Source organism: Pinus tabuliformis, chromosome 1_1, assembly GCF_031772625.1.
Source record: "Pinus tabuliformis cultivar Carrire ecotype Pingquan chromosome 1_1, CPIR1, whole genome shotgun sequence".
Taxonomy (NCBI): Eukaryota; Viridiplantae; Streptophyta; class Pinopsida; order Pinales; family Pinaceae; genus Pinus; species Pinus tabuliformis.
Window position 1 is genome coordinate 503,693,495 of NC_142297.1, and position 72,089 is coordinate 503,765,583.

At 36.2% G+C, this 72,089-nt stretch overlaps 1 protein-coding gene across 3 annotated transcripts; it reads right to left on the minus strand.

The window, feature by feature from the left end:
• Window positions 1-42,009: 42,009 nt before the first annotated feature.
• On the minus strand, window positions 42,010-51,104 carry LOC149213977 (formate dehydrogenase, chloroplastic/mitochondrial-like). Of its 3 annotated transcripts, XM_089390832.1 has the most exons (4): window positions 50,915-51,104; window positions 43,971-44,180; window positions 43,656-43,807; window positions 42,243-42,384 (listed from the first exon to the last, which is right to left on the minus strand). In XM_089390832.1, exons 1-4 carry the CDS (start codon window positions 51,041-51,043, stop codon window positions 42,375-42,377), a joined length of 501 nt encoding a protein of 166 aa, XP_089246958.1. In that variant the 5' UTR covers window positions 51,044-51,104; the 3' UTR covers window positions 42,243-42,374. The 3 variants fall into 3 exon arrangements, with proteins under 3 accessions (XP_089246957.1, XP_089246956.1, XP_089246958.1); XM_089390831.1 differs by lacking the exon at window positions 43,656-43,807 and having other exon boundaries at window positions 42,010-42,384; window positions 43,971-44,175; XM_089390830.1 differs by lacking the exon at window positions 43,656-43,807 and having other exon boundaries at window positions 42,010-42,384; window positions 50,915-51,102.
• Between the last annotated feature and the right edge of the window lie 20,985 nt (window positions 51,105-72,089).

A 72,089-nucleotide genomic window follows, 5' to 3' on the forward strand; every position in this document is an offset into this window, starting at 1 on the left:
ATTCAGATGCTCCTTGGGCTCAAATTTGGAACCAGAAATATGCAAGAAATTGGCAAAACAAGGACCACATAAGAATGTTTGGTGTCATAAAAGGCTCTCACATTTGAAATAAAGCTTGGGAAAATAGAGACAATTCAAAAGAATAGCTTATGGGTGATTAGAGTGGGAGACCTGGCATGGTTTTTGGAGGATAAATGGCAACAAGAACCTAAGCTGTTAAGAGAGGACTTTGTGGATCTCAAGAATGATACTGATAACAAAGGGTTACCGAGTAAATGATTTTTGGGATCAGATAAATAGCAAAGGAAAATGGAGAACCTGGAAGAAAATGGAATATAGGGATAATAGCCCCTTGATAGCAAAGGCTGATGCTCTAATGGCCATTATGGATCAAAGAAAGGTACTGATATCAGCTGATCCTGAACAACTTAGATGGGGAAATAACAATGAAGGCACCTTAAACCTTAAAGAGGCAAAACGCATAGCCCTTGAGCTTGATTCCACAAAACCGAACTGGGTTTGGAAGAATCTCTGGAAGAACCAAGGATGGATGAAAACCAAACTGTTCATGTGGTTGGTACATCATAAGAAAATTCTGACATGGGAGAATATCCGGAAAAGGGGCGTTATGGGCCATCCAGATGCCAACTTTTTGAATCACAAGAGGAAACAATGGAGCATCTTCTCAACACCTGCATTTTTACCTCCCCGTTGTGGGATGGTATTGCCTTGATATTCAGACAAACAGACAGGGACAGAGGAAGTATTACAAATACCCTAAGCAACTAGAGGAGGAACTTCTCTGATTATGAAACGATAAACAAAGCTTGGGCTTTAACTCCAAGCTTCCTAATATGGGACGTCTAGAAAGAACGCAATAATAGAATTTTCAAAAATAAAAGTAGTTCCTCCCAAACCATCATAGAACAAATTTTAAGACAGCTCAAGGACACTGTTGGAACTTTAATGCAAACACCCCCTACAAATCTCCCTTCAAATGCTGATGTGCAGATACTTCTTCAGTTGGGTATGCAGGGGCTTATTCCTCAGGGCAAGAACAGGTTGGTAAAGCAACTGGTCACTGATAAATATTTCTGGCATCCTCCCCCTCAGGGATTTATGAAATGTAACATAGATGGGGCCTCAAAAGGAAATCTGGGTATGGCTGGTTATGGTGGTGTAATAAGGGATGAAAAGGGCTACATACATTACATTTTTCATTTCAATCTGGGAAGAGCCACAAAAAATATGGCGGAGCTAATGGCACTAGAGCAATGTTTAGAAATCCTGAAGAACGACAATCTTCAGAATATCATAATTGAAGCAGATTTTGAGCTGATCATCAATTCGGTCAAGAGAATCTGTTGTGGTTCGGCTCCGGAAAAGGTCTCGAGACACTGGAGGCTTCTTTAGGTCTATCAAAGAATCCATCTCTACCTTCAAAACATGAGAACCTTAAGCTTCACACATGTGCGCAGGACAACCAATAAATTGGCGGACATACTTGCCAACAAAGGTGCTCTCTGCACTAAAAGTAGTAATAAGTACAGATGGCAAGAGGTTCCACGGGGTAGATTGAGGGATGATTGTCTCAACCAGGCGAATGAGGACCAAGAGATACATCAGAACAGAGAATGTTAGCGGTAGCAGAGGTTGGGTTTGTAGATACACAATCAACATGAAGGGGTTTTACAGAGGCAATTTTGAAAACGACATGCAGGGCTTTGTTAGCTTTATCAGTCCAGAACAGCTCAGACACGGAGTTTTTGGTGGAAGATAATCTGTAGATTGAGGATTCTTGCAAAACTTTCTCCTGATATACATCAACTCAGTTTTACTCGATGGGAAGAGGGGGTGAAGAGTCATTAGTTTGAAGGATCAGCAGCCCCCCACCATAGGCATATAATTGTTGGCAATAGATAGAGCGAACCGACGGGGTTGGCCTATAGGTTTTCGAATGCTCGGATGGCGGGAATCGCTCCTGCTTTTCTTCAAATGGAGATTCCTCTCATCCGTTGGATCAAACGGCTGAGGATCAAGGGTGGAGATTCAAATTGCAGATTGATGGGTTCAAGTCAGAGTCTTTGCTTCCTCAGCAGACTCAAAACCTTCCTCATAACTACCTTTAGTTTCAATACTGCCCTCAAGGTGGTTTTAGCTTATCGGAAGCTCTCAACTCCGGAAAGTGGTTTCAAAGATTTGAGCCCGATGCCACTCAACATGCAACACGTGGCTCTAGTAGGAGAGAGAATATTGCCCTCATCGGGCAGGTATTCTTCGGGCTTCTTTTCCATCCGATATGTTTATCAACCGTTGGATCTTGCGAGGCGGATCAACGGCCCAGGATCATTTTGCATGTTGGTGGGTCCGGGTCAGAGTTATGCCTTACTGTTATCGGTCGTGCTTGTTCAGCGTCGTAGCAGGTAGCAATGAATTTCGGGCGGACCACTTATGCAATGTTTATGCCCCTTTTCGGACCAGAAATCAGAATAGTTTGGTTTTTTATTCTTTTTTTGGTCCGGTTTTAGTTCCAACTTGTTTGTCTTTTTTTCACTCCGTTGTTACGGATCAAATTGCATCGGTATTTTGAAGGACGTAGGGGTGGGAGCCCTTGGCACAAATGTTTAGCCTTGGGCTCGTTGGCCCATACCCTAGAAGGGATCGTTAATTCTATGCCCCCCGATTCCTTAGGGTAGGTTGTAATTTATGTAATTAATCCCTTTTGTTTAATATGAATAGGAGGCACGACTCTTGCTTCAGCAAAAAAAGAATGATTGATCTAGATCCTTCAGCAATGGGATGTTAGGGATTGAGTAATTAAAAAAAATCAACTCCAACCATTAAGTTCCTAGATTTTTAAAATGCTATTTAATTTATTTTTTTAATCTATTTGTAAGTTATCGGCATACCATGTATGTGAGTGATATGATTGTATATATTATTATGTTATTAATGAATTTAATTAACAAGTTTAAAATGTTATTTTCATTAGTTTGTTTAATCAATTTGTAAGTTAAGGGTATACAATATATATGTGGTTGATATGATGGTATATATTATTACTTTATTAACAAGTTTATAAGTTTGTCAATATTTAGTATTTATACATTTTGAAATCTTATTTAGTAAATTTATCAGTGTTTAGTATTTATATATTTTTAAAGTGATATGATAATTTTTTTAGTATTTTATGAAATTTTGGTTAATTTAGTGTGGAATATTTTTTAGAGTAATTCGGGGAAAAACTAGAGGACGATGCAAGCATAAATCTAACCTATGCGGAATGCAACTCTCTATGCCATCACAAATCCATCCACGCTTTTTTGCACAAAATTGCATGCAAATATAATTTTAAGGTAACAATTATCCAGCGTGTTGCATGAAAGTTAATGCATAGAGGTTGTATATGCACATCGTTAGATCCTCATAACAAATATAGACGCTTAGATCGATCGATGCACATCATTGGATCCCCATAACAAATATACTCGCTCAGATCAAACGATGTGCATATACAACCATTGTGCATTAATTTCCTAGCAACATTCTAGGATGCTTGCCATTACTCTAAACTACAATGTCAGGCTTGTCATTACTCTAACCTACACTGTCATAATTACTCATTAAAGACGACTTGTAAGCAACATACATATAGCCCACCAACCATACCTTAAAACAACACAAGCATTTCACAAAGATGATAATAAAGGGACTCCATAATGAACGTGTTAACAAATGACATGAGGGAATTAACAAGCGATTGCACCAAATGTTGCAATGGAAACATTGTAAGTCGGTAGCATATGAAAAAAGAGCATAGATGAAGAGTGAATCCTTGCCATAGAAGTAGATTCTTTGAGGGAACACCCACTGTTTTAGAGTGAATGTTTGTGTATCCTTCTGAAGCAGCAATTCAGACTGGACATTCCCCATTGGTTCAGCTTCCAAAAGCATATCATTGTAGTATTTGATTCCCCAAAACAATGCATTTTCATATGTAAAGGCACCATCAAAGACATAAACAAGACTGGGATATCTTAACTTATTAGCATTTAAATGAAAATTTGATAAGGTGTTGTCAGAAACAGTGAAGTGTGAAAACATAGGGGAAAAAGATTGAGTTACTTACTCAGAGATGCATATGTATCAAGTGGCTTGTAGTTGAAGCTAAAAATTTGGGTCAAGTTGTTGAAGTTTGGATGTTGAGCAACAATATTCCAGTCACCATAATTCATCATGTAATTGAATTTTGTGATAGAATTTTCATTCCCTTATACTCTTTGTAGTTGAGCTTGACATGCCAATGTATTCTAATTGGGCACATGTGAAAAGTGCATTGTACGAGAGGAGATGTATTGCTATTAGTGGGTGTTTGTACACCCAGACTTGTCAGATGTGGGGAATCTCTCCTGCAATGAATTGAAAGTGCATGAGATTTGTATCATGTCAATTGATTCAATTAAAAAAATAACAAAATTAAGAGGACTCTACCAAAGTGGATAGGGTTGACATACTCAATACAAGCTCTAGGAGAAGTGAGATTGTTGTGGAAGACACAAGAACGTGTAGGGAAAGAGACAATAATGTCATATTTGTGACACAACAATTGAGAGTCCTCTCATCCAGAAACTATGAATATATACAGATCGCATTCCAGGTAAATGCAACAAAACACAAATCACCACATTACATTGATTTCATAGGAACTCTTAATTCAAACTGATCCAACTTTCATTAATGAATTAATCTTGCCAACATTATTAATTACTAAGCCATAAAACAAGGGATGGTCACTATTGAGTTCTGCTCAAATTGTCAACTACACATTAGGTAGGGTTTTCCTTTTTAAAGCATGTAGAGATAAACTAATTGATTTTTATTGGTTACTATCATTTGGGACATTAGTTTGGAGTGCATTCAACATCGCCACTAAAATTTTATGAGTAAAATCATAAACTTCAACTGCAAATCACATGGGAATGAACCACCAAGTTCTTCAATTTGCAGTATGCACATGGGAATGGGCCACCATGTTTGTCATCTTTGGTAAAATAGGGTTACACTTGTGTGATCAATGAAGACACCTTGTAGATGGTCAAGGTTAAGAATTCTTATCCTGGGCAAAAGGAGTTTACAAACTCCACTTTGTGCTGTAAAAATACATGCAAAAAGGATAACTTAACGCACTCTACTCATGGCATCACAATCCCAAAAAAACATTCGATTCCATAATCTTTGCATATTTCGAAGTGGGATTCTACATGTTTAATTCATATTTAGCAGGATATGGAATTTCTAATGCCATGAGAGGGGAGGAATGCCTAAAAAATATTCCTTCTCTCTATTTCCTTCGGGTACCCCTTATAAAGTATGGGTGTTCAGATGAATGATATGATCTAATCTAGAGTGATAATCAATCCCATAACGAAAGCTTGGTTGTAGCCATGCCTCACTATCAGTTTGAACACATCTGCTCCCATGCTTATATCTGATTTGACTTGCTTTGGATTCACCTGCAAAACAACAAATATTTTCAAAACTTGGCATGACTGTAGTCTAATGAATTACTCTGAGCATACATATTGAATGTAACAAGACTTATGGGAGCATACGGACCTCTGTGACGACCTCATTAGAGTTGTTCACAAGGTTGAAGCAATGCTTGACATAACATCCTTCAACATGGTAATTTGGAGGTAGTCATTGTAATGAGAATGGAGGCATTGTAGTTTTAGTGGTTGAACTAACATCCACATTGAACCCAACCCCAACACCAACACCAACACCGACACTAGTACCATTCTTCGCCAATCTGACAAATCTATTATCATTAGCTGGATCGTTCAAGAATTTCCTGAGTCTCTTGGAATCCAACGACCTGCTTACAGTTCTACAAGCAAAAGAAAACAACACATAGCAAGGTATTACAATATTTACAACATCTAACACTGCATTCTCTTCTCTCCTAAAGAAATTCTCACCAATTTGATAGTTGATGAGAAGAAAAAAGTGTTGTTGGACCATTGCATTTCCAAGTTTTACACATTGAAAATTTTCAAGACCTTTAACAACCATGCCAACACAATGGAAATTGGCAACAATGGGGGGAAATACAATTTGAATATCACTAGAGATGGTGAGGTTGTGACTGTGTCCTCTGGTTTTTTGACCACACCAATCATTAGAACCATGCATGTTACAAATCCCCTGGCACTTTGCATAAGTATGATTTGCAGGAGTTGTAAGTGAATAATCCAAAAATTGTTCGTTTAGTGAATTTTTAAAGAACCTTCTGCATTTATGGTACATAATTCATGTAAGTCATCCAGAAAAGCTACCTGCCTCTTCCTCCACAACTAGTGTTTATGTCTATACCAGGAGCTGGGTAAGACTATGTATTTTAACATGTGTCTTAAGATAACTTGTTTATATACACTTGTGATAATATGCTTTTTAAGTAAATCGTTTATATTCACCTATACATTGTTGTTTAGATTGGGAAATAATGAATATTTTCATACCTTTGGGTCCATTTCTTACTGCATCATATTGGTCTCAAAGTGCTTGCACAATCAACCCTAAAACAACACAATAATTAATCTCAAACCTCAACCTCGAAAAAGGAGGTAGTTTCTTATTGTTAGATCATAAATGGATTTGAGTTTTCCATTAAGGGAATTTTGAGGTTTAAAATGGGCCTCCTAAAGAAATTATAAAATAATAGTGGAGATAATAAAATAAGATTACATTACATTATCAAATTTTAGAGAGAAAAAAAGGAAAAACTATTTTTTCAACTCGTATTTTCAACTTATCTCCCTATGGGTTTAATCAAATTTCGAGCGGCAACACTTGTTGGATGTAGAATTTGATTCATCATCCAAAGAACACGCATGTTCCATATTTTTGATGGACCCTGCTACATGAAAAATGAGAAATACATGAAAAATGTGATTGCAATCACATTTTTTCATGTATTTATCATTTTTTATGTAGAAGGGTCCATCGAAAGTATGCAACATGGGTACTCCTTGGATGCAAGAGAAATACATTAAAAATGTGATTGCAATCACGTTTTTTTCATGTATTTCTCATTTTTCGTGTAGAAGGGTTCATCGAAAGTATGGAACATGGTACTCCTTGGATGAGGAATTAAATTTTGCATTCAACAAGTACTCCTGCTCGAAATTTGAGTAAAACCTTAGGGAGATAAGTTGAAAATACGATTTGAAAAATAGTCTTATTATTTTATTATTTTTAATCTTTTTACTTTTTTACTCCAAAAATGATTAATCATTCCCCATGGTTGACCTCATCATCTTGAATCATATTGGTTCTTATAAAGTTTATTTTTTTTGTACAATTTTCTTAGGAGGCCCATTTTAGACCTCAAAATTCCCCTAATGCACTCCTTGTTTACATGTGATTAGACAAGGTAGTATTTTATTGAAAATCTTGGAGGATTTGGGAAAATAGAAAAAATAAGGCCTATTCCTAGTAAGAGGATAGTTAGGCATGTGAAACCTACCCGATAAATAAATTTATTTTGTGCATGCAACTATCTTGACCATCATGATCACACCAAAGAGGTAATCAACTATTCAATTCTATTCACTTTTCTGATATGTAATAATATCTTTTTGAAGTAACTTATTTTTGTTTATATTGAGTTATATATTGTTCTTTTAATTTGGAAATTATTTGTAGTAATATGCTTTTGAAGTAACTTATTTTTGTTTATATTGAGTTATATGTTGTTCTTTTAATTTGGAAATGATTCAAACCTCTAACATATATGTATATAAAGTGTACCCATTTATTTTTAAGACTAGTGCTACAAGAAGATTCAAATTTATGTGTAACGATACTCAACATTTTCAAAAGTCCAGAGTTATGTGTGACAGTATTCACACAACTACAGTCTAATATAATCTATATGACTTCAAAGGATTTTCTCATCGGAAAAATGGAGATACCGAATTATGTTCTCCAAAAAGATTCAAATACATATATGCGGAATGGTATCAAACATTCTGGAAAGTATCAGATATAAGCTTCACGTATGAATCAAAAGGATTTTCCCATTGGCATATTGCAAAGGTGTAACTTATCAACTTATGTTAACACTGAATATCTTATCCATAACATAATTAGCCAATAAACCACACATATTTTTTTTTGTTTTTGCAAGAGGAAAAATTGACAAACTTTCATTAAGAAAACAAAAGTTGTTACATTTTCATCAATTTGATGATCCTTGTTCCTGTGTGAAACAATAGTCTGTAATAAACCACATAAAGTTATCACTTGATTTCATGTGTGGTTACATAGGCACGGGCTCAAGGACAATTATCATGACCAAATTCTTCATTTCATTGTTGGCGATGTTGTACCCATCTCGGTATATGTAGTTGTGATGGAGAGCTCGGGTGATGTCAAAAGCATGTTTCTTGGAAGAGATAGGGGCATTGTTGTCTGGTTTGAGAAACTCCCAATTTAATTCTCTGATTAAGTCATTGGCCATGGAATTGATATGATTGACAACATCTTCTTCTGTCAATCCAGGGTTCTCTTTCATATAACATGATATACATGAAGCTTCTTCTCCACGAACCCTATCTACCTGCATTCACCATGCCACTGTCAGCATAATAAAAAAAATTCAAATTAATTCGCTTAATGCAATGCCTGTTTGGTTTGATATAGGTATTACCTTGTAATAGCGAGTGTCACCTTTAAGTTGTAGGATGCCAGATGCTAAGCTATCGAATTTCGATGGAAAATCAATTTCCTACAGAATGTGGTCAGGAAGGGGAATGTCCAATGTGAGGATGGGTTGCAATGTCATTATGCGATAACAAATACTAACTTTTTCGTTCTCGTAGTACTCGTCAAAATCCGACAGACAACCACTGGAGATCCACTCTTCTTCTTTCATATATGAATCAATATAGGCCTCCCACTGCACATACACAGACACAATCATAGGCATAGAAAATTAAGTAATCACACATCAATGAAGTGAGATAGTTGGCCAAAGCAATCTTGTGAAAGAAAAATATTTGTTTTCATAAATATATGTACGAATTCTCATTGTCCATACAACTTGTCGAACATAGTTGATCATGTCTCGGCCTTGAGACTTCTTCGCCTCTCACGCCATTTCATCTATAGTTTCGTAAAGCACCATGTACACTCCTTTCATATATTCTGGAAGCCACTCTGTCGCAGACGGATCCCATATGATCATATACAATTATAACCACAATTTTTTATTAAATAGGTTGGTTGTTGCAAAGGCATTATAAAAGAAATAAAATATTCTTCTAAAATTCATTCACCACTGGTACCACCTCTTCACTGCTACTGTGAAGAGTTTCAACTCGTCCATCATTCCAAAGGTGTCATAGATATCGTCCAAAACTATGACAAGATGACACATTTTGGAAAAGCTGAGTCGAAAAGAAGAATGTTTAGGATCCGTCACAATGCAAGAGGCCAAAGTGTAGTATTTCATGTGACGATGCCAAACATAATTCAATTTAGAGAAACCCTAATATTTCCACCATTTATTCACACGATCATAGGTTTTACATTATTGGAAATCACTTGTCCACTCACATCCAAATTTGTACAAAAGAAAATACAATCCAATTAGAGAGCTCATAACCTGGAGAAAATAGTGATGGAGGAAAAACAGTGATGGAAGTGGTTACAGGTCCCAAAAAGATGGAAGAAAGTAGTGCCTTTTTTCTGTAAAAGGTCTTCTACCAATGTGATATGAAGTCCCGAATCTTCGACAAAGGTCCATTTTCTGGCACCCAAACTTGACCACCACCCTGAATGAGAACTCCTAGAACAACATTAGTGTAATATCCTGCCCTGTTGGGTGATGAGGTACTTTAGGGCCTCTTGTTCTGTGACCAAGTTCTTCCTGCCTGCTGGAAAAATGTATCGGGTTATCCACATCCCTGCTTGGTTAGAATGGTTCCTATCGCTATGTTGTTGGCGTCTACATGCACATGGGATTCCTTATTTTGATCTAGAAGGACCTAGATTGGTGCCTTCCGGTCACAAGTCGGAGCACAAGCCAAAGGCTAATACATCCCGTCCGGGCACTCATGGCTATACAGAACACAAACCTTTAATGACCTCTGGAGAATACTCTCATACGCCAGAGACAATGACGAATATTCATACAATTTGTCCTCACATTGCCGAGTTTTACAAATCCCCGGCGCTACAGTGATTGGCAAATTTGTAGGATAATTCAATCCCCAACAAATCGTCTGCAACCCACGAGCTAAGCCGAGACACCGCAGGTAAAATAATCCCCAACCGCAAGAGAAAAAAAATTGAAATTCTTCGACGCCATTTAAAATCCAGACAATGCAATACCCACCGGTTAATCCCTCACAACGATCCCACAAGCATGAAATTTCACTCTAAAAACAAGGTTGTCGCTCGAGTCGAAAACAATACAACAATTGTTGTTGAAAACAATATATTTGTTTCCACACTCTGAGAGTTTATAGTCTATATGAGGATGCATGACAAACATTGGCTCATGTGGATGAATCTTGGTACTCTAATTCTATCACACTATCATATAATGAATTGTAACTATCACATAACAAATTGTAACACACTCATACCGGTTTTCAATCCAATGGCAAAGGTTATTTCCATCATCTAACACCTAAATCAAAGGCACACAAAGTTATAGGTGGCATGGGAGGGGAGTTCTTCTCAGAGGCAACACCTTATAGCGTAACAAGAAAAATTCAATGAAAATTTGTGTGCTAAATAAATTTCAATTAAATGATGCACCTCAACCTTGATTTAGAAGGACTTTGGGAAAGAAAAAGAATTGTTTGGGTTATTCGATTAAACTTGACTCGATCAAGATATTGGTGGTATTTTGGCTCTAGGTATATGAGCAACCATGGTTTTTTCCCATGGTATTCATCTCCAATGGAAACTATTTAAAGACTGGAAATATTGAAGGTAAATTTTCTCAGTGGCCACTGAGAACAAATAAAAGTGTCTTTAGACAACACCATCTCTCTCGGTGCTCTGTAATCCCAACATCTGGCATCGAAGCCAAAGTGATCAGAGTCAGAGTAGTAAATATCAGAGCTAGAATGGCCTAGTAAAGAGCTAGATTGGGAGAAGCAAGTGTGTTAGCGTAGAAAGCGCATTGATTTGTTGGAAATAATACTGAGAGGGGGGGTGAATCAGTATTAGCAAGTCAATTATTTTTCATTTCCATAATCAAATTCATATACGCTACTTCAGTTAATGAAACTTGTGTGTATACGCAACTATGCTTAAGGCAACTAGCGCATATCTTGTAGACTTAAGATTCAGTTAATTCTTCATATGTTGATCTTTAATCAGTGCATCAGAACCATATAAACAGTAACCAGGTGCAATAAAAACAGAGAAAACAGTCACACACAAGAACACAAGTAGAAGGTGGAAACCCAATGTGGGTGAAAACCACCTGTTGCAATTGTCTCTATCTTCTTTTTAAATTAGAAACTTCTTTTTACAATTTTTGTACTGGTGTAGTATTATACCAGTATGCAGGCTTCTACCTACAGAAGGCTACAACCTTCTCTCGTTCTCCAGCTTCTCCTAGAAGGGAGCTACAACCCCCTAGCTTTTTTACTGGCTGATATGTTTACTGGATCCATTAATAGCATCATTCAATCATCTGCATCAACCAATCTCCTTTTGCACCAACCAAAACTAAATTAACCAATCACTTTGACAACCCTTCAATCAGATCTTCAAAATATTGTAACCAGAATATAGTAACCAAAATACAATAACCAGAACCCAGAACACTGCAATAGAAAACAGAAGTAGCTAACATATATTTTGTGAGATATACGCTACTTCCTTTTGTCGAACCTACGTGTATACGCAATTTTCTCAAGGCGAGCCTGCGTACAGATTTTCAAATCAAATTTAAGATGTATACATTGTTTTGATATGCAGAACCAGCGTGTATACGCGCCTTTTCTAAAATGAACCCGCGTACAGATCTGTAAATGATGATTTAAACTTCACAACAATTTCAGACTTTAGCTATACCGAGATCATCATATTTACATACTACAACATGCACCAGTTATACAGATAAATGATCAAAACCACATAAATATACTTCACTTAAAGCTTTAAGATCTTTTCTCTCTTCAAGCGCTAAGGTTCATCCTTGGTTCAGATTCAGCTATGCATCACAACCTAGTGGCCTGTATATTAGGTCTTTCTCTTCATCAGATATTCAATTACTTGAGTGCCTTTGCCTAATGATCTTCTCCTCCTTTTATAGTCTTAGGCCTTGCTCAATACCATGGACCAAAACCACTTAGGACCAATACCTTGGACCAAATACCTGGGGTCAACACTTTGGACCAGATACCTTGGACCAGATACCTTGGACCAATACCATGGATCAAAATACCACAGACCAAAACTTAGTTTTCCAACATGTACGCGCATTTCCTTCTGTGAAAGTGCATGTGTACGTTATACGCACCTTTTGGTTAGCTAACCCGTGTGTACACGCGGCTTGGTCAATAGGGAACCTGGGTATACTTCTCTTTCTTCATTCTGTAAGTCAGAACTGTGACCTGTCATCTGAGTGAGTTGCCATCAAGTACAACACATGTGTCATAGTGCCAAATCTGTGTCATAATGCCAACAATCTCCCCCTTTGGACTTCATGGCAACCCCAAGTCACTCTCCCCCTTTACCATCAAGGGCAAAGGGTTATGCTCCCCCTGAGTTCATGCTGAATTCTCTAATATGCTGAAGTTTGTTGATTGAGTTCCATGCTCCCCCTGAAAATAAGCAAGGTTTGGAAAAAGATGTTCTAAAAGAAGAACATGACTCTATACATACATCATAAATGACCTTCCTATCACAAATGACTCATACATACATCCATCTCCCAATCAAGTGGGGATATACCAAGTTTGAATCATCCACCCAACCAAGTGGGGATATACCAAAAAAAAACATTTCATTATCCATCCCATGCATAGTGGGGTAACAAAATAGGTCATTTCATGACCTTTACATTAAAAGATATACATGACATATATAACAGAGACCAAATATCTTAAACAAGACCATGATAATCATCAGCAACTAGCAGCATCTGTTAATCAGCATCCAGACCAGCAACCATGTTCTCCCCCTGAACCTGTTCCACCTGAATAAAAAAAAACTATGTGAATTCGTACCAAGATCTTCTAAGATAATGCCAACAATGCATTATTATAAGTATATGCTCCTCCTGAACCTGTGCCAGATGATCACTGTCAGACCCATATCAAACTCCTTTCATCTTGAGTCTGCCCCAATGCTTTTCTTCAAACCAACATATACGCCACTGCATCCACAGAAACCAGCGTATGTACGCGACTACGTTTAATGAAACCCGCGTATAACCACTTTTCTGTGAAACAGATAAGTTTTAATAGCAGGATGATCCATCAACTACTCCTAGCTTCTGTCTGAGATATTCAAATGTCTCTCTGGGCAGTGGTTTGGTGAATATATCAGCGACTTGTTCTTTGGAGGGAACATACTCCAATTTGACCTTTCGTTCAAGCACTTGTTCATGTAGAAAATGATATTTTATGGGTATGTGCTTGGTCTTGGAATGCATGACAGGATTCTTTGAAATACTGATGGCACTTGTATTATCACATAGAATAGAGATGGGTGGAGTACATGTGATCTGAATGTCTTGCAACGTTTACATCATCCAAAGGAGTTGTGTGCAGCAAGATGCAGTAACCACATATTCTACTTCAGTTGTAGATAATGCAATGGAACTTTGTTTCTTGCTGAACCAAGACACTAATCTGGAACCCATATAGAATGCACCACCACTAGTGCTTTTTCTATCATCAACGCTTCCTGCCCAATTTGCATCTGTATATGCATGAAGTGTAAGATCTGTATCTCTAGGATACCATAAACCAAAATTATGTGTTCCTTGAAGATATTTGAAAATCCTTTTTACTGCCTGAAGGTGTGATTCCTTTGGATTTGCTTGGAATCTGCCAACTATTCCTACTACATGCATGATGTCTGGTCAGGTACCTACTAGATAAAGCAGACTGCCAATCATGGATCTATAGGTTGGTTGATGTACTACTGCTGATTCATCATTTGAGCTGAGACTGCATCTTGTTACCATTGGGGTACATACTAGTTTAGAATCTTCCATGCCATACTTTTTCAAGATCTATTTGAGATATTTGGTTTTTGATAGAAAAATACCATCTTTATGTTGTTGAACTTGTAGACCAAGAAAATATGTAAGCTCACCAAGCAGGGGCATTTCAAATTCTTGTTGCATTACTGAAGCAAAATTTCGACTCATGGCTTCTTCATTGCTACCAAAAATGATATCATGAACATACACAACAAGTATTAGCAATTTATTATTGTCAATCTTTGTATATATATTGCTATCAGCTGACCCTTTCGAAAAACCTTTCTGATGGAGATATTTGTCAAGACGGTAATACCAAGCCCTTGGAGCTTATTTTAGACCATAGAGAGCTTTTCTGAGTCTGCATACAAGTTTTGCATCATTTCCAAGAACGAACTTGTGTGGTTGCTCAATATAGACTTTTTCTTCTAAGTATCCATTAAGAAAGGCAGATTTTACATCCATTTGGTACACTTTGAATTTTTGAAAGCTAGAAAGAGCAAGGAACATTCTTATAGCTTCAAGTCTAGCAACAAGTGCAAAATTTTCTTCAAAATCTATACCTTCTTGTTGAGCATATCATTTACAAACAAGTTCGGCCTTGTTCCTAATAACTTCTCCATTTTCATTCAGCTTGTTTTTGAATATCCATTTAGTTCCTATGATATTCTTATCATGAGGTCTAGGAACTAATTCCCAAGTATTATTCTTTTCAATGTGCTCAATTTCTTCATTCATGGCTTTGACCCAAAATTCATCTTTACATGCTTCACTTACATTTTGAGGTTCGGTGGAGGATAGCAATGCTAGATAGCTTGAAGCTTCTGAAATCGTTCTTCTTGTCTGTACACCTACCTCTTTCTATCACAAAATTTGAGTCTCTAGATGATTTTTCTGAACATACCTGGACGGAGTCTTTTCCTCTACCGTTATCTCTTCTTCTGGTGCTTCATTGGTTTCTTCTTCAGAATTAGTCTGATTTGATGTGGAAGGATAATCCTCATCTTCTTCATGCTCTTCGGTTTTTATTTGCCTTGGATTTTTTCATGTTTCATCAACCACAACATCAATACTTTCAATAATTTTCCCAAGTCTTTTATTATATCATTTATATTCTTTACTTCGGGAAGAGTAACCAAGGAGAATACCTTCATCTGCTCTGGGTTCAAACTTACCAAGTTTTTCATCAATCCTTTTGATATAACATTTGCTTCCAAAAACTTTTAAGTATTTTACAGTGGGAGTCTTATCATACCAAAGTTCATGTGGAGTTTGAGTGATGTTTACCCAAACATTTGTTTTGTTGAGAATAGTGACGGCAGCGAATGCAACTTCAACTTAGAAAGTTGCAGGAGTTCCAAACTCATCTAGCATAGCACGAGCCATTTGTTGAACAGTTCTGTTCATCCTTTCTACCACTCCATTTTGTTGAAGAGTCCTTGCAGTGGAGAATTCCCTTTTTATTCCATGTTCTTCACAAAAGTCAAAAAATTCATCAGAGGTAAATTCCCCTTCTCGATCAGATTTGAGGCATTTGATTTTACGATCTGATTCATTCTTAGCCAAAGCTTTGAAGGCTTTGAATTTTTCAAATGCTTCATCTTTATGCTTTAGAAGTCCTATCCAACACATTCTGGAAAAATCATCAATGAACAATATAAAGTATTCTTCTCCACGAGGTGACTTTTTCCTTTATGGTCCACATAAATCAGTATGAACAAGTTCAAGAGGCTTACTAGCTGATCCTTCCTTTTTAGGGAAGTGAGCCTTGGTTTGCTTACCAAATTGACATGATTTGCATATTGTAGTCTCTGGAATGCTGATATCAGGAAGATCACGAACAGCCTGGAATTTGCATGCTTTCCTTATTTGAGAGAAGCATAGATGCCCCAATCTTCTATGTCATAGCCAGTGTTCATCATTTTTGCTTAGATAGCACTGTTGTTGTCCTCTCTTGAGTATGTATAAGTTATTTGGAGTTCTTATACATTTGATCACGATTTACCCTGTATTAAGCTCACAAACAACACATCCATTTGATCGAAATACTACTTCATTTCCTTGATCACACATTTGACTTACACTCAACAGGTTATGTTTTAGACCATCAACATACATAAAATTTCCAGCTTTAACCTTTTATTTTAAGAGAACAGAGCCTTTACCTTTTATGACAGCAGGAGTGTCATTTCCAAATGAGACCTTCTTTTCCTTTTCTAAGGCATATATGACTGAAGTTTTTCTTTGTCACCTATCATGTGTTTTGAGCATCCACTGTTGATGTACCACTGATTTTCTTGTCCTTCTGCATGTAAGGCTATACCACATCTTTCTGGTTGCGGTTCTTTCTTTTTCCATATTTTGGGACTTAATGAAGTTTGCTCCTTTTAAGATGTTTGCCGAAATTTACTCCTGCATTCAGATTCTTCATGACCAAAGTTGTTGCAGATAGAGCATTCTATTTCATTTTCAAGAAGAGAAAAGTTATTGTAGGTCCGTTTCATGATCTCTATCACATTCCTTTGATTTTGTGCTTCTCTCGTCATGATGGTCTTGTAAGCAACACATTGAGCAGCTTTGTGTCCAAAGTTATGACATGAAAAACATTGGCCATTAAATAATTTCTTGCGATTATCGAATCTACTGACTTGGTGATTGTAATTTCTATTGATATTCATTCTTGAAGCAGATTGAGTATGATTTACCTGAGGTTTGTTGTAGCTTTTGTTCATCCTTGAAGAAAATTGACCCTGATTTACCTGGTGATCTGCTTTATGCCTTTGTTGACGATTGTCAATCTGTTCACTGCTTTTTGCTGCATCAAGATAGCTTTTAGTGGAGGTAAACGGATTCTGTGCTTGAGATGCTTCTTCAGTATATCCAAGACCTGTCTTTATCATAGGAGAGTGTTGCACTTTGATAATTTCATTTAATGTTTCTAATCCTTTAGCAAATCTAAGATTGAGAGCTTTTGTTTTCTCAATATCCTTTCTTAGACCCACAAGTTCACATTCCAGTTTTTCATTGTGTTTTTCTCTTTCAGCAAGTTGGAATGTCAAAGTATCTATAATCATACTCTTTTCTTCTAAACAAATTTTGAGTTTAGAGATTTCTTCATAAATATCATCTTCATCTAAAGAATCCAAGAAATTATCATCTTTAAAAGCCATCAAAAGTCTATAGTCATTACTATTTTCATTTTCATCACTATTAGATAAACCATCGCTCTCTTCATGCGTATAGTAGTTTTTCTTACTTACACTTTGTTTTCTATTCCATTTTATTGGTTCTTTACCTTTATCAAGCTTATCTTTATGAGGACATTTGGCAACATAATGACCGACTCTTCCACAAGCAAAACATTTGAAAGGTAGTTTACCTCTGGATCTTCTGGAACCCCATTGAAGGTTTTTGACAAAGTTTGCTTCTTCCTCTCCTTCTGAAATATGTCCTGGTTCATCAAGCTCTTCTCTTCCTGCAGCTTTAAATGTAGTTTCTCTCATATCTGATGGACCTCCTTTTCTCATTTCGAAAGCAGTTAATATTCTGTGCAGCTGTGTCATAGTAATAGTCTGAAGATCCTGTTTTTCTTTTATGGTTGATACCTTTGATTCAAACTTAGTAGACAAGGATCTTAAAACCTTTTCAACTAGAGTAACTTCTTTTATCTCTTCTCCCAAATTCCTCATGCAATTAACAATCTAACACATATTTTATTAAATTTGGAATTAAATAGTGAATCTATAATTTCAAAATAACCAAAAAAACTCAATTCTAGTGATGTCCTTGTAATAAAAATTTCCAATTTTAATGAAATATGTGTTTCTCATCTATGCATAAGAAGTAATCAGCGATACTTTCATCATTGTGCATTTTGAGAGTTTCATATTGAATTCTGAGAGTTTGCAGTTTTGCACGTTTTACTTGAGTGTCTCCTTCATAACTTAGAACGATCTTGTCCCATATTTCTTTGGTGTATTTGAGCTGCATAACTTTGACAAATTCTGATTGTGACAGACTCCCCAATAATGTATTGACAACCTTGGCATTGGTTTCATATTGCTTTTTACCTGCCGCATCTGTAGGAATTGCTGATGGAAATGTATCTTCCTTCCACGATCTCCTAGACATCTGTTCCAAGAGATTGAAGATAGGCTGTGGTTCTTACCTTCCAATAAACAAAGTTGTTCCCATCAAAGATTGGTGGTCTGATGAATCCTTCTTTTTCGTGGTTACTCATGATGATGGATCTTCTTTCAAGCAATTAAGCTTCTTCTGAAGGACTTGCTCTGATACCAATTGTTGGAAATAATACTGAGAGGGAGGGGATGAATCAGTATTAGCAAGTCAGTTATTTTTCATTTCCATAATCAGATTCATATACGCTACTTCAGTGAATGAAACTTGCGTGTATACGCAACTATGTTTAAGGCAACTAACGTATATCCTACAAACTTAACATTCAGTTAATTATTCATATGTTGATCTTTAATCAGTGCATCAGAACCATATAAACAGTAACTAGGTGCAGTAAAAATAGCGCAGACAGTGACACACAAGAACACAAGATTTAAAGTGGAAACCCAATGTGGGTGAAAACTATCTGTTGCAATCGTCTCTATCTTCTTTTTAAATTAGAAACTTCTTTTTACAATTTTTGTACTGGTGCAGTCTTATACCAGTATGCAGGCTTCTACTTGCAAAAGGCTACAACCTTCTCTCGTTCTCTAGCTTCTCCTGGAAGGGAGCTACAACCCCCTAGCTCTTGTACTAGCTGATATGTTTACTAGTACGTAGGTGTTGGCCTACAGAAGGCTCCAACCTTCTCTTTTCTTCCAGGGACCATGTTTCATAAATTTTCAGACTGGATCCATCAATAGCATCATTCAATCATCTGCATCAACCAATATCCTTTTGCACCAACCAAAACTGAATCAACCAATCACTTTGACAACCCTTCAATCAAATCTTCAGAATGCTATAACCATAATACAGTAACAAAAATACAGTAACCAGGACCGAGAACACTGAAATAGCGAACAAAAGTAGCTAACATATATTTTGTGAGATATACGCTACTTCCTTTTGTTGAACCTGCGTGTATACGCACTTTTCTCAAGGCAAACATGCGTATAGATCTGCAAATCAAATTTAAGATGTATACATTGTTTTGATATGTAGAACCAACGTGTATACGCGCCTTTTCTAAAGTGAACCCGCGTACAGATCTGTAAATGATGATTTAAACTTCACAACAATTTCAGACTTTAGTTATACCCAGATCATCATATTTACAGACTACAACATGCCCCAGTTATACAGATAAATGATCCAAACCACATAAAGATACTTCACTTCAAGCCTTAATATCTTGACCCATCATTAAATCTTTTCTTTCTTCAAGCGCTAAGGTTCATCCTTGGTTCAGATCCAGCTATGCATCACAACCCAATAGCATGTATATTAGATCTTACTCTTCATCAGATATTCAATTACTTGAGTGCCTTTGCCTAATGATCTTCTCCTCCTTTTATAGTCTTAGGCCTTACTCAATACCATGGACCAAAACCACTTAGGACCAATACCTTGGACCAAATACCTAGGGTCAACACTTCGAACTAAATACCTTGGACCAAATACCACGGACCAAAACTTAGTTTTCCAACATGTACGCGCCTTTCCTTCTGTGAAAATGCGTGTGTACGTTATACGTGCCTTTTGGTTAGCTAATCCGCGTGTACACGCGACTTGGTCAATAGGAAACCTGCCTATACTTCTTTTTCTTCATTCTGTAAGTAAGAACTGTGATCTGTCATGTGAGTGAGTTGCCATCAAGGACAACACCTGTGTCATAGTGCCAAATCTGTGTCATAATGCCAACATGATTATGTGAGAAGAAGCTCATGAAAAGTGAAGCGTGATACTTGAATTCGTCATAGTGTGAAGCCTATGAAGTGTGTAAAGATGGTATCTATTTTTTTGGATAACGCAGTTGTAATAGACTTGTGCGTCAAGAGAGAAGTTGGCACGAAGACCAAAATGTTGTGGGAAGCATCTGCCATCATTCGGTGAAGTCTGCAACAAATGTGTTCCACTGCATGATGAGGTCATTCAGTAGGCAGCCAAACATTGTTTATAGGAATTGTGATGTTGCTAGTTGTAATGGTCGAAACAGTGGATGTGGACATAAGCAGCAAGCGGAAAGGCAGTGCTAGAAGGACGTAGACTTGTAGCGACAGATGCAATGGACAGGCCAGGTCAACGTAAGGAAAGAAGCCGAAAGAGTGGTAAAATGGATAAAAAGAATAGAGATGAAGTAAATAGAGTGGTATGCAGTGAAGGACCTGGTGTGCAATGTGTGAACACCCTAAAAGTTTTGGCCCAAGTTATGAAATCTTGTGATAGAAAGGCATTTCAAAATCATAATAAACTAAAAAATAATAAATACAAAGATTTTATCACAAAAATAAAATAACTAATAAAATATTGTATTGTTGAACGCCATCACTAAAAATTAAGAAACATGATTAACTAATATTGTTTATATTAACATATATACACTTTAATATATATATATATATATATATATGTTTTATTTTTTATTTATATATATATATATATATATATATATATATATATACACTTTAATATATATATATATATGTTTTATTTTTTATTTTAATAATTAAATTTATTAAAATATATTTTTAATATAATAATAAGTCATCTTAAATAAATAAAAAATATAGAGAAAAAATAATAATTCATGAAAAAAAAGAAAAAGAAAAAAAATGAGAAAAAAAAAAAGAAAAAGAAAAAAAAAAGAAGTTAAATTAAAAAGAAATAAAACAAAAAATTAATAACTAATAGAAATGAAAGTTATTAAACAACCCATAATAAAACTTCAACCAATCACCTTACAAATAAATAAACTTAAATAATAACAAAAAAATCAAAATCAAAATTAATTTCCCAATATTAAATTATAGATAAACAACTAATTTTGTTTCTTAAAAATAAACTAATACACATTCAAAAAAAATTACTAGCAAGCTTTTGAAAAATCTTACCCTGTAGTAGGAGGAATTGAAAAAGTTGTTAACCATTTTTTGGATCAGTGCCAAAGATTATCGTTATCTCTTTAAAAAAAAAGTGATAGGGTCTCTCAAATTGATAGGGGCTCTTTTTTACTCATAAAGCTAGGAGTTGGGGTATTGGAGATCCCAGTTACAAAAAATATCAGATGTATTTCCCACGGATATATAAGGAAGACTTAAAATTATCTTTGACTTAAAATTATCTTTGAGAGCCTTGATGAGCAAGAGAGGTTTATTCTTGGACATTGTTTGTTTTTTCATACGATAAAACAGAGAGAAGTCCATTAAAATATGGTAGCGATCTGGATGGGAAGAAGGCATTGGTTTTCGGAACCTGGAGAACAAGTGCCTTGTCGAGGTCGACCACAACAAATGTAGAAGAATGCATCATAACCTAAGAGACCTAGCGAGAGTTATGGCAGTGAAAAAGCCTAGGCTTCGCCTTTGGCCCTTAACAAACAATGCTTTTAGTAATGTGTCCCACCTATCACTGGTACGTGTTTGAAGTACTACTGGTTATTATATTATTAAATTTAGTTGTAGTTTAATGATTACGTTTTTTCCCTCAAAGTTATGGAAATTTTGGTCAAGAAATTTTTGTAAAGCAAAGTAAAAGTTGTTAAATTTCATAATTTTAAGTGTTTTAGAAATTTTTGATGGTGCTAAATCCACTTCCACTATAAAAAACCACTACCTCTAGAAAGATTTTTTGAAATTTTTTAACCTAAATTCAAGCATTTTTGACCATTCGTAGTTATATTTAATGCACTTTGAAAGGACTCATGTGGTTTAGGTGTCAACCCATGTGCATAAATTTTATGCTAAACACTTTCCATTGAAGAGCAAGCTTGCCAAAATGAAGGGAGTTGTCTTTAGTGCAACTTCTTGGAAGTTTTTCAGTGGATTTTTCCTGTCTAATTTCTCTAAAATCCGACAGAGTTCATTGAAATCACAAGATTGATAAATAAACCCTGCACAATAAAAGTGCCATAGGGATTTTTCATGGTGTTGAATCCATATATACAATTAAAAAAACTAATTTGAATAATACAAATCAAAATTTCACTTTAAAATTTTCACTGGTTCTGATACCGGAAACTCCAAAAAATCACACTATAGACTATTCCGACATTAGAAACTCCAAAAAATCACACTATAAACCATTCCGACACTGAAAACTTCAAAAATTCACACGAAAAAAACTCCAAAATGAAGCGCTGACTGTCTGTGGACACCCCGCCTCATCCGTAGACGCCTCACCGTAGACTGACAAGTAGAATTCTGTGAGTGCAACCATGTATGTTCCGTTTGCCGCTCTAGACAGACAGATGATCACGTGTGCCGGAAAAAACTCATCAACCGTTTTTCTATATACTTAATGAGTATATTCAAATTTCCCGAGTTTGAAATTATAAAACATTGAATTTTTTTTAATGATTCACATTTTTAATTGCATTGGGAAAATCGTTCAACCACATTTAAACAAGTAGCCAACTTACGGACAAAAACATACAGCTGGGAAGACTAAAAGATATATTTTAGATTAATATCGAATCCATATTTAAATAAAAAATATGAAAAATTAAACAGGTTTATATTAAATATAATACTTATGGGAATGTGTATGGGTAAATTCGAAGCATTTTGAATTCAGAGCATTTCAAATCTCGGTAAGTTAGGGGAAGAATTATAACATATTCTCTTAAACATGTTTTTATGTTGTTTGAGTTTTATTTTCCCTTTCTTTTTAAAGTAATTTTTGTTTAAAATTTTATAATGGTATAATAAAAATGTTTTTGGTATTTTGTTTAAAATATTAAATTAATTATATATTAAAAATACAATTTAAAAATATGATATTATAAATAATAATAATGTTTAATTATATAAAGTTTACAAGGTTTTAGATTGATAGTGAATGGTTATATTGTTAAAGCATTTTTTGAGACCACTGATTAGTTTAAATTTTCAATGGGTGGTTCTACTTGCCTAGCTAGCTAAATATATATATATATATATATATACATATTTTGATAACAAAGATTTTTAAGATTTAAAATTTTTATATTCATTATATAGTAAGAATAAGGAAATGACTATATATAAATAGAAATTAATGATTCAATTAAGTTTAAGTTTAGTTTATTGAAATTTTAAGTGAATGTAATAGTAATTTTATAGATAATTATTACTTAATGAAAAAAATTGCAGTATAAAGTTTAAAATAGAATTGAAACACGATTTTATAAAAACAATATATATATATATATATATATATATGTTAGATAATATAGCATGTCTAAACATCTAACCTGATATAGTAAAAAAAAATTCAACAATTATCTCATTAAGCTTCCTACACACTAGTTTACCATGAGTTATTCAGTATTGACTTATGGATAGTCTAAGTTTTAAATATTTATATGCTGTCAAAATGTTGGCGATCACTTGGGTGTCATATGTTGTTAAATTTATTATTATGCCATTCACATTTACATAATCAACTTGGCTTAACTTAATTAAGGCAGAGATATTTTATCTTGCACGAACTACATGATGAAGGTATTACTAGAAGGAGGTTGGCAAAAACATCTTAAACCTACAATTGTCGAGCTCGATTCATGAGGTATATGGGGCTAATGATGCTAAGTGTTAAAATATTTTTCGTTGATCCATTGGATTCTGGTCCAATGGTGTGCACGTCGCCGATAGTGCTTAGGGTAACCATTCACTACCCTTCCAGCTCACCCATTCTCTCGCCTAGGGTTTCTTTGGTCATGGCTCTGCAAAATGGGAGATGGAACTAACCCCAACCTTCGCTAGCAATCAACTACAACCAGGCTCAGGTACTACTCTTTGTTATGTAATGGTGATTAAAGTAGTTGAATGTTTTCCTTTGCCCTTCGACTTGAGCTCGAAAATGTTACTCATTTTCTCGTTTGTGCTATCAGGGTTTTCGACACGCTAGGAATGTAGCGCGGCGCCAATGACTCTCACATCATTTCCATGGATTCTACGGAGATAAATCCTCGAAGTCACACACCTATAGCAAATTGATATTTTCTTATCTGAGCTCTTCTTTTCCGCGATAACCTTTCCGCCTTCTTGGTGGAAAGTGAGGGTCTGGAGCCATGGTACTGCTGTGGTTATTTTCTTCATGATATATCCAGGTTTTCAACAAAGTTTCTTTCTTTGTTTTCCTTTGCACTTTTGTTCTGTATCTCATCTGTGACTATGGTTAGGGCTTCTTCTGTCTAGAAAGGGTTTATATTTTTCTGGTTTATGAAGGGATTCTACCCTGCGATGGAACCCTAGGCCAATGTTATGGTTTCACTCCTTGTAATTATATTGTTTTAATAGTTTACAGTGGTTTCTTATAGATTCTAAATTGTACTGGGAACTCATAATCAAGATTCAATGTATATAGTTTCTTTAATACCACTATTCTATATATTTAAATATAGCTCTTCCTGCATTCATGTCAGATTTTCTTTGGAAATTTTGATTTAGGACATTAATGGTCTAGTGTTGCATATGTCTCAGTAATTTGTCTAAGGCAATAAAACCATTTATGGTTAATGTTGGTTAATGTTTGAGTCGAGGGTTGTAATCTAGGACAAGTCTTAGGCCGTCGTGCCTCCATTGTCTTACCTCAAACTAAACCTATAGTGCAACCTTCCACTATGGTTGCATGCACTAGATTATTTAATTTTCTTGCAGTAACTTATTTCCTGTCAATGGTTATGCAATAAATTAATTCATTTGTGATAATTTGAGTTCTTAATAATGTTTACACGACAAATCGATTTTGACTAATGGGATAGTAACTTAGATTCATGCCTATAAATTTAATTGTGCAATAACGTGTTTTTGATAGTTTGACTCCTCACCCAAACCCTTCTTTTTTTATTTGCTAGGTTTTGGTCAACGCTGATAGGGTTGGCCCCTTCTCCCCGTTGACCTGTCTCGACCCACTAACTATCCTATGGTCGACTGGGTTTGGATTATTCTAGCCAAGTAGCCGGAATTAACCATCCTATATACAGTATTGGGTACCTTAGTATATTTTCCTTCAATATTCCTACAACTACTTCAACCCTCTGTTAATGGTTTATAATATTTCTTTGCAGATATTTTACAATATGTCCTCCTTCACAGCCACTACAGTTCAGCTCATGACATTTGTCCTTGAGTAAGGTTGGCCATATTCATTCATGGAAAGAATTTACAGAATAACAACGCACCATGCATAACCCCTTACTTACAAAGAAACAATGCATTATACTACCACTTTTTGTAGGCGGGGCTTTAAGCCAAAATGATAGACTTTTCTTTTCATTTCATAGTATCACTATTACTATTATAGTTTTTAATTTCTAGTCAAGTTCACAAAGGTTACAAAGAAAATAACTTTCAAGCAGTCATGTACTGTCTTTAGCATGCAATTTCAAATTCATCTAGAAAACTTCACACATTTTTTCTAAAAGACTTACTATATTTTTGGATAATAGTTACTTATTTGTTATGCGACAATCCAGGAATTCAACTGGGTAAATACCTCTCCACCCAAACTTTGAGAGTGGAAATTACGTCCTCTTCTCCCCCAAGCTTCTCAACTCTAGAATAGTGGATTACAGAGACCAATTAAGGTTAGTTCTTAGGCATCAAGACCCTCACAATCTAGCCTAGAACTTACGAAATTTTGTCTGTGTCGGAGTTCTCCAATGGCCCTAGTCCAACTCAGGAATACACTACTTAGGCAACATCTTATTGAGGCTCATAGACTTCACTCTTTCTCTCTCTCAAGGTAGCTCTCGCTTTTGTTGCTTGGTTTTCCAAAAGATCGAGAACCTTGATTTTCCCACTGAGATATTGTTCTTTTATCTCCACGGAATGAGAGAGATAACAATTTCTAACTGTTTGGAGGTTGGAAATTCATTTTTGGGTCTTTCCTGTGAATTCCAAGATTCACATAAATCAAAATAATAAGAACACTTTAAAAAAAAAAAAGCATTTAAAGTTTTTACTAGGATTTTCCTTTAAGCCTTCAATTACCAAAGTCTCGTGCAGTAAAAGTAAATGATGGTAATAAAAAATATTTACGCCAGCTGAGGTATTACATCTTTCCCCCCTTGTGTGAAACACCGTCCCCGATGTTCACTCTTTCCCTTGGAACAAGTTAGGATATGTTTGTTGCATGAAGCTTTTATCCTCCCAGGAGGCCTCCTTCATGCTAAAGTGTCTCCGTTTCACTTTAACCTGGGTGATAGCTCGCCTTCGTAACATTGTTTCTCTCTGATCGAGAAGACACAAAAGCTCTACTAGTAAGTCTCTGTCCGGTTTGACCTGTCACAAAATTATAATTTTTCCATTAGTTTTATTTAATCACTGCTTCAAAAAATATGTACATATATACAAAACTTTCAACATTACATTTTCCTGCACATCTTGTCAATTAATAATATGTCTAGAATCATCTATGTATTTTTTTAATAGTGAAACATGAAACACTTTGTGGACTCATATATGACTTGGTAATGCAAGTTGGTCTGCTACAGACCCCACCCTTTCCAAAATATGAAAGGGTCCACAATATCTGGGTGCTAATTTGGCACAACCACCCCATCTTAAGTTGTTTTTCCTGAGTTTAATTCACACATATACATGATCTCCTACCTAGAATTCTTTATAAGTTCTTTTCTTATCTGCATAAGGTTTTTTCCTATCTTGGGTAGCTTTTAAATTATATCAAACCTTTTTCACCATTTGTTCCATCTCTATTAATATGTTGGGCCCTAATATTATCTTGTCTTTATGGTTAATCCAATTAATAGGTGTTCTACACCTTTTTCCATACTATAATTCATAAGAACTCATTTTCATTGACTCATGATAACTATTATTATATGCAAATTCAACTAATGGAGGTATTCCTCCCACTTGGTTGGTTGTTGCATCACATACATTCTTAACATATTTTCAAGTACTTAGTTCACCCACTTTGTTTTTCCATCTGTTTGGGGGTGATATGCAGTGCTAAATTGAATCTGAGTGCCCAATCCAGTAGAAAGGGCTTACCAGAATGCAGAGGTGAACTTTACATCCCTATCAAAAATCATCACTTTCGACATCCCATGTAGCTGAAATATTTCTTTCATTAGTATATCTACAATATCAATAGTGTTGTACGTGGATTTGACAGGAATAAAATGAGTTGTTTTGCTCAATTTATCCACCACTGCCATGATGGCATCACTCTGTTTCTGGGATCTAGGTAGGCTTGTTATAAAGTCTAACATAATCATTTTCCATTTCCACTTAGGAATGGGTAGTGGGTGAAGCAACCTAGTAGGGTGTTGGTTCTCAACCTTAACTTGTTGGCATTCCAAACAATTGGCTAAATATTCAGCAATATCCCTTCTCATTTCAGGCCCAAAATAGTCCTTTTTAATTGCAAAAAATAGTTTATGATAATCGAGATGAGTAGCGTAAGGGCTTTGGTGAAATTCATCCAACATAAATTTCTTGATTGTTAACTGATTAGGAACATATATTCTTCTTAAAAATGTTAACAAGTTATTATTGTTTATTCCATACTTTGATTGTTTCCTAGAATTTTATGTTTGTTTAGTTTACTGCCATAAAAATTCATATCCTGGATTCTTTAGAGTAGCTTCTTTAATCTATCCTAAAAATTCAAATTCCACTTGACTATAAGAAACTTCATACACACAATGAACTTTCCATCTGGCTTAGCGTGCATTTAAGTAAGGTTGTTTGAAGAAATTGGTCAAACTACTATGATCAATCATTAAAATGAACCTTTTCCCTAACAAGTAATGTCGCCATACCTTTAAAACATGAACTACTGCAATCAGTTCCAAGTTGTAAGAATAATATCTTTGCTCATGATCTTTCAATTTACGTGATTCGTAAACTATTACTCTATCTTATTGCATCAGAACCCTTCCAATACCTTCTTGGCATGCGTTTGTGTAAACATTGAATTCTTTTTCTGGATCTGCAACTTGAACATAAGGGTTGTAGTCAACAAATGTTTCAATTGTTCAAAACTGTGTTGACACTTTGTTGTCCACTTGAAGGCTCTTCCCTTTTTCTGCAAAAAGGTTATAGGGTAAGCAATCCAAGAAAATCCTTTTATGAAGCAACGATAATATCCATATAAAGCCATGAAAGACCGAATGTCTACAACATTTTTGGGAATAGGTCATTCCATGATGGTTTTGATTTTCCGAGGATGTACAACTATGCCTTGTGATGAAATTATATGTCCCAAATACTGGAATTGATCCTTATAAAAATCACATTTACTGTATTTAGCATAAAGTTGATTCTCTTTTAAGGTATGCAGTACTATCCTAAGATGTTCCTTATGCTCTTCCAAATTCCTCAAGTAAATCAAAATATCATCAATAACAATAAGAACAAACTTGTCTAAATAGGGATGGAAAATTCCATTCATTAGACTCATAAATGTTGGTGAGGCATTAGTGATCCCGAATGGTAAAACAACGAATTCGTAATGGCCATAACGAGTCTTGAACATTGTATTACAAATGTCCTCCTCTTTTATTCTTATATGGTGATGACCTGTCTATAGATCAATTTTAGAAAATATGACAACAACCTTGACTTGATTGAATAAATCGTCAATTCTTGGTAGCAGGCAATTATTTTTTACGGTTAACTTATTTAATTGGTTGTAGTCGATTGTTGGGATGGGGTCCCCTGGGTTAGTTTTGGGGCAAAAGCCAAAGTTTTGATGTAGAAAGATGTAAAGTCTCCACAAACTAAGGGCGCGTAGCGCGGAGTTAGTTAAGAGTCAAAAAGGGTTTTTATCCTCTTTTATGTAAACTTGAGTCAGTTTTTGAATATTTACCCACGGTCCGTGGACTATGGGATTATATAAATAGGTGTGTCTTAGAGAGTCTAAGAGAGAGATCTAAGTTTGTTTATGGGTACGACGGAAGGAGTCTAGAGAGTTAGTGTGGGAAAGTAAGAGGAAAGGCTCTGCAGTTGAATGCACAGAGGCCTAGAGTAGTGTCCGCAGCTGAGTGCGCAGACCCCTGCAGTTGAGTGTGCAAGGAAGTCTTGAGTCTGTAAACTTATACTGAAAATCAATAAAGAAGACTGTTACATAAATTCTTGTGTTTTATCTTTTTATTTCTGTCATGAATGATTGTGATGTATGTTGTGATAAATGATGTTTTTATAAAATAATGATGTATTGATGCGCAAATTTACTTGATATGTATTATTATCTGAACACAACTAATGTTAAGTGATTACGCAAATATCATAACACTTTCTATTAAAGTTATCGAACACTTAGGTAGATCTGAGTAAATATTGATCTAAGGGTAATCTAGGGTGCACGTAAGTAGCTAATTGGCCTGTTCAGGGTCTGCAAAAGCCAGTTGTAGACCGTCGCAGGGGTCTAGAGGCTAATTGAGGGAAGTTATCACAATAGGCCATAAGGACCTAGAGATCTGCGCGAAGGCAGATCTAGATCGCAAAAGGACATCACACTGATCTCTGGGTGCGGAAAATTGGTTCCAACACCCCCCATAATGCTTCGAGTGAGACTTCAGTCCACACACTACGGATTGATGTCGAAAGGGTCAGTTGTGTAGGGATTTGTTTAGCGCAACTAACTCTGAACCTGGGTCCATTAGGGGACTTTTGAAGTCTGAAATGGGCCTCCTAAGAAAAATGTACAGTGAAAATAAACTTTAAGAGAACCAATGGGATTCAAGATGATGATGTCAACCATGGGGGATGATTCACCATTTTTGGAGTAAAAAAGTAAAAATATTAAAAAATAATAAAATAATAAAACTATTTTTTTAACTCTTTAAACTATCTCCCTGAGGTTTTACTCAAATTTCGAGTGGGAGTACTCGTTGGATGCAAAATTTAACTCCCCATCCGAGGAGTACCCATGTTGTATACTTCTGATGGACCCTGCTAAATGAAAAATAAGAAATACATGAAAAAATGTGATTGCAATCACAGTTTTCATGTATTTCTCATTTTTCATGTAGTAGGGTCCATTTAAAGTATGCAACATGGGTACTCCTTGGACGAGGAATCAAATTTTGCATTCAACAAGTGTTTCTGCTCGAAAGTTGAGTAAACCCATAGGTAGATAAGTTGAACGAGTTGAAAAAATAGGCTTTTCTTTTTTCACTCTAAAATTTGATGATGTAATCTAATCTTATTTTATTATTTCCACTATTACTTTATAATTTCCTTAGGAGGCCCATTTTAGACTTCAAAATTCCCCTAATGAAGACCCCCTAAGCCAACAAATGGTTCCGTTGTTGGGACCGGGATCTGCATAAAGTGATGTGTGTTGTCGCATCACTGGAATCCGACCAAAAAGGAAATTGAGAAGTGGTTGGATAGGAAGATCCACGAATTCGTGAAGCGGGATAACAAGAATTCGCGCCTGTCAAAATACATGGCAGTCACTCATGTAAGCAAGGAAGCAGTTTGGTTGCAGAGATTGTGTTCAAGTATGGGGTTAGTACAACAAGCTATAAGGATACACTGTGACAACCAAAGTGCAATTTTCTTGTCAGAGCACCCTTCTTATCATTCAAAGACAAAGCACATTGATGTACAGTATCACTTTGTGAGGGATATGGTTGAGGAAAAAAAGGTGTTGTTGGTAAAGGCGAACACTTTGAAGAATACTACAGATGCATTGACAAATTATGTGAGCATTGAGAAGTTCTCTTGGTGTATAGAAACAATGGGCATTGCAGGGATGGACCAATGATTAATCTCTCCTGTGGAAAGAAAACAACAAGTGGGAGAATGTTGGGTTGTGTTATATTCTTTCCATGACTACCCCACACATGGGGGGGTGATAGACCCCTGTACATTGCACGGGGCACTGTCGGGGGGTATGCGGGGGGGGGGGGTGGTAGCCCCCCTGCATGAGGTCCAGGGAAGTGCCTCGGTATTTTTTTTTTGGACCCTATATTAGGTGGGCAGACCTACCTATGGTTTTGTGCATGGATTTCAGACATGGTTTTGGGCATGATGATTTTCTGTCCATGGTATTTTGTAGATCTGGTCAAGGGAACTATGTTATGTTCTAATCGAGGGTTAATGGATTGGGGTTTATGGATGCTTCGACATGTATATATATGTATTGTAACATTGAAAGGAACATAATGAAAAATCAATCTGGTAGTCCCGGTTTTGGGATCCAGGGGAAATATCTGTGTATATTTGTTTTATGTTTTATGCTCTCGCCATTGTTTATTTTCTATTTTTAGAATTCGTAGGCAGGTAATTTTTGTACGGGGTTAAAACCTACAGTGACTACATCTTGACATGGACAACAACCTTGTCATTCTCTATTGTTATCCATTTTTTCCTTGGAAGTTTCTTGGGTGCATTAGGGTATTGTTTGGTCCATTTATATATGTGATCGAACACTGCGGAGTTACTTTGATCATTGTACCTCTTATTTTGACTCATTATGCATGCATGGGAATGGATACATGATTTGATGCAAGATCGTCATCTTGTCATAAACCAAGTCCATTAACTCTTCTAGTATTTTTACCTCATCTAGAATAGATGCTTGTAATTGGTTCTCACTATGTAATTGCACAACCCTTTTCTTAGAGGCAACTAACATTTCCTTCAATTCTACATTTTCTTTTCTTAACCGATTTATATTAAATTTCGTAGTTGTTACAAAAGATTTTCCAACAAAAGTTATCATCTCAAGTTTCATAGTAGTGTTCATGACAATTTTCCTTTTCGTAACAACTAATATGGGCTTTTTTGGGTTCTTAGCATAACACCTACACCTTTCTTCCATGATTTTGCATTGGACTTGGTCGAAGGCGAGGCTTGAGATATACAACACTTCTTCCTCTTCTTCTTACATAATGGCCAATTCCTACATCGGGAAGTTTCCACTGGTGATGGGAATAGATGGTGGAATGTTCAAGGTGGGCAACTCCAACTATACCTATGATCTCTTTGACTAATGATCTTCTACAAATTTTTATCCTTTTTCTTTGGCAAGTAGTTCATGTTCAAGTTTCTTAGTTTAGGCTTCTTGTTGCTCCTTGGTTTCCCATTCCTCTTTTATTTTCATTTATTCTTCTTCTTTCCTTCTTTGTTCTTCTTCTCTTTTCACTCCTTCTTCCTTTATTTCCTTCCTAAATTATTATTCCTCCCTTGTCTTCTTCAATTCTTCCTATTTTTTCTTTTTTTGTGGCTTATGCATTCTTCCTCTTTTGGGCTTATTTTATTTTCTTATCCTCTTCATTCTTTCTTATGTTTGCTTCTACTTGGTTTTGTTGAGCCTCTTCCTCTTGCTTCTTCCTCTATTCCTCCTCTGCTTGATTCTTTCTCGTTTCTTCTTCTTTCTGTTTTCTCTTGGCCTTTTCTTGCTTATCATATTTTTGTTTCTTATTCTTTTCTTTGTTTCTTTCATGCCCCTTCTTTCTCTTAAGAATGGTGACCCTTGCTTCTAGACTCATGATTTCTTGTGTGTCATTATCTTATTTCTCTAGCTCCTTTTATGGTTTCACATTTGATTCTACTACTTTGGACGTGTTATAAACATGTTTGATATTTTCTTCTTCTTAGCGAAATGAGAATAGGCCCAACCAAACCTAATTTCTTTGAAATGTGCTAGTGCAATACCCCTTAGGTTATATTTAAAAAACCTCAACTCAATAAAATGAAAAAAAATTGTATCTTTGACTTCTTATTTGGCCTCCTTGAATTTCTAGATAGTATATGCTTTGATGTTCAAAGGGAAGACATGCCATGGTTCCTTCTTATATTTCACTAAGGTCTTACACAATCTAGTAGTCAATTGGTAAGCAACCTCTTGTAATACCACTTTTTCTGTTACCAATGTGGGGAGAGCATGAGGAGGCTTGTAGGCACAAAAAACCATGATATAAGTTGCCTCTCCAATTGGGAACCAATCTATGATATCATGAAGGGAGTTCCTATCCCTTTTCGACATGCACAAAGGATTTTCTCTGAAGAGAACACTATACAAAGGAAAAATGAAATATTTTGAGATCTTCTCGTACATGCCCCTGTAACCTGTGTTCCAAAATCTATTGTGATAGACATGCACAGGTTCCTTCTCTTTTGGGGTCCATTTCAAACCCAAACCTTTGAAATCACACTTTACACATATTAAATCTAAGAGGTAGGGGGCCATATAGAACTCTAATTGTTCCCCCTTTATCAAGTTCTTTGTTGCGTGAGAATTTGACTTGAGAGAAGATGCAAGTATGCTCACCCAATTGAAAAATTGTTCCTTTTGTAGCAACTGGGTGCATCAAGGGGACCCATGTTCCTTTAAACGTGTCGATGTTTGCCTTCCAATAAAATATATTCATCATGGAAGCCATTAGTTACACCTTCTTGAGATATTCATTTTATAGATTCCATTTGCTTTAAGCCTAAATGTATTTGGCTCTTTCCACCATGACTTCAATATATCCTTGGTGGGTTCACTGAAGGCGGATAACCATCTAGTATTGAAGGCTTCCTCACATTTGAGAAGATTATAATAACTTGCAATGTCAGCAGTAGTGAAGGATGTAATGTCTCCATCATGTCCTTTTATTGCCCACTTCTCTTCATCCATGTGTTGCAAGACCCATTATATCATTTTTGTGCATGGGAAGACTGGTGGGTGTGTTGCCACTTAGATGCCACCAAGATTTCTTGACATTGATATACACTTGAAAATATTCCTAATCCTATGGAATATATTTCTTTTCAAACTCTGATAAAATATATCCCAAGATCAGTTTTGTTTCCTTGTTAATGTGGTAGGTAGTGTCACATAAGCCACTTTGGAGGACTATCTGCAACCCCTTCTACGATGCTTTCCATCCTTCTAGAACTCCTTCCAAATCCTCTGATTTCGGGTGGCACTATCTCTTCAGAGGAAGATGGGTTATTGAGGTAGTCTATGTTGATGGTACTTGACATCTCAAATATGTGGATCAATGACATAAATTTTAATTCAAACAACGATAATCACCAATTTGACGGGAAAATATGAATGTCATTGTTAGGTTTTATGTTTCCACGATTTAATGGACAAGATGAAAATCCTAGAGTAGGTCGCAAGTTAACATTACAGGACAAGTCACAATTTCTGCCAATAGAGCAGGTTGCATGCTCATAAGATAAGGTGAGTTATGTTTCCCAAATGCAGTGTAGGTCATATTTCAGCTCCACAAAGCACTGTAGATTGTCGTTGCGACTTGCAACCTATGTATTATTAAGATAACCCAATCACAAACAAGGTCACATATTGTGAATTTATCATCAGTCGCAACATTATATGGCCACTAAAGAGTAATAGAAGTGCAAATCACAACCTTATGTTAGTCACAATTCACAACTCTAGTGTAGGTCATAGCCTTCGATCAGAAATACATTGATGATGTAACATAAAAGGATATACGGAGAGAGGAATATAGATCTCAAATTATATTTTTGATTTTCTAAGGGGATAATTGCAACCTATGAGCTTTGAAACCATTGGGATCTAGAATATGAACACACCTTCTTGGAGTAAGTTGCCCAATTGATCTCATGTGGTTTAAAGGAGGTTCACCATTGGAAAACATTGCAAGGATTTCCATGGTGGAACAATGGTGTATGGTCCAAGGATGAATATGATGAATTGAACATCTATCATTCGATGAACCAAGTGAAACTTGAACACACATTCATTCATGCCCTGACTAATACGATTCTTCCTTTCAAGGTTGTTGAGTATGGCAAATCAAATTATAACCAAAAGAAAGACGAGAGGGTTTTAGTGTGGGGCTTCATATTATAACTTTAGAATCTATCAGGAGTATGAAATATTGGGCATATGTGGAAATGAGAGGTAAGACTAACTTATGGGGGAAAACCTTAGGGAAATGACTTAATGGTTAAGCATAGAGGTTATAGGAAGGGTGAATGGAAAGGTTTTAAGTGTGAAGGGCTATGTCAATGAAGAGTTTGGACACTTGTTAATTGAATCAAGAAGAAATGATTACAAAGGGTGGATGTTACTTACCAATTTGCAGTCGTGCTAGAGGACAGGTCGCCTACTCAATTGTTGGATATGGAGTGTACTTAGAATGAGAGGTGATTTGGTTTTATAAATAGGTATAACATGCGAGGGAGATCACACATAGGAGTTGTGGAGTGGTTTTATCACATGTGACAAGTAAAGGGAGGTCACAAGTTGCATATGCAGATCATAGTGAGATGTATTTGTATTCTCACAATGTCATTTGTGACCTATAGTATACAGTACCAAGAGACAGCCGTAGGCCGCAATCTTAGTGCCTAGTGAGGTTTCCTTTGCAAATTGAAGGTGTGACTAACAACTTAGAGTGTGAAAATATATAGAGGAGGTCGCAAATCACAACTTTAGTGGCTAGTAGGACTGCCACTACAAGTTGAAATTGTGATTTGCAACTTAATTAGAGAACTTAGGTTTTAGGCCTTTATGGTTAGGTTCACTGGGTCCCAGGGAAAACCTAGATTGGTCAAACGAGGGATGAAACCCTAGGAGACCATAGGTATGTTGAATTGTGTAGCTGGGGAGTTGGTTTTGTGAGGAGTTTGGTAACAAAAAGGGTTTGTGGGCAAAGAACCCAAGTGTGGGTTTAAAATCTAAAAGGAAAATTAAAATTTCCTAAGTTCTAAGTGGAAAAAACCCCTAATCTCTAGAGGGTTCGTAAGAGGCCTAACAGGGGCTATTTAAAGAGGCATAAGGGAAGAATTATCAAGGAGAGTCACAACCAGGGAGATGATTTCTATCAAATTATGCCTACTTTATGGATATATTCTTCAACCCTAGCATCTGTGTATTCTATGAAGATCTGTTATATGATGCACCCTATCGTTCGAAAGTAGAGGAGACATAAGGCCTAGATATTTGTCTAGATTGTAGGATGAGGGTTGCAAATGCTAAAGTGCATGCTAGAAGGTCTTAAGGCCTAGAATTTTTGCATCCAAGAGGGCCAAGTGTGCTCAAACCTCAGGACAGTAGGAAGGGCTGCCTATGTGGGCTAGTATGATGAGAATCAGGTCTAACACAGAGGCCACAGATTTTCAAGAGCTGATGGTATATTGGCCATGGTTTTTAGGGTTGTGTGGAGATGCTAGAAGAGGGATGGTTGTGGAGAATTGCTAAGAGGATGGAGGAGCTATTCATTGGTTTGAACAATAGTCATTGATGCCTTAGATAGGGTTCCTTTCCATGCAAAAATCATCCTTAGATTTGTTCCTTAAGTATGATGTAGCACAAATCTATAAGTGATACAAGAGGTTGCAACAACATTAGGAAGATGATAGAATGGAGGGTAATTGATCTAGCAGAAAGTGTTGGTTATGGAGTTTCGTTCATATACTATGCACAATAGTGGATCAGTGCAATTTGAGGGACAAACTATAGAACTGAGATATGAATTTGTGGATCCCTAGATCAGTCAAGATTCTGACTGTAGTTGGGAATATCTACAAGCCCTAAGGATAATGACAGGAGAAACTATGTGTCATAGAGGTAGAGAAGATATTTAAGCGCTAGGATCAACACTCTAAAGTCACTATAAGGCTTACAAGTGGACAATGAGCACTATTAAAAAATGAAGTTGTGAACAACGAAGGATACAATGTAGGAAGCAATGCAAGAAGGTAGATTTGTGGATCAGCTAAAGTGCATAAGGTTGGAGGACTGCAGTGGCTTGCTTCAAGCCCTAAGGAAAATCTCTGGAGAAGGACAACAAGATTGTTAGAGGGAAGATACCTTAAAGCCTTGAAGGTTGATCCTTGAAGGAAGTAGGGAAACTAAGTGGACTAGATTTTATGCCCTAGATCACTAAGTTGTAGGAGGGAAATTTTAGTGGTAAGAGGGAAACTTCCAAGCCCTAATTTTGATCATTATTGGAGCAGCAAGAATGACAATAGTGGGAAGGTTGAAGACCCTATAAAAAAATACCAGCTAGAGGTTAGATTACATTGGGCCAAATATAAATGACCTAAAGGAGTTGTGTTAATTGATGGAGGTAGTTTGCATAGCTACAGAATGGGAGACAAGAGGACCCACCAGATGTGCTCAAGACAGGTGAAATGAAAGGTTTGTGGGGTGCCACATCGGCAAGCAGGTCAAGTGTGTCTTATTTAGGGTAGGTTGGTTGTCAAAGTGATAGACACTAAACTCTAGTTGTATCATTGTATCATGGTTATATGTATAGGCCATGATCCCTAGTTCGCAAGCCCTAAGATTGTTGTATTCTAGTTGGTTAAAACATGTAGTATGTTTGAAAAGTTAAAAATTGTCATGTGCACTAGTTGATTCAGTAATGTGTGTAGATTCCACCATCAAAAGTAGTTTGTTGTGGAAATTGAGTGAGTTTTTGTTAGAGATTAAGACCCAAAACATGTTCTTATATGCCATGGAAAAATCAACATGGTATCAGAGTTACTTTGAAGGGCCAGTGGATTTGAGTATGCACAATGGAAGCAGGTTGAGCCCATGTAGATCGTATAGATTAAGAGCGAGTCTAGCTTCGAAGGGAGCATCCCAATGGAATTTTGAGATCATAGAGTTCTGATGAGGTAGGGACATTACTGAGATAATGTGATCCATTCTATAGGGTATGTTGTAGTGATGAATTCCAGATGGGCTAGTGTCATCGATGATGATGGTTACTTCCAAGCAGTGGAAGTACCTCCCTCGCTAAGAGGGAATGTTGAATTGTGTAGCTTGGGAGGTACTTCACAAGCCTAAGAGTTGGGTTTGTGAGGAGTCTAGTCACAAAAAAGTTTTGTGGGAAAATAACCCAAGTAGAGGGGTTTTAGACCTAAGTTGGGGTTTAAAATCTAAAAGGAAATTAAAAATAAAATTAAAATTTCCTGAGGTCTAAGTGGAAAAAACCCCTAAGATCTAGATGTTTCCTAAGAGTCCTAAGAAGGATTATTTAAAGAGACCTAAGGGAATAATTTTCAAGGAGAGACGCAACAAGGAAGAGGGTTTCTATCCAAGTATGCTTGGTCTTATGGAGATATTCTTCAACCATAGCATCTGTGTATTCTATGAAGATCTGTTGTATGATGCATCTTGTCATTGTAAAGTAGAGGGGATGTAAGGCCTAAATCTATGTCCAAATTACAGGTAGAGGGCTGCAAGCCCTAATGTGCATGATATAAGGTCTTAAGGCCTAAATGTTTTGCAACCAGGAGGGTTGAGCGTCCTCAAACCTCAGTCCAATAGTAAGAGTGGCCTATGTGGCTATTATGACCATAATCAAGTCTAAAAGTGAGGTTGCATATTTTCTAGAGTTGTTGGTATATTGGTCATGGTTTTTAGGGTCGTGTGGATCTGCTAGAAGACGGTTGGTCATGGAGAAGATTTCTAAGACGATGGAGGAGTTGTTCAAGGGTTTGAACAACAGTCATTGATTCCATAAATAGGGCTACTTTCCATGCACATAATCATCCTTAGATTTGTTCCCTAAGTTTGGTATAACGCAAATGTATAAGTGATACAAGAGGCCACAAAAACAGTGGGACACATGGCAGAAAGGAGGGTTGATTTTGCTACGAGAAAGTGTTGGTTATGGAGGTTTGTTACTAGCTTATGAACAATAATAGATCAATGAAATTTGCGTGACAAATTGCATAATTGAGAAATTAATTTATGGAGACCTAGATCAATCAAGATTCCAACTATAGTTGGGCAGATATGCAAGCCCTAAGGACAGTGACAGGAGAAACTATGTGTCACAGAGGTAGGGAAAATATGTAAGCCCTAAGATGAACACTCTAAGGTGACTAGAAGGTTTACAAGTGGGAAGTGAGAATTGTTCACAAACACAGTTGTGAACAGTGTAGGATGCAATGCAGGGAGTAGAGCAAGAAGCTAGATTTGTGGAGCAACCAACGTGCATAAGGTTGGAGGACTATAGTGGCTTACTTCAAGCCCTAATGACATTCCCTGGAGAAGGAAACCATGATGGTTAGAGGGAGGATACCTTAAAGCCTTGAAGGTTGATCCTTGAAGGAATTAGGGCATCCAAGTAGGCTAGATTCTATGCGCTAGATCAGTGAGTTGCAGGAGGGAAACTTTAATGGTAAGAGCTCAACCTCCAAGACCTAAGTATGATAATTATTGGAACATCAAGAATGAAAGTATTGGGAAGGTTGAAGACCCTATGTGTTGGGATATTTGATGGACAAAAGATTAACTAAAGGGAAGATTACATTGGGCCAAAGATTAGTGACCTGAAGGAGTTGTGTTCATTGATAGAAGCATATTGCATATCTACAAAATGGGAGCCAAGAGAACCCACTAGAAGTGTTCAAGACACATGGATTGAAAGGGTTGTGGGGAACCACATTAGCAAGTATATTAAGTGTGTCTTGTTCAAGGTAGATTGGTTGTCAAAATGACGGACACCAAGCCTTAGTTGTACCCTTGTATCGGGGTTGTATGTAAGGGCCATGATCCCTGCTATGGGAGCCCTAAGACTATTGTATTATAGTTTGTAATATAACATGTAGTGGGTTTGAAAAGTTAAAAATTGTCATGTGAACTAGTTGATTCACTGATGTGTGTAGATTCCACTGTGCAAAGTAGATTGTTGTGGCATTTGAGTGAGTTTGTGTTAGAGATTCTAAGAGCCAAGCCAGATTCTCATATGTCGTGGAAAAATCAACAAAACAAAGGATGATAGGTAGTTAAGATGGAGTTCTCCAAAACTTTGAGAAGGCTGAAATTTTAGGGCTATTGTAGTAGCTACAACAAGCACTACAACAAAACCAGCGATTTGCGCCAGATTTAGCGCTAGATTTTAGTGCATTTTTTTTGTAATTGTGATGAGCAACCTGGCGCTAAATCTGGCTCTATTGTAAAATTTTTAAAGCGTCCTTTTTTGCACCTGATTTTGCATCCTTTTTCACGCTAGATTTTGCATTATTTTTTACACCAAACTATGCATCATTTTTTGCGTCAAATTTTGAACCAAGATTTGCATCTTATTTTATGACAGGTTTTGCTTCTAGTTTTGTATCATTTTTTGCATCTATTTTTCATTCTCTTTTGCTTCCTATTTTGTGTCATTCTTTGCTTCCATTTTTGCACCATCATTTGCATCAAGTTTACACTGTATTTTGAATCCATTTTAACGTCTTTTTATGCATCCATTTTGTGTCAGTTTTTGCATCTAGTCTTACGCCAGGTTTTGTATCTAGTCTTACACTAGTTTTTGCTTCTATTTTTGCACCAGCTTTGGTGCCTATCTTTGCACCATGTGTTGAATTTGATTTAGCACCAAATTTTGCATCCATTTTTGTGCCCATTTTTGCATCTTTTTTTGGACCATTTTTTACATCCACATTTATGTTTGATTTGTCTCCATTTTTCCCATCTCATTTTGCACCATATTTTGCGTCATTTGTTTCATCCAATTTTGCATCATTTTTAACACCATCTCTTGCATCTAATGTTACATCATTTTGAGCATCCAAATTTGCATTTATATTTGCATCTTATGTTGAGTCATGTGTTGTGTCCACCTTTGCATCTTATTTTGTGTCTAATGGTACATTCAATTTAGAGCCATTTTTTACGTCTACTTTTGTATTTGTTTTTGCACCAAGTTTTGCATCCAATTTTAAGCTATTTTATGCCCCTTTTGCACCATTTTTTTGTGTCTACTTGTGTCCAATGTTGCACCATTATTTACACCGACTTTTTCATCCAATTTTGCATTTTTTTGGTGTCTAGTTTTACATCGTTTTCACCATCCAAATTTGCATCTTTTTTTGCCTCATTTTGTGTCCACATTTGCATATAATTTTGTGTCTGAGTTCGAGCCTAAATTTGCATGTGATTAGGAATCATTTTTTACATCCAATATGGCATCCTTGGTTTCACCTTTTTTCAGCCCCATTTTGCATCTTTTTTTATGTCTTTTCTTACATCTTTTTTTTTTTCCTTTTTGGCACCCAAGTTTGCATCCCAAATTTACACCATTATTTGCATCATCATTTGGCATATTAATTTGTAACGTTTTTTGCTTCTTTTTAACGCTCAACTTTGCATCTTATTTTACATCTAGTTGTTGTCTTTTTTTGCATTTAATTTGGTGCCCATTTATGTGTCCTTGTTTTTGCCCAATTTGATATCCTTTTGTATGCCATGTTTTGTTCCCTTCTTTGTGTCAACTATTGCACAATTTTTCACTTCTAATTTAAAACACTTTGTATGTCAATTGTTTGCATTTTGTATTAATTCCTAGTTTAACATTCAATTTTACTTTCAATTTTGCATCCATGGTTACATCCGCATTTGACTTCTTATATAGAGTATATTTTTCTTTACATATATGACCCCCTTTATAGATTCATAGTGAAATATATGATAGTTTCTAAATATCATTAAAGCAAATATCACAATTCAAAATCATTTGTAAAGAAATTTAAGAGAAATTGACAACATCCATCCAAAAAAATAACAATGTGTCATTAACAATTTTCAAAACATGTATAAAATAGCAACATAATACTAATAAAATCAATATTATTTTTAATCAAAACAAGTAAAATTCAAATATGATTAACAAATCAAAATATTTCATGAATATCGTTATTCTACGATAAATTAACAACATACATAAATCAAACTCATCGTATGATTACAAAATCAAAATGTCTCATTGATATAGGGTAAATTCACAACACCCATCTAAACATAACAATGTCATTCTACACAATAATTTCTTCATAAAAAACAATGCATGTGCATGCCTAGCTACCACCACCAAGATCATCCTCATGATCATCCCGACCATCCTCATTACTCTGATCCACATCATCACCAACACCGCAACTATCATCATCATCTCCTCCTTCACCACCATCATCCTCATCCTCATCCTCATCATCTCCTGATATATGTTGAACATAATTTGGATCATCGTCTTGGCAATCATTACCTATAGCATTCTGACAAAAAAAATCAATATTACATGTTAGTATTAATTACATAACACAACGCATGTTTTTGTTATACAATGTTAACCATAAAATGAGGTAAGATATACTAGCATTTTCACCAGATGTTGCAAAGGAAACGCCGTAAGGCATAAATTGAAAAATACAAATACAACAAAAGAATACTTTGATAAAGAATAAAAATATATTGAATGCTAAAATCAATGCCCCATTAACTGGAAGCATTTAGTAGACATATCTATCAACATTAGGATTATACACAATGATCAAGAAATTTTCCATATACAAACAACAACTTCCACAACAACCTTTTGTCACATCCACATTTTAAGAAATGCCTTGGAACGTGATCGGAATCTTCCATATTGCCTTTTTCATTATGCAGATAAATCTTCCATATTGCTATTTTCATCATGAATATTGTTAGTTCATTGTTGTAAAGTGTTAGTGTGTTAAATTCAATACTATAAGTTCGACAAGTGAAAAACATTCCTCAATTAGCATAATATACATTTTTCTCTCACCGTGTATTTTTCAGTCAAAGAGCACAAGTAACATATTAACATGTATTTTCCCTTCATTATTTTCATCATAGAGCCAAGAAATCTACGCTTTATCTATAAAGTAACAAAAACATTTTGAAATAAGTTTAATATTTCAAGCTAGTGTCTAACTTATAAAGTAACAAAAACTTTTTGAAATAAATTTAATATTTTAAGCAATTGACTAACCTAATAATTGAAAATTTCTCAAAGATGAATTATACTCCATAATAAGAGAGCCAACATTGGAGCCCATACTTTCACTAAAACCAAAAGAAACACAACCACTTGTTAAGAAGAAATTCAAGTAATAATAATAAAACAAAAATAATAAACATTAAAGTATAAAATGGTATTTCCAACACACAAGTATAAATATACATGCTCTATGTCCATTGTTAGATTAAATGGGTGTGGAGAAAATTAGTAGAGAACCCAAAATTGTATTTCTAATTAAGATGGGTGGAGAAATGCTTTAAATGCGGGTTGTTGTCATTCTAATGAAACCCTTTGCAAAGGGGATGTTAAGATTCTGAGAGAAAAGCTAGGCTTGGTAGAGAACACCTTCCTTGTTAAACATTCCCCTACTGTAACCAAAAGGAAAGGGCAAGAGAAACAATAATTAGGTTTTTGTTCACAAGTTGTACAAAATATATAGGTGCTATTGATGTTTGAGTGAATAATGGGAGAGATTATTTATGAAATTGTGATAAGGCGCACCTAGTTTTGTCAGAAAGAGGCATATTAATGACAAGTACATCACATTTAGGTAGCATTTCGTCAAGATTTGTCTCCAATGTTGCTCCAGTTTCCTTTTCCAATTTGGGTCCAATAGAAAGACGGTCGTGGTAAAGAAGCTTACAATTGAAGGGCTGTACAAAGGAACGCAATTCAATTCAACATCATGTAATGTTTATTATTATTAGATTGAAATTTTGAAACAAACAGCATGCATGCGTAAGAATTATGGAGCACTGATTTTTGAAAAGAATTTTGCAACATCATGAAGTAGTACTAGATCCTAAGAATGAATACCTTCAAACGCTTAAGTAGTTCTTTGCCAATACGCCCTGCACCAATAGAACCAATAGTTTTCCCTTCTAGATCATATGACCTGTAAGAAATTGCTGCCACTTTCCAATCACCCTCAACAATTTGCTTATATCCAGGCACAAAGTTTCGCATCAATATGAGAATGCGCATTAGCTCATCTTCTGCCACGGACACCACATTACTTTCGCTGATCTTCAACCAATGATGATACAAACAAATCAATGGAATTAAAAAATATATCCAATATAAATAAAATGCGTTTTTTTAAAAGTAACTCCTAAAGTGAGAAAAATAAAGTTAAAAAATATAACAATGACAATTGTGTAGTTAAAGTGTAACCAAAACAAAAATATATATACAACAATAGAATAAATAAAATGCGTTGTTTTAAAAGTAACTCCTAAAGTGAGAAAAAATAAAGTTAAAAAAATATAACAATGACAATTGTGTAGTTTAAGTGTAACCAAAACAAATATATATATATATATATATATATATATATATATATATCAATAGAATAAACCTATCAAGTGTGGATCAAGCAGTTTGTGTCGGATTTAGCCCATAAAATGTCATTTTCAAATTTAACAATAGAATAAACCTATCTAGTGTGGATCAAGTAGTTTGTGTTGGATTTAACTCATGAAATGTCATGTTCAAATTTAATGGAGAGGGGTCGATTTAATGGAGAGGGGTTGAGAGTGGGAGCCACTTGTGAAGGGTAAAAATTATTCTGTAAGGCACTTAGTGAGATAGAGCCTTGCACAAACCTATTGAAAACATCCTACAATTAGACAAATCATTCTTCCATCAACCATTGGAGCTGATCTCAACCTAAACACAGTTTAATTGATTATATATATATATATATATATATATATATATATATAATGCACTGGAAATCTAAAAGTAGCATAAACATAGAGATACAATTGGAGAGTCTATACTGGTAATCTGGAAAGCTTGGTGCTAAGCAAAAGAGAGTGATGGGATGATGTCAATGTCCTCTAACCCTGATGAGGAGGGGCGGGGGGGGGGCAAGATATTGGCTCATTGTTGGAATTGTCAAGCTCATGAAAGGATCCAATTGTATGATATACTATGTGAGGCACCCGAATGAGGATGCTCTGCTTTCTTATCTAATGAACTTTTGATAATATCATCTCCACTCTGCTGAATGTGGGGGCAAAAGTCAATTGCGAGATCAAGCATATTTTTGCAAGCATATTTTGGAAAACAATCATTACAGACAGATTAAACAAAGAAGAGCGCTTTGAGATCTTCCGCAAATCTTTCAGGAATGTAATAAGAGCAAAATAAAACCCATGGGTAAGTACAGCCAAAAGGATAATGAATCAATCTAGTCACAGTAAATATCAATATGATAATCCAGGTAAGATGTATTGTCACTTTTCCTGATTTCAGCCCTCTTGGCACCGGTAGGTTACCTATATCCTTGGGAGAGAGATAAGGTGGTTCCTGTAGAAAGGAGACAGCGGACAACAAAATATTCAATTTAATCAATTGGATTATGGTTCGAGCCCCATTTGAGAGTATTGGGGCTTGGCAATAAGAGATCCAATGATATCTAACCAAGCCATGGAAGCCAAACTGTTGTTGAAATATTTGTCCGACAAAGTGGCCTGGTGGAAAGATGGACTTCGCCATAACTATTTCAAACAAAGTCGGTGATAAAAGGATCCCCTGTCTCGCCATTCTGCGAGTCCTTGGCCCGTTTCCTTTGGAAACACCTATCATGTATCCCACGCAATGGCAAGTGCATTAAGCTTGGGAAGACAGTATGGACCATCCACCTATTTCTCAAGATATGTCTCTCTAAGACATGAAACCCTGGATGCTGGATCAAGGTATAACAACCCTTTCCTTGATGGCACCTTTAAAAGAAACCTGGAATGGCAGGGGCAGGGAGCCTTCATTGACTTCAGATGAAATCAAGAGAGTCGATATTACGGCAGGTTGGTATTTTCGTGAACAAACAAGTGAAGGCTCAAGCCCTCTTCAAAGGCCTCCAGCTTCCTGAAGCTCAAGGGGCCTGCTAGGCAACAGTGGTGGGTGATTCAATGATTATTCTAAGAGCTGTTGTGCACGTCTCTTCCAAACAGTGATACACAGCCCATTGGCACAAAAGAATTATTAAAAAATGCGGAGCTTCAGCCTTCAACAAGATCAAATTCCTTCATGTCTCAAGGCATCAAAACGGGAAAAAAAAACCATCAAACTATCTAATAGTAGCATAAATGTAGGGATACAATAGAGTGTCTGCACTAAAAGTCTGGAGAGAGGGATGGGATGATGTCAATGGTGGTGGGAACCAGGCTATTGGATCACTGTTGGAATTGCCAAAAGCTTAAGAAAGGATCCAGTTGTGTGATCCTATGGGAGGCATAGGAATGATGATGCTCGGCTCTCCTATCATCTAATGTCCAAGCAAGGAAACTCTTGAAAATATTATCTCCGCTCTGCTGAATGTAGGGCTAGTCTAATAGGTGGAAGGTGCCATACTCTCGATCAGTCTGGAGCTGGTTTACCCCTAATGGGTGGAAGGTGCCATACTCTGGATCAGTCTAGAGCTGGTTTACCCCTAATGGGTGGAAGGTGCCATACTCTGGATCAGTCTGGAGCTGGTTTACCCCTAATGGGTGGAAGGTGCCATACTCTGGATCTGTCTGGAGCTGGTTTACCCCTAATGGGTGGAAGGTGCCATACTTTGGATCTGCAAAGTATCTGTCTGGAGCTGGTCCATAACTCGCTCTGATTATGTATGGCCTAGTCTAATAGGTGGAAGGTGTCATACTCTGGATCAGTCTGGAGCTGATTTACCCCTAATGGGTGGAAGGCGCCATACTCTGGATCTGTCTGGAGCTGGTCCATAACTCGGTCTGATTATGTATGATCTGTAACCTAATATGGCACAACCCCGAACAGGCGTCAAAGATGTTGATTGACCACCAAGGCAGAAGGTTGAGGTGAGATCCCATCTAAAGTTGGAAGGAAAGAAACTATGGATAAAATCCTGGCTGCTCCTCTAAATCCGGGGTAGAATAACAGTTAGGAGGTACCTGCCTGTCACATACGGTTTGTCACACTATATATTAAAATAAGGTTGATCATACTAACAATAAGGTTGTATAGTTTAAAAGGAGGGCTCTCCTGACTGCATTTGGTTGGTTTATAGAAAATATTGTTGGAATGTGTAATGTGAATGCTCTGCTAACTGTTTTTTAAGCATTTGGAAGTATTAAAACCCCCTAGGATAATTAATGTAAGACCTGTTAATTAATGTGTAAAGATGGCTATTGTCCTTGGGCTACCTTAGCTGTTCGTGTTTAGTGATCTGTGGTATTATGACTCCTCAAGTCACTATTAAACCATGAGAACCATGCCCAGGTAGACTAGTGTGACATTGTGGATGAGAACCAAAACTAGACTCCTATAACCTCCTTTTTCATCCTTTAAATTGCAGAATTAACTGACTGTTCTAGTAATCGTTCTTGAGCACCTGAAGATGTGCACCCTAAATAATAAGAATAATACCCTGTAACATATGAATAGTCCATCCTGTGCATGTAGGATATGCACATGAGGTCCAATAAAATCACTAACCAGAATACCAGGTGTTATTAAAGCCTCTACAGGTTGATATATATGAATGTTACAGTGTGCAGGAGTATGATTCAATTCCATACGAAAATACAAAACATCTGATAGGATTTCCTTATACCTCATAGGCAAACAACCATTGTCCCTTCTATAGATGAGTAGAATAAGTGCTTGGTTCTCTACACTAAATAAAGACAAAGTATAGTACTTATTGCTGACAAAATAGGATTTAAATCGCGGTTCAATTGCTTGACATTCAGCTGGTCACAGAATTGTAGAGTGCATAATCATAAGTGATGTTGCGAGCCTCATTGCTCAAAGTCTAAGGGTCTTGCGAGCCATAATCACAGCCATGTATGGCATATCTTGTGATTATGGCATTTTATGAGGTCAATTCTTGTGAAGACATTTCAGTTTATAATAAATTTTGAACCTCAACGGAGTTTTGGCAAGACTTGGCTGAGCTAGGACATCAACAACACAACTGATATGAATGACATAATCTAGCCTCAAGAGGGAGCCTCTTTTGTTTCATCACTCTAACAATCTATGAAGTGGTGGAAAGCATAACAACTTCCCCTTGAATATGACACCTAAACTGAGTACAAATCCTAAATGATGCAGCCCTTGGTGCATGTCTCTCAAAGTATCGATATTTCAAATGTTGAAAGCTCTTGTGCCCATTTGATATGCATTCGATTGCAGTTCCCCTGAAGAAAGAATCTTATAAAGGTGAGGCCATGGCCAATATGTTAGCCATATCCATTGGAGTTGCCATTGCTTGACAACTTTAGTGTGATCAGTCCCACCATGATTCACATGGGCTTCTACTCAACACTGGCTGTTGCTATTGTAAGAGTCTTCAAGCTCATTGAACCCATAGTATTGATAAGTGTATTCTTTGGGTCTCTGGTTTTCAAATTCTGCCTATGTTTTCCTCTTAGTATCATTATTTCAAATGCTGAAAGCTCTAATTCCCATTGCTGTGTATTTGATTGTGGTTTCCCTGAAGAAAGAAGCTTATAAAGGTGAGCCCGAGGCCAATATGTTGGCCATATCCATTGGAGTTACTATTTCAGCTTATGGGGAGGCCAAGATGAATGCATGGGAGGTGATTCTCCAGTTAAGTGCAGTTGCATGTGAGACTACCCAATTGGTTCTCATACAAATTCCACGAACATCAAAAGGGATTAAGTTGAATCCCATCACATCTTTGTTGCTCCTTGTTGCCTTGTTTTTCTCAGCACCCCCTGGGCCTTAGTAGAATACCCATTTCTGATAATCAGGGTCTCTTCCTTTGATTTGGATTACATGACATTTCTGCTTGTGCCTTGGCTCTTAATCTTGCAGTGTTTCTTCTGATAGGAAAGACTTCAGCCTTGACTATGAATGTTGCTGGTCTTGTCAAGGACTGGCTGCTCATAACATAATCTTTGTCTGTAATAAATGAAAAGGTTACAGTCATAAACTTGAGTGGGTGTGGACTGGCTTTTCTGGCTGTATGTTACTATAATCATTTGAAACTTCAAGCTCTCAAGTCCAATGACAACCAACCAAAGTACCTTAGCAGTGCAGCTGATGCCAATGATGAAGGAGAAGGTTTGATAATGACGAGTGGGAGATTCTCAATCAGAGATTCAGAACCAGTAGAGAAAAATCAAACTCAAGCTTCAGGATTAGGTATTTAGATCATTAATATTGTCTTGTGCTAGAGATTACTGTTCTTGGATTGGATCCTCTATGCCCAAATCTATTTGCAGGGAACAGGCCAGTCATTCACAGTGAAGAAGATAATGACAATATTAGTGTATAATGATGGACAGGATGGTGCCATGGTGCCAACCTAAATCTCAAGTAAGGAGACATCTGTTCATCAATTTGTCAAGAAGCATGGCCTACAATTCAATTGCTCTAAGCCTATCACTTCTTCCACCTGTCAAATAAATTGTTTCCTGTTTGTTTAGTTGACTATGGTTCTAAGAAATATACTATTGTTTGATGTAAAAAGACAAAACAAAAAAAAATATATGGAAAGTTGTGACCCCATTTTCTAACTACAAATTGAAATCGGATTACCATAGTGACCACCTCTGCTTATTGGAATCAAAAAGGGGGTGGGTTATGCACAATCCTCCGTATCATTTGCTATTACCAGAGATAATTAAAGCCACCCTAAACTCAAGTCTTAACTATGCTGATAGGGTGTTTGGGGAGGGGGATCCCTTACCAACCCCTTCAGCCGGTGCTAAAGAAAACAAAGAGCTTCTCTCTGAAATCTCTAACGGCGTGCTTGGATGGCCTAATCTGACCAAAACTACAAAAATGTACCATGAGTTTTCCTCTACGTTGTTATATTGTGAAGGATAGTGTTTCCCTCAATTACTAACCGTTCCAATAGCCCCTGCTTCCTGATCCATTAGTTTTGACTTCTCCAGACACTAAAGAGCATTAACGATTCTATTCCATTACACAAAGATGAGCTGGAAGGGAAAACCCTTCGGAGCACAGTATTTCATGTTGAGGTATCAAATTCTTGGTTCCATGGAAATAGAAACCGCATGAAGATATCTACGAACCACTTGAACATAAAAAATGTTCAGTCTCAAAACTCTGAAGTAAATTTGTAAAGAATGTAGCATTAGCTTTCTTGGCTTAGTGAAATCCCTAATTTTCTATCCTATTTGCCTGTCTTAAAAATCTCACAAAAACCTGTAAAGATTGTGCCATTGTGTACACTTAGCCTCTAAAAGCCCTAGCTTTCTATCTTCTTCTGTGTAATTTGAATAGAACACCATCAAATACCAGAATTATCAATTCCCATTCTCCAAAACTTTTAAATGTGCGGAACTGAGACATAAATCATTCAATCAAACCACTCGAAATGCATCTGAACGCTGATCCATTAACTTAAAGAACTTCTTCCCAAACTCTGCCATTTTTTAAACAAAATTTTGAGCACAACCTTGTCTAGTCCATTTATAGAGAGCGTTATTTTATGAAATCTTGCCTGTAAGCCAAAATAGAGTCAAAATTTTCCATTGAAAGCTCAGAATAACTGAACCAGAAATAACCCTTGTGAAATTTGCTGCTTAAAACATTGTTTTGAGCACGGCCTCTTTCTTTAGATTTATTTTAGATAATACGGTAGCTTATTTAATGAAATATTTCCAGAAAGTTGAAATATGGCAAATTTTTCCAATCAAGAACTCTAAATAATTTCATTAGGACAAGGCGTAGAGGATTCATGACGGCGACAAGAAAATAATGGCGCTTTGCAATTTTAGCACTCTCTTGCAGAAAAATACCTTTTCTGAAATCGTTTTGACCACGAAGAAACGCAGATGAACTGTTGGAAGTCGTGCAGAGAGAGATCTGGTGGCTCGTGGATCGATTCTGGGGCAATGTTTATGCGATTGCAAACCATGATTGTTCATATGCGAGCTACTGAGCTCGTTGAGAGGGATACGCGCAATGGCGCCAAACTACCAAGAGGATTTGAATTTAAAGGCAGGATAGAATATCTACCATCCGATCATGTCATCGACGGCCATATATTTGTGTTTCAGTAAAACGGATTTTCAAAGAATTTGAAATATTATACATTTTATAGAATTTGAAATATTATACATTCTATTATTTAAGCTGAATAATAGTTTTACTTTGGAAAAATAATTGGGCACATCAAATAAAATATTGATGCGACGGACATAGAACTCCGAAACAATAATGCACCCTTCTCTTACTCCGAAACAATAATGCACCCTTCTCTTACTCCAAAACAATAATGCACCCTTCTCTAGCTGATGTGTCAATGCTTTCTTTGAAGTGGAACTTAAAGAATTAAGTAATTATTCATTATTAAATTGGGATTTTATATAAATTAATTGATTATTTATTAATGTTAATTTCATTTTATAATTTTATAGTAATTTTTAATAGATTTTTGTTAAAGATAATTATTTGAGCTATTATTGTATCAAGATTTTTGTTGTGTCTTTTATTATTATATTTTAATCCACTTTAAACATGCTCAAAATATGTTTTCATCTTCATTTGTGGAGATTATCTACTTGCATATTCAAAAAGTTTTGATGTAGTTTTTGTCTTGAAAAATGATTATTGTGATTGTAATGGTGAGAAATTATTCTATAAAGAGTGTTAAGTGTTATTTAGAATAAATGAGAAATTCTTTTTGAATATATAAGACTAATCTTTGAGAGAATAGATATATATTCCCTAATTATCACATAAACAAGGGGTTAATATTGCATTTAGTGGTTTATCTCTGTAGAGTTTCGCTAAACAAAGGGAATACCTCCTCCTGCGTGACTTCGATTGTCCCTCCCTCTTACAGGATTGCAAGGCATTAAGAATTGAATCTTCTTTATTTTAAAGATGTAGTCTTGTCGAATATACCAAAAACATAGTAGGATTCTTTCATTATTGACAAAATCAAGCACATGTGCAAGGGAAGTATTCATCTATGGATGGTTAACAAGTTCATTAATAACTAAAAGCAAACGCTTCAAACTATGTATTTAATGATCTCTAGTCATCATCTAAAGAGTTCAAGAATCAAATCAATTCCAACCTAAGTTCTAAGTATATGGTAAACCTCTACTCTAGAGGTTCTATTATTGTAAAATTTCACAACTATGGAAGTTGTGGCAAGGTCTCAAAGGAGGGACTTTCTTTTTGGGGCAAAACTAACCTTTTTTCAAAAGATAGTTTCTATAATTGAATCCATCTTCAATATCCATTTCTTCAACCCCACTCTGCCGGATTTGAATATTGAATCCCCCCTACTTATTTTGGGATGAGATGATCTTTCAAAAGCCAACATAAATATATTGGGGACTTACAACAATATACAAACTAAGCAAGGAAGGGTATACACACATGTGTTAGAATTTGAATTGAAGTTGACTTGAGCAAAGGTATAACAATGCATATTTAATTAAATATTGGTGATTTTAACAACCACGTCCATTAGATTAAAATAATGATACTTTATGTGTATCTATATGCAAAGACAAAATACTTGAAAGGCACCTTCCCAACAACAAAGGTCATTATAAGAAAAATGGAAAAATAACAAGTTGATGGGTGGTATGATTGAATGAAGAATCAAAGGGCAAGAAAGAAGAGACATCCAATTTTAGTCCTAATAAAAGATTTTATGGCCCCTTCCAAGGAGTGCGTTATTAAGAGGGACACAAACATGATCATGGAGTCTGTGCTAAAGTCTTATGGGAGAAATAGGAAGCATGTGAATGAGATATTATGGATTTCAAAAGAGAAATCATGTTATTCAATCCAATAGAAGCAAGGGGATTGGTGCTACTTGAGACTCCATAAGCTCTAAATCAATTGGTGAAAGCAAGAAGTCTAAAAGATAAATGCAAAGAAAGGAATATCCATCTATGTACAAATCTACAATAAATAAATTCAAAATTATATAGTGTTTCCATATAGACAATGTTAGGTCCCTATAACACTAGTGATTCCCCCATTACTAGTGTCATTGTGGCCCTTACTGTTATTGTTGTGCCCTTATTGTCCCCATATTGTTATTATTGTGCCCCATAGAAGCCCACTATTGTTATTTTTGTGCCCTTATATTATTATTGTTATGTTGACTTTGATTATATTGTGACCCCTTAGACTCCTATATATAGAAATGAGGCTTTGTCATTTGTATCATCCAATAATTGTTCTTTTGTGTAATGTAAAGGAGGTTGCCCCCTCGAAGAGGCTGATTTCTAAGTTGTTGATCTATCTTTTCTATCTTTTTGTGAGTTGGTTTCATAACAGACAACCTAGGTTCGAACCCTAAAAAGTGTAGGGTCTTTGTGAGTGTTTGTGAGGGAATGTGTTTGACATCACATAATTGGATTCCCTTCATCATCAAAGAGACATGTGTCCCAAAAGTCAATTTGGTTTAAGTGGATGTTAATATGATACATTGTATATTTTCTGAGGGTAGTAGCACAATTGGAAAAAAGCATGTTGGCAAGCCCTTGTGTATCCAAGTGATCGAAAGTTCAATCCCCCAGACATATCTCACCAATTGAACTTAAAAAAAATATGATACATTGTATATTGCAAAGCCATTAAGTTAAGTAATGACCTTGGCTAACCCAAATATTTAATTAGAATTTAAGCTCAAACACAACATTAGAAATGAAACCTTCACTCTAGATCTAAGGATATAGGGGTCAACATTGGATATTGGATACAAGACAAGGTGATCAAATGTATCTCTTGGACTAGCATTTTTTACAAAGGAATACAAATTTTAATGCTTATATTAACATGTATGTATAATATAATAATGAAATAGTCACTCTTTAGTTCATGGATAAAAGTGTTGGTGTGGAAGGAAATCTCGAGGGATGTGTCACTATAGTCATAAAAATTGCATTTATTGTGGCACATGGAGAACTTATTAATTGGGTGTAGCTTTAAAAATGGATAGGAGTGTTATCCTCCCCACCTAACTGCAATTCCTACAAATGACATATTTAGTGATTAATGAGTATATTGTTGTAATAATTTTGAACCCTGTGTTAAGAAATCCCTATGCAATCCAATTTAACTTAGGTACCATCGTCAAAATGAGGAGAAGTCATTTGTGGGTTTCCTTAGAATGTGTATTTCAAGGAAGAATGTGTACTTTGTCGATATGTTGAAAGGTTTTACGGTCTTTGTGTTTTAGTGTACCATGTCATGTTTGGCATTGAGCGTTGGGTGTGTTGGAAGCCAACTCTTGGTAAACTCAAATACACTTGTCCTAAGGAGGGAGTTGGGGTTTTAAGGTTCTCTGGTTGTAAAAGCTTTCAAAGTCAATGTCTTTCATCCTCTTCTTGCATATTGTAGCCTCAAGGCCATTCGATGAGTTGGTGGTCATGCTTAAGGTTTTCATCCTATTCTTGCATTGTGCTTAAGGTTTATTGGTACCTTGTTCCATGAATTATGATCAACTTTGGGTCCTCTTTCAGTAGACACCTCCTAGCCACAGTATTAAAGGCAACATATTGGTTTCCTTTACTAATTTTAGCTTGTAATAAATTTAGATGTAATGGTTGTCACACGCGTTCATATACAACTACCTCATAACAAAGCTAACACAAGCACTTCTACCCATGCCTACATCACATCACAGAGGAGGAATCAATCAATATTATTCAATATCCCGCATTCGAGTATCCCTCCTTTGAGGATTCAATCCAACATTTATGGAGATCAGGTCATCCATTTACAATAACTAGCTTTGCCATATAGCATGTTCATATTCCTATTGTCATGGCCGAAAGTACCACCGACATATATCTTATGCAATACGAATAAATAATTAGAACGCCTCAATGGATGCAATTCATCCTATAATGCATAATTCATATATTAGATAACCCGAACCATAGGCTCTACCGTTTCAAAACAAAATCATTTATCATACATAATCAATAATTCGTCTGCCACAGTTGCATGACACGTTAACATGTGTATCTTAGGGATTATGCACAATTAATCAGAAGCGCAGCATTGGATGCATAGCACAAATAACTTGTACCATAGTTTATACAGTCGAGCCTTAACCACAGTTAACAAATTTGCATAGCGGCTCAAGCACGACTATTCACTATCTTAACAAAAGACAGGTTCACACCAATTCTACATAAGATCCACATACTGTGACTGTAATTAGAATTTCATTTATGTGCATCCATAAAATCATCTCATTAACGCCACATGTAGTGCATTTAAAACTCAAGCAAATTCTCTCATATGATAAGGAATTTATAACATAGAGGGTAAGAAACCAACATACAGAACAATCCACGCAAGTGAGTCAAACTAGATCAAAAGAGAGAACGACACTTGGTAAACAGAGCACCGCTACCCAACCTAGAAATGACTCTTCAGTTCACCACCGAGTCGAGGTTCTTGCCATGGATCAACCGCCTCCAATTGATCTATGCAATGGGTATTTAATACCTTCTTTCATGATATGGTTTCCATTAGCAGTGTCTCACTTTTATGGATCTTTTTATCCATTTGCGTAGGCTTATCTCATAAAAGCTCACCTTTCTCTCCCATGAGGATTTTCCTCATAGAAGATTGCCTTTCTCTCCCGCACAACTTTTATGTTTTTCTCAATGGATATTTATCTCCAATCCATCCAACTTATCTAGAATTAAATCGAGAAGCTTTACCATGAAAGAATTATCCTTTCCCATTCACCAATGTGATTTGGCAAGAATCTCATCTCTTGGTTTCTCGCTTTTCCAAGTGATTAATTTATTAATAATGTATTTACTTTTTATATTACACATCATACCTAGCTTTTCTCAGCTTAGGTTTTCAAAGTTTGACACACAAGGGAGGGGTGTTACATTTTGGATCCCTCTCTTTCCTTAAGATCCCTCCAACTACAGCTAGAGTTCTTAGATGACTGTAAGGAGGAAGCCCCTATTGGAAAGGGACAGACAGTTTGAAGGTGTCTATCTTGTTGGTAATTCCTATATTGAAAAGTTGTATTTTCATAGTCCAGGGGTTGGGAATACACAATTCCCATCCACTTGAGCTCAATTTTATCTCGCAAAACTTCATTGGGATCTACCTAAACACATATGCAAACATAGGTGAAAATGCCTTTCAAAAGTCTTTCCCGGTCTACTTTGACGAATCTTCCAATAAAATTGCCCACTTTTTCTAAGAGATCTAGATGGGTAAAGTGAATGGGAAAACTGGGAATCTTACCCATACTAGAGTAGTCATCGGCAACATAGTGAGAGGATTGAAGTTGGGAAACCATGGCTTCACTAGAAGACCAACTCATCCCCAAAACCATGGACCTTGGTCAAGGATTTTTTTCTTATCCTCAAGACATTTGAAGATCACCACAAAAAAACATGGGTCTACATCCACCCAAACCGGCGTTCATCCAATCCTATCATAATCGAATAGAAAAATGCTAGTTTTTCAATAGAAAATGGGGAATAAAAGTATCACCCAAGGATAATGACCATCGCATCAAGCGCTCAATCATAAGGGAGGAGCAATAATTTGACAATCACACGTCCTTGATTTCTGTTGATTTAACTCTGAACACTCACGTAATATTCTCTTGCTTGGCGAATTAAACACCACTGCATGGAATGGACGAGGATTGAGCCAAACCCTGGATGAAGCCCACTTCATTCTCATCTAAACACAAAACTATATATACGTCAAAGCTATTACAATAATAGATTCTGACTGTCAACACCTCGAGGTTCTGTTTATATGTGGCTACCTTTTATGGTTACTATTGAATGTGTGATTGGCAATAGTAATGGCAACTTAGGGCTGCCAAATTTCCTTCGATTCCCTCACTACATCCTAATGCAAATAGTTGTTCAATGCCTTGGTTGTCTTTCAAAACTGGTAGGCAGTGTCTTCTTTGATATTTCTCGATGGTTTTAATTCCACTACAATCACAACTTTCATTTACATAAACTTCGTGTTTTCGCACGAGCGATGATTGTTCCAAGGTGAAATGTCACTTGGATAGTTTCAATGTTGTTGACCCATCATAACTAACTAACGGATATGCCCATTACAATTTTATACCACCCCATTATCAATATCAATTATGCATGGGAACCAATTAAAGCAACTTTTCACATTAATTTTATATGAGCATGAGAACATGTGTTAACAAGCAGCCCATAAAGCCTCATTTTGAATGCCATAGTCACTTAGAAGGAATTCCTCTTGTAGTAGCAAATGCCATAGTCACTTAGAAGGAATTCCTCTTGTAGTAGCATCCTCCCTACTAAACTTTGCTAGTGCTAACATTAGAACCACCATTACAACAAGATATCTTTCTAGTGTTGACAACACCATTATAGTAAGATACCTCAAGAGAGACAGAAAATTTAAAAAGTATGATAGTAATACGTATCCAGAAGATGGTATTGAAACTAGTAATTGTTCACGAATCCATAAGATTGTAAGGTCATTCTCATTATCATAATCATTGTCATCATCATCACCATCATCCTTGTCATTGTTATTGCCATCATTACATTATCATCATAATCACCATTCATGCCATCATCATCATCATTATGGACATTGTTTGCAATTGTTCATAATTGTAGATGTTGTAAGAAATATCATCAACCCAAAAAATGTGATCAGTGTTAGAAAAGGGTTGTTTAGGACACATTGATATACGTAAGAGAAATAACAACTCTATTTTTGACAGATGATCGATGATGATGATCATCACCACCATTATCATCGTCATTGTCATTTTTATCATCCCCATCATCATCATTAATGTAATTTCTATCGACATTGTTGTAATCATGCATCATCATCATTCATGCCATTATTGTTTTTGATGATGACCTAGATGAAAATGATGATCATGACACCAAATATAATGCTTATGATTATGACAATGACAACATCTAAAATTGGGAAGATTTGCCAACGTCATTAGCATCGTCATCATCATAATCATTGCCATCATCATCATTGTCATTGTAACCACTATCGTCTTTATCATTATAATCACAATTCATGTCATCGCCATCATCTTCATTTTCATCATTGTCAATATTATTGACATTGTCATCAATTGTTCATAATTGTCAATGCCATAAGGAATATCATCAATGCAGAAAATATGATGAGTGTTGGAAAAGGGATGCAAAAGCGAACATAGAAATGGGGGCAACAATAGAAGTAAAATTGGATGAAAAGTGGATACAACATAAGTAGATGCACAACAACATGAAAAACCTGACACAAAAGTGGATGCAAAAGTAGATGCAGTTGTCAATGCAAACTTGGATGCAAACATGAAGGCAAAAGTGGAAGCAAACATGGGTCCAATGGTAGGTGTAAAACTTGGCACAAATTGTGGTGAAACAAATGTGGATGCAACAACGGAAACAAAAGTATATGCAAAAATGGATGAAACAAAAGTGGAAGCAATAGGGGATGCAAACATGGAAGCAAATGTGGTTGCAATGGTAGGCGCAAGATATGGTGCAACAAAAGTGGATGTAACAATAGACAAAAAATATGCAAAATAAGATGCAAAAATGGATGTAAAAGTGGAAGCAAACATTGATGCAACAGGCAAAACAAAATTGGATGCAAAAAATGGATATAATGTAAGTAGATGCAAAAGTAGATACAAAACGAGATGCAAAACCCAATGCATAAACCTGACATAAAAGTGGATGCAAAAATAGATGCAATATTTGATGCAAAAGAGGATGTGAACATGGATGCAAAATTGGAAGCAAACGTGGATACAACAGTGAGTGCAAAACATGGTGCAAATTGTGGCATAACAAAAGTGGATGTAATGATAGATGCAAAAAAAGAATCAAAATATGATGCAAATGAAGATGTAAAAAGGGATGCAAAAAGTGAAATTTAAAATGGGTGCAACAGTGGATGCAAAATTGTGTGCAAAAGTGGATGCAATAGAAGTCGATGCAAAAGTAGATGCAAAACGAGACACAAAACCCGATGCAAATCCCGGTCCAAAATTGGATACAAAAAGGGATGCAAAAATAGATGTAGTAGTTGATGAAAACCTAGACGCAAATGAGGATGCAAACGTGGATGCAAAATTATAATCAAAAGTGGGTGCAAAAGGAGGTGCCAAACTAGGCGCTAATTGTGGCACAAAAATATTAGATGAAATAGTGGGTATAATAATAGATGCAAAAGAGGATGTAAATATGGATGCCAAACAAGAGGGCAAAGTGGATGCAACAAAAGTAGATGCAAAATTTTATGCAAAACTAGACACAAAACACGATGTAAAACTTGGCGCAAAAGGGATGCACAAATGGATGAAAAAATGGATGCAAAAAATGATTTAAAAAGGATGCGAAAGTCGATGCAAAAGTTGATGCAAGTGTAGGTGCAAAAAGTGGATGCAAATGAGGATGCAAAAGTATGTGAAACAAAATTAGGTGCCAAACTTGATGCAAAACCTGGAACAAAACCTGGTGTAAAGGATGACACAAAACTTGGCATAAAATTTGGTGCAAAACGTGGTGCAAAACCTATTGCAATACCTGGTGCTAAACTTGGTGTAAGATTTGGTGCAAAACTTGATGCAAATTTTGTGTCAAGTTTTGCACCATATTTGATAAATGGATGCAAATAGCACCAAAAATGGGCTCTAGATGCAAAAAAAGAAGTAAAAAGGGACGCTAATCGCTGGTTTTGTTGTAGTGAAGTTACAAGAAACATTGTTTCCGAGTCAGTTACAACAAACATTGTTTCCGAGTTAGTGACCGATTTTAAAAGTCGAAGGATATGATTCAACAAAAATTGAGAACAATGGATAAAACATGGAAAGATCAAGCCTGCACTTCTACACGAGAAAATCATGTTCGGGGAATCAAAACCAATTTGTGTTCATAAATGAAGAAAATCGAAGTTGTGGCTAAAAAGTGTAGTAGTTGTAGGTATTTCCTTGAAGTGGGATTGAAGAACTCATGGTCGCCGGAAAATATGCGCAAATTGAAGGCATGTTGATGCAGGAGCATCCGAGTGAAGAGGCAACAGCTGGGAGATGTTTTTTTATTTTCATTTTATTTTGACAGATAGAGAGGAAAACACTTCAAGTTTTTGTTTCATTTAGTTTCATTTTGTGTCATTTTAAATTAAGGATGAATCAGCCATTGTTAGTTCTTAAATTAGACAAAATAGGATTAGTTAGGAACTTGTTTGAAGAAACTGTTTAGTAACTGAAAAGTAACTGAGGAACAATTCCTCAAACTTGTAAAGGAACTGCTGATAATGTATTGAAAAGGAAAAATCAGAGAGGATGGAAGGGCTGCCATTTAGAGAGGAGAGAAAGCCCAAAAGTTGCAAACCAGAATTATTTGAACTTCTATGATAGCTAACAATTCAAAATGTGTCATTTAATAAAGTAGATTAAATTTCATTACGTTCTCTGTGCATAGATGTCTCAGGCATCAAAATGAAAGCAAGATAGTGAAACCATTTCTTTTCAAAGATTCGAACAAGCATCGACAAGCATACAGTAACAAGCAGCGTTTCAAGATCGAGAATCAAACAGAGGTACACCAGCACATAGATTTCGTTTCTCAACAAAACAAACCCCAGGTACTATTACATTCTGCATTTAAACAAAAAAAACATATCCTGTACATGGAATTTTCATTTTTTTTTCGTTCAATAAAAATTCACTGTACAAAATCGTGAAGGGTTCCAAACCCATGAAACCAAAACACATTACAGTCCACGGGTTGTGCCTAAATCTTCTAGGGAGGGCATGAACACCTCAAAGATTACACATAGATACAAAGGACCCAAAACATCAAGGGTATAGCTGAGTCACAATAAGAGCAAGCGATAGAACAACTGCTGCAAAACTAAACACACAGCAAAGCAAGCAAGAAACTGCTATAGCTACGGAAAGACCCTACCCGGTTTCCCTAAGCCCGCGAACAGTCCCTAGGACGAAGTTGTGGAGCAGCGCTTCCCTGGAAGGGCCTGCACACCACCACAAAGCAGGGCAGTGGTCAGTATTGAGCCACGAAAATAAAAAAGATAACAATGAATAGCTAACTGGAAGGAGAACGAGGACCTTACTTGGAGAAGAACCGTTTCGAGACGAAGGACGAGAGCCAAGACCCACAACAGAGGGTTTCCACCAGTGAATGAGCCATGAACATGTTATGCCTGCTCACCAAGGAGCCAAAGCGTTAGGACCTTTAAAAATAAGGAGTGAAATTGAAATCAGAAGGAGGAGCTTACCTGAAATTGAGGGATGCTGAGTCATCTTGTGCAGCAGCCAAGCAGGGACCTGAGATTTGCAGAGCTGAACCATAACCAAACCCCACATCAACAAACAAATCACCACAAAATGAACAGAAACGAGCTCGAAGCAAATAACAGAGACAAACAGACTTGCGAGAGGAAGAGGACCTGAAACCCTCCAAACACCAGAGCAATGAGTCGCTACAGAGAACGAGCAGAGGCATAGCAACAACAGACCACGGAGAACGAGCACAGGCATAGCAACGACAGGCCACAGAGAACGAGCAGAGGCATAACACCAATAAACCACAGAGAACCAACAAAGCACATTAAACTGCCATATGGAGCAAACAGGGCACAATACTTACCATCCATCGCGAATACCAGGCGAGAACACAGAGCACCCGCAGAGCAAAACCATCGCATAGGAGAAATGACCTCCAAAACCCCTCGGTGAAAGTGATAACCCTTAGTCGCAAGCCTGAGGTCAGTACAGAGGGTGGGTAGCAAACATTAAACCACAATAAAGACACACACCAAAAACCCTGCCACCAAACTTAACTTGGAACCAAAGAATTAAACGGTCAATAGCCACGCGTCCCTCCTCGGGATCGCCACCACCTGTGAGTATATCTAATGCTCTTTGAATTAATTTGAATACCAAAAAATGCCTGTGGTTGCGGTTTATTCCAGAGAAGAGTTGGATTTCATGTGCATGACGTGGTTGGACTTGTAAAATAATGCATGTGGAACGTATAAATTTATTTATGGATAGCAAGGCATTTAATGTTAGCAATGAATCCAAGATAACTTTTGAGAATAAAAGGTAAGATGAAGCCAAGATAATACTTCTGAGAATAAAAAGCAAGATGAAAATTTAAAGTGAAAACTGAAAATTGATGTTATTAGTTGACAAATCTTCATCATTCATGGATATTCAACAATTTGAGAAAAATCAAAATATCACACAAAGGTCGAAGCTGGTAATTAAATTTATTTTAGTATTGCACCAAAAGTAGACTTGATGTGAGAGGTAAAGACGCTGCCACAAACAATAAATACTATGTACAAAATGAATTACAACATGGCATTAAGCTTCCAACATTAAAGGAGAAATTGACGTTTGAGTGCTTCAAACATGGATAACTTATAAAAATTGGTTAAAGGATAAGTTATGAAAGTAAGATGTAAAGATGGCAAAATTCTTAAACAAAAATTTAGTATCATTTATATATATATAAAAGTAAGGTATCGAAAAATGAAAAATAAAAAATAAAATGGAAACATAATTTTACGTATATATATAAAGTAAGGTATCCAAAAATAAAATGGGAGTATAGTAAAGTTGTTTTTTTTTTAAATCAAAGTTTTATAAAAATTAGACGAAAGTCATTTTTTATAAATTGATTTAAAGTCTAATTAAGTTGGGATATTTAATTAAATTTAAGTAAAATATTAATTGCGCAGAAATTATTTATGTGTTGTACAAAGAAGAGTGTAAGATCAAGCTAATAAATTATATCAAGTCAAATGAGAGTTGAAATCTAGTTAAGCGTGTGGAGTCAAAGTAAATGAAGATAAAATTAATCGTCAATTCAAGTTTGAGTGATGCCAAATCATGATGTTAGTTAATTAAGTAGGTAAGAACCAGTGAGAATTTCAAAGCCTTTCTTTTTTATTTAATTTCAGTCTTGTCCGTGTAAGCAAGTGGCACCTTCTTATTTTAGCCGGTCTTACAAGCATAACCATCATTCCAAGAAAAGTATGTTAAAATAAAGTAAATAAATATGCACTTGCAATTCCACAAAAAGTATATGAAAAGTAGGGTAATTAAATACGCAATTCATTTATCATATTCTTATATTTTGGTCAAATTCCCTAGATATTCACGTTGCACATTAAATATTTCGGTTAGGCTCTCCCGTCTCAGATTGTTTGCTTGGAGAAATATTTTATCTTTATTTTTTTCAATAGATGAAAGACTATTGAAAACTAGTGAATCTTTGTACCATATTTTGTAGCCTATAATTTAATTTTATAGATGAGATGAGTATGATAGTTATTTTTTTGTTATTTAAAATAAATTTTGGAAGGTATAAATGAATTTAGTAATTTAAAAAATTGTAATTTGCATTTTATAAATTAAATAAGTTAATGTTAAGTTTGTTTTGAAAAGTTTTATTGTTTAGAAGTAGGGATTTATTGTAATCACAAGTTTGATGAGTGAAATCTTCAGAATAAAAGTGCTTAAAGAGTTTTTGAAGGTGTTGCATTTATATATGCAATTAAAAACCTGTTTAAACATCACAAAATAAAAAATTGACCACAAATTTTTCACTTGATTCCAACTAAGAATCCGCCTAAAGCTCTAAGCTAAGAATCAACCTAAAACTTCAAAAATTCTCACTTATAGACAACTCCAAAAGAGGTATAACATTCTCACTTATAGTTAATTAAATTCCAAGCCAAGGTTATATTTTTTCTTATTGGACTTTACTTAACCCATTAAGCAACATTTTTATGCATGTGATATAGAATTCCAGGTGAGTGAGAAGATCATAGCTAAGATAAAGAGATTATAGGACAAAGAAGAATACTCATGAAGAGAGAAAATTTGGACGAATATGAAGGAAGAATACAAAGAGAGAAAAATGTAGACTCTTAGACATGATCAAAAGAAGAAAATGACTCGCACAATGAAGCAATTAAAGTGTGGAGAATGAAGAAGGAAGCAAAGCAAGGTAAAGAACAAAGTCTCATTTAGATGCAATAAATCTAGGAAAATGAGATCCCTAAGGAATGGTCCTTGAAAAATGTTTTCTTTGTAATGATAAAAAGAAAATGGGCTCGCTAACATGTTGTTTAACTGCTTAAAATAAAAGTTGAAATTGTATGTATCTAAGCCAATGATAGTGTAAGTTTGATAAACGCAATTATATCCCCATTAAAAAACTAGTCGTGCTCTAAAGATCGTTGGTGTAATGAATGTTCATGGTAATCCAAAAACCACATGTGATGAGAAAGAACACCACTAAAGGAAATGAATAAGTTGTTAGTTACTAAGAGAAGCTTCCTAGTGCACAAAACCACCGATTTAAGATAGCCCACACTTGATAAAAACTTTGGTCTTAGTGGTAAAGGTAGTCAAAAAGATAATAATTCATAAAAAGGGGCTTGTCTTGAGGCAAAGGTAGTCAAGAAGATTGTAATTAATAAAAAAGGGACTTGTCTCAAGGCAGTGATGGAGAAAAGCAAAGAGTGAAACAAAAGTTTGTGAGATGATAGTTAGAGCCAAAGGGAACTCATGAACTGAGCCCACGAAGAAGTTTTGTTCCTTAGTAGTTGAATATAGAAGCATTGAGAGCATGGCTATGAGTAAGCCAAAAATTTAGGACAAAGATGATGATAATGATGTTGTAAGGGGAGTAAAAAGGTATAGATATGGAAACATGTTATGGAAGAATGGTTGATAACCGTGTACAAGAAAGAGTTTCCTAGAAAACCAAAGAATACAACAACTGGTGACCCATGTATAGTTACTTTTTTTATGGACTACAACAATGCTTATGTTTTGTAGGTACAAGATGAAAAATGAAGACAAAATACCAAAGATTATAATTGAATATGAAGATGGAACCAAGATGATGAATGCATATGGAAATCCTAAATATTATTAAAGATACTATGGAGGAATAACTCTTACATATAATCATGAATAATATCTAAATAATATCATGATTTGTAATGATATAGACTAATTATCATCATTTGTAAATATATAGACTAATTATAGAAGTCTATATAATATTGAGACAGTGAGAGATTCATGGAGATACAATTATGGTGTATTTGTTGTGACCACCTATTTTTATATAAAGTAATCATTATTTTTTTTAAGGGCGGCTTATGGATAGTGAATGACAACTACATCCATGGAAAAATCCTAGTAGATCAACCTGAAGGTATCTACCCATTGGCCAAGCTAGCCAAGGCCTAACCCCAAGGGCATCAAGGAGATTTTTTTACCCATGATCTCCTGATAAGAGAAATGCTTAGCAACAGAAACTCAACCAACTAAACTATCCCAAAAGCTTATAAAATAATCATTATTATAACAATAAAAAAACATAAAAATAATTTAATTAAATAATAAAATTGACATATTTTCACTTATTCCTTACTTCCCGTATATAATAAAATGATGATATATCTATAATACAACATAATACATGTGTTCAAATCTCTTATTAAAAACAAAGTTCACATGTGAATGTTATATATATATATATATATTAATATAATAAATACATTTTTTATTTACAAAATTGTTATAATAAATTAAAAATTTTAATATTTTAATAATATACACAAATATTATTAAACCATTCATAAATTAAAAGTTCCAAAACTTTGTCCATTATAAATGGCCATTTTTTAATATTTATTTTAGTAATATTTTATAAATGGCCATTTTTTAATATTTATTTCAATAATATATAAATATTATTAAAAAAATTAGAAATTAAAAGTTCAAAAACTTTGTCCATTATGAATGACATTTTTTTAATATTTTAATAATACATAAAAAGAATATTAAAACTTTACTCATTTTGACTTGAGCTAGGGTAAGGTTTGTTACCTTCACATTAAAGAAAGCCAAAAACTGGTTGAAGCTTTGTATAGTTATTAATAGCGTTATTAAGGTAGTACTTTGCATTAATTAGAGTGTAATTTAAAAATAATTTCATATCATAATTTATAAATATTAAAATTAATAAAAATTTTAACACAATTTTTATTAAATTAAAAAAGTAACCATCTAATAACAATACAATGTAATAACCACATGTCGATATCGAAGACTGCCTTCCTTGAATCCGTGATGCCTATTCCGTCCACGTGTATACGCCTCTTTCGCTCCATGAAATGCAGATTCCGCGCAACGGGCTGTCACCGACCAGGCACACGGATATGTCAGTGCCTTTTTTTTTAAAATTAACCTCAGTCTTGTCCGTGTAAGAAAGGGCGACTCCTATTTCGTAGACCATTGAATTATTAATGTGCTCTGACATGGGGCCGATATAAGACGATACAACACGCCGCTATTTTTTTTTCTCTCTCATCACCGTGCGGCGTGTTGTATCGTGTTATATCGGCCCCATGTCAGACCGCATTAATATTGTAATGGTCTACGAAATAGGAGCGGCCTGTAAGCAAGTGGCACCTTCGTATTTTAGCCGGTCTTAAAAGCATAGCCATGATTCCAATAAAAAAGGTTAAAATAGAGTAAATGAATATGCACTTCTGATGGTTATTGATTTATCATTTAGAAGTTTTCGAGAGTGCGTGGGCGATTAGCTAGGGTTACAGGCTTTTGCAAAGGTTGTTCTCCATGGAGGGACGCAAAGGAGGGAGCTCCACTCCCTCTTATAAGCAGGTTGTGGCCAGCAGAGGTAAAAAACCAATAGAATATGATAGAGGTCCTTCAAAAGGAAGGAAAATGAACAGTGAAGAGGAGCAAAATGGTACTAAATCAAGGGAGAATAATAACACTAAAGAAAATGAGGAAGCAGACAAGGAACAGGGAACAAAAGACAAAGCACAAAAGGGACCATGTAAACCCAAAGCCATGATCACACCCAGAGTAGTTTTAAATGATTTTGCTCTGCAGGGGTACAGGGACCACATGTAGGCATATGCAATCATTTGTAAATTCATGGGCTTAAGGCTCACTGAAAAAGCTTTACAAACGTGGATTAAATACCATTGGAAACCAAAAGGAAGCATAGACCTACATCTTGGGTCAAAGGGATTCTTCACTATGGTCTTTGCAAATATTGAAGATAAGGACAGAGTGTTTGAAGGAGGGCCCTACTTTTATGCAGCAGCAGGCCTTTATATGCGACCATGGATTATGAATTTTGTCCCAGAGCGTGAGACTTTTACCTCGGTCCCGGTTTGGGTTAGACTCTACTCTCTACCTCTTGATTATTGGCAAACGGAATCCTTATCTGCCATAGGAAATAAGTTAGGGCGTTTTGTCAAAGCTTCTGAGGCCACTAGAAGGGGAAAATATACTTCCTTTGTAAGAATATGTGTGGAGATGGATATCTCTGGAGCTCTACCGAATGAGGTAATCTTGGAAGTGTTTGATGAAGAATGGGTGCAAACAGTGGATTATGAACATATTCCATTCAGATGTCGCAAATGCTATGAGCATGGGAACCTATTTAGAGACTTCCCTCTCAGTAAAATAGAAAACAAGAGTAAAGTTAACACCATGAAAGATATTGAAAGCTTTGACAAAGTGGTACATAAAGGGAAAGAAGGCAAAAGGGGGCCGAAGCTACATCAAACAGAAGGGAAATAGGCCAGTTAGAACAGGTTCCAAGTACTAGAAGAAGAAGAAGAAGAGATAACAAAAGCAGATCAGGCAAAGGGAGGAAGTCCAGTGGAGGAGGAGAACGAAGAAGATGGTGAACAAACACAAGATATTAATAAACAGAAAGAAACTATGATGAGTGATACAGAACTAGAGATGGACCAGGAAATGACCCAGAGTGAGATGGAGATGGAGGACCACGAACTACAGGAGATTCTTGATAAAGAGAACCTAGATCTGGAAGGATTCTTGAAACAAGGAACCAGGGAGGGGGTAGACTCGTTACCTCTAGAGGAGTTCAATAGAGTTCAGCAGCTGTTTATATGGAAAACTCAGACCAAAGGGCTGGAGAAGCAAAGAAACAATGAAAGGCAGGGCAACGAAGGTGTGAAAACTATGAAAACCACACCAAGATTAGCACCCAGAAACCCAGGAAAGAAAAGAGGCAGGAAAAAGCAGAACGAGCTATTGATGGAATGTGGAAAGCTAATGATAGATTCAGGTAAGATGAAAGACCTAACCAGCTACTCCTTTACAAATCTTTAATAATGAAGTTCACTTCTTGGAATATTAGGGGTCTAGGCAGTAAAAGAAAACAAAGATTACTTAGTAATAGAATGAAACAAGCAGCACCGGATGTGATCTTCATCCAGGAAACTAAATGTTCCATTCAAAAAATAAAATAAATTCATAGCAAATGGCTCAATCGATTTGAGTTTCTGGAAGTCAAAGCAGAGAATATAGCAGGAGGCATACTCACTCTTTGGAACCCCCAAAAAATTGGCATTATAGATGCTGAGGCATCTAGGGATTATTTATCAGTGGTCATTCAGCCTGTGGGAGATAAGGAAACCTACCTGGTCACGAATGTGTATGGCCCCCAAAGAATGGATGGTAAACTCAAGTTTCTAGATTCTCTAGAGGATCTCAGAGATAGACATGCAGGAATACCATGGATCTTGGGGGGTGATTTCAACATGATCAAATCACTTTCGGAGAAAAAAGGGGGAACCAGAATTCTAAGTAAAGACTCTTTGGCATTTCAAACTTTTATAGATAATATGAAGCTAGTGGACATTGTAACGAGTAATGGTATCTTTACTTGGAACAATAAAAGAGGAGGAGAGTCTCAGGTGGCCTCAAAATTAGATAGATTCATAATCTCAGAGGACCTTATGCTCAATGACAAGGAAATGGTAGCAAGAGTTCTCCCCTTTGGAGGCTCAGATCACTGGCCGGTTCAACTGGAGGTTTAGGGCATTGGTACCCCCAGGAATAGACCTTTTAGATTTGAGAATATTTGGCTCTCCCACCCAGATTTCATCAGCAACATTGCCAACTGGTGGTCAGAAGATTTGAATATTCAAGGCACAAGAATGTTCCTTCTTCAAAAAAGACTAAAACATATCAAGCTCAGGCTCAAAGATTGGAACAAGAATGAATATGGCAATATTTTTTGAAGCAAAAAATCTGTTGAAGGTAAAATGCAGGAACTCAACCAAGCCCTTATCACGGATGGCTTTGATAAAGTCAGAAGTGATCAAGTCACCAAATATCATCAAGACTGGGAGAATTTATGTAAACAAGAGGAAATATTTTGGAGACAAAAATCTAGAGTTCAACGGTTAAAAGAAGGAGAACGTAACACTAGATTTTTCCATAGATCCACTATGGCGAATAGAGCTCATAACAGGATTTCTTCAATCAAGGACGAGAGAGGTAATCTTCTCAATTCTCATGAAGAAATAGAAGTTGTGCTAGTTCAACACTTTCTAGGTATAGCAAAGGAAACCTGTTCAGATAGAGAACATTCCATCAAGGACTTAACAAGACATATTGTTGGAAATAATACTGAGAGGGGGGGTGAATCAGTATTATCAGATCAATCAAACTTTTTCAATGCTCAGAAACATATACGCTACTTCAGTTAGGTGAACCAGCGTGTACACGCTACTGTGATTAAATAAAACAGCGTATAAGAAGAAAACTCATAATTTAGTTAGCTTATTCTTCAGTTAAGTTCATCAGGACATTATTCACCACATTAACAGTAAACAGGTGCAGTATAACAGAACAGATCAAAAGCCACACACATGAACACCAAGATATAAGGTGGAAACCCAATGTGGGTGAAAACCACCTGCTACAAGTTGTCTCTATCTTTCTTTAATAAGAAACTTCAGTTTACAATCTTTTGCACTGGTGCAGCCTTATACCAGTACGCAGGCTACAACCTGCAGAAGGCTACAACCTTCTCTCGTTCTCCAAACTTCCTTGGAAGGGAGCTCCAACCCCCTTTGCTCTTGTACTAGCCAAGATACTAGTACGTAGGTGCTGACCTACAATCTTCTTTCCTTCAGGTACCTCCTTTCATACATTTTCAGACTGGATATTCCTGAAGCACAACATTACAATCTGTAGACCCCAATTCATTCAACTTTCACAACAGATCCATGAAGCATAAAACAACCAATACTAGTATTATCAAACTTTGAATCACTGAACCACTGAACCCTGTCAATCACCAGATACTAGAACACAGAGCAGTCTACAGAACTCTGCAATAACAGTCAGATCCAACTGCAAACCCAAAAATCAAGCTTTAAGAGATATACGCTACTTTAATGAGCGAAACCCGCGTATACACGCGCTTTTACCTAAGCCAACCTGCGTACAGATCTAAAAATAGATTCTCTCAACTTGCAGCTGTACCAGACATCAGTTAGATCCAGAACATAATATTGCGACAGTATGCAGATCTAGAAATACGCATAATCAACCATATCATAATAGAGCATTTCAAACCATTAGATCCCGATTTATCCTTAGATCTAGTCTTCCATCCACCGATGTGATTTCTCCTTAGCTCATATCAAGCAACCCAGACCCTGCATATCAGATCTCTTTCTCTCTTAGATATTCAAGCCTTGTCGAAAGATGATATTGCCTAATGATCTTCTTCTCCTTATATAGCCTTAGGCCTTGCTCAATACCAAGAGCCAAAACCATAGTAACTCAATACCATCAACTTCAAAACTAGGGATCGACACGCCCGTCGAGACACAATGGTCCGAAACCATAGGCACAACTTCCAAGGACTAACCACCATGGACCAAAGGTACTTTTCCACATACACGCGCTTTTTCTGAATCCAACTAGCGTGTACACGCGACTTGGGCTTAACTAACCTGCGTATATGAACTTCCTTGGCATGCTGTACTAAGATCTGTCTTCTGATTAAGTTACCATCACCTGTACCAACCTCTGAGCACCTGTACCATCCTCTGAGTGAGTTGCCATCAAGGACAACACTTGAATCATAATGCCAACAATCTCCCCCTTTGGACTTGATGGCAACCACCACACCAAGTCATTCTCCCCCTTTGACATCAAGGGCAAAGGGCTGTGCTCCCCCTGAGGACATGCTGATACCTCTGCTTGGCTGTGCTGACTCATGCTCCCCCTGACAGTAGGCCAGATCTGCAAAAGATGTTCTTCAACAAGAACCAAGACTTATACACCATAAGGGACCTTCCTATCACCAAAAGACTCAATACATACATCCATACTCCCTACCAAGAGGGGACATATCAGAAACAACCAATTATATTACAGCATTCATCCCAGGCATAGTGGGGAAACCAACATAGGCCGTTACATGACCTTGACACCATAAGAGAGATACATGACATAGAGACAACAGATCTAGACCAAGACTTATGAAAGTCACCAGCAGCATATGATAAACATCTTTTTAGATCAGCAACCAGGATTTCTTTCTGACTGAAATCAACAACCAAAACATCTGAATGCCAACAATACTTTATGAGATTTTTAAGCTGCTCCCCCTGAGCCTGTGCCTGCTGCACCCCCTGAAACTGTGCCTGAAGAATTCTGACATACCCATTGCTGTTCAGAACTCCAGAGTTTTCCCTTGCTGTTCAGAACTTCATATACGCGATTTCTCCTGCATGAAACAGCGTATGGACGCGGATATAATCTCTGCAACAAGCGTACACCATACACGCGACTTTCCCAGCATAAATCCGCGTGTATACGCGTATATACCTTTCGTAACTTGCGTATACCAACTTTTTTGTAGAACAGACAAGCTTCAACAGCAGGATGAAGCATCAACTACTCCCAGCTTTTGTCTGAGATATTCAAAAGTTTCCCTGGGCAGTGGTTTTGTGAGAATATCAGCAACTTGTTCCTTAGAAGGAACATACTCCAACTTGACCTTCTGCTCAAGCACTTGTTCCCGAAGAAAATGGTACTTGATTGGT

What these genes read in the sequence shown, in the direction of transcription:
- LOC149213977 (XM_089390830.1), bottom strand. Translation starts at nt 51,043, where the DNA reads ATGAACAATCATGGTTTGCAATCGCATAAACATTGCCCCAGAATCGAT. An exon ending in TCAAAACGATTTCAGAAAAG is followed by an intron (nt 44,181 to 50,914) that starts GTATTTTTCTGC and finishes CATTGGTTGAAG; the next exon opens with ATCAGCGAAAGTAATGTGGT. An exon ending in AACTACTTAAGCGTTTGAAG is followed by an intron (nt 42,385 to 43,970) that starts GTATTCATTCTT and finishes TTTTTTTGTCAG; the next exon opens with AATGCTATAGGTAATGATTG.